This window comes from Lissotriton helveticus, chromosome 1_1 (assembly GCF_964261635.1).
Source record: "Lissotriton helveticus chromosome 1_1, aLisHel1.1, whole genome shotgun sequence".
NCBI classification, from domain to species: domain Eukaryota; kingdom Metazoa; phylum Chordata; class Amphibia; order Caudata; family Salamandridae; genus Lissotriton; species Lissotriton helveticus.
This window is the reverse complement of record NC_136057.1, coordinates 763,885,119-763,957,207: the sequence shown is the minus strand read 5'-3', so window position 1 is coordinate 763,957,207 and position 72,089 is coordinate 763,885,119. Positions and strand designations below refer to the sequence as shown.

The 72,089-nt window shown below is 46.2% G+C and overlaps 1 protein-coding gene across 1 annotated transcript; it reads right to left on the bottom strand.

The window, feature by feature from the left end:
• Window positions 1-39,664: 39,664 nt before the first annotated feature.
• LOC144770774 (isotocin receptor-like) lies at window positions 39,665-58,642 on the bottom strand. Its single transcript, XM_078655531.1, has 2 exons — window positions 57,727-58,642; window positions 39,665-41,069 (listed from the first exon to the last, which is right to left on the bottom strand). The coding sequence occupies exons 1-2, from the start codon at window positions 58,640-58,642 to the stop codon at window positions 40,876-40,878; spliced, it is 1,110 nt and encodes a 369-aa protein (XP_078511657.1). The 3' UTR covers window positions 39,665-40,875.
• Between the last annotated feature and the right edge of the window lie 13,447 nt (window positions 58,643-72,089).

Here is a 72,089-nt window from a genome sequence, read left to right as displayed (position 1 = left end):
CACCGTACCCGGGGGGGCCGTTCCGTACCTGTTTCGGCGCAAACTCTGCTTTTACGGCTGTTTTCAGCTCCCGTAGAAAAAGGGTCGTACGGTGCGTACCCGGCACGTATCGTACTTGCTGGGTCGTAAAAACCAGCCGCGAACCGTACAGATGTCGCGTACAGCGGGTTCCGAGGGAGAATCGTACGGAGATTAGAGTCGTACGGTGTCTTGTACGACTCGTACGGAGTACGGCTCCTGGTACGAATCGTACTTCGTCGTACGTACGGGACATTTACAGGTATGATTCGTACGGGGGAAAAACGCTCCGTATGACGATTCGGAGCACTTTTTACCGGATCGGAATCAACCCCTTTGTCTCCCTACCAGTGTTGGTACCTCCTGTATTTCTTTTTATATGTGTATTCTGTTACTTTGCCCTTTGTGTGTGTCCTTTTCTTACTGTTGGGCACTGGGTTGCATGAGTCTTTTACGTCCTTGTCTTTTGATGCTTTTTTTTTCATTTTTTTGTCACTTTGGGCGTATTCAGCTGGTAATTTTCTTATTCCCATTTTTAGATTTTTCAACTGGCCTCACCACGACCGGCCTCCAGGGGGCAGCACTCACTTCAATATGCCCTCTATGGCCTTTGCACCTTGCAGGTTCTAGCCACTCCCATACCAGCTTACCTTTGTTTGGTGCTGCCACACCGGACAGAAATCAGCCACGGCCACAGATCACAGCAAGAGTTCAGCGCTCGGCTCAATGGCAGCCACACCCGCAGGCCGCAACGCATTCAACTAGCCAGTCCGCCTCCGTCTCAGGATCACACCGGGTGCAGCCCACGTGGAAGGAAATCACTGGCTGCTTCAACTCGCCGAGATCAGGCGCAGCACTGGCCACACTTGCCGTTCCTCCCAGAGCCTGCCTTGATCTACCCTGCTGGGTTATCCGATGGCCCACACGTAATGTTCTGACAGACTACTTCGTGTTTGCAAGCTCCGGAAATTAATCTCTGCCGTTACGCATCACATATGCAAATTTAGCCTAGCGTATACAATGCACGAGGATCCTAGAACGTGTACTACCAGTAAAAGACATGGCCACTTCTGATATTTAAATTTAGTGGCTACATCGGTTGATACATTCTGGGTATTGATATTACTAGTATCCCCTGGGGGTTATAGAGCCTCTCTGGTATCTGGTCAAGGTCCTGAAGAAGGTGGCGCTACCATTCCCTTTATGCCACCGAAACGCGCATTAACCAATACTGTTCAGATTTTGCTGAACACATCCATTCTATATGGTCGTGCAATCTTTTGTCTCCCTTTTTCCAGATATATACATTTGTGAATACTGTATGAGTTTGTATGAGGTTGGATGTTTGTGGTGTAGTATGTATGAATTCTTCACTGACTCTTCATTCAGGGCTTATCTATTTAAGAATGCATTGTATTTCCATTTGATTTGTATGTAATAGTTTTGTTCACTTGTATGCACATGTATATAAAAACAATTTTATACTAAAAAAAGAGAAAAAAGTAAAGACATTTTGATATAGATGAAAAAGAAGTCTAAAAAATAATGATAAAATCAAATAATATTTCCTTTTTAACTTTGTTACTGTTATGACATTTGATGGTTAGCCCATGCTGAATTCAATTTCAGATTTGAGAAAGAAATTTAGGGTCAAGAGGGAGTTTTTGATATTGCACCCAGAACTCCACGACATGACCCACAGCGCCGAGACCTTGGTGCCACGAGCTGCTGGGTCCCACCACGCAGCAGGGTTGCCCTCCTCGTCGCGAATGTAGAGGGGACCCCCCCTCAGGTAAGTGTATTGAGGTGGGGCCTAATATCAATGCAGTGATAAACAAGGCACACAACACACTTGGCTGGTTACGTGCAATGACCTCGATCAGTCACAACACATTTATTTATGCTCTCAGGCGCGAGCCCAGCCCAAGAATGCAATGTGCAACAAAGTATAGCAGTGGCTGGATGGCTCACTACACCTCCCTCCCCTCCCAGACCTCAGTGAACTGGGCACAAAAAAGAGCAAACTCGAACAGTCAGAGCTTCTTCAATGCACTTCGAACAGCGCTTACACTCCAGTTTGCAGAAGCCCTCCACCAATACACACACAAGTATTAGCAAAGCTAATTGTCCAAAGCAATCTCAGAGGTATTGGAATTGATGTTGACAATGTCTTTTGGCCATGTTTAGCCTGCTCAAAACCTGTGAGGATGTGAAACAGTAAGTGCTTATGTGACTTAAAAATTAATTGTGCAGATAGATGGATGGATAGATAGATAGATAGATAGATAGATAGATAGATAGATAGATAGATAGATAGATAGATAGATAGATAGATAGATAGATAGATAGATAGATAGATAGATAGATAGATAGATAGATAGATAGATAGATAGATAGATAGATAGATAGATAGATAATTAATGCATTCCTAAACGATAGACAGATATACATTGGCACTATACATTGGGCTACCGGACAAGTTGTTAGGGAAACATCAGGTAATTATGAACGATGCGGCAAAACTTATTTTTAAGCTCCCAAGGCGATCACATGCCACAACCTTATTGCAACAACTGCACTGGTTCCCAATTAAGCAGGAGACAAGGTTTAAGGGCCTACATATTGCACATAAGAGGGGCACCAGATTACATCAAGGACCGCCTAAAGAGATATGTGCCGGGACAGTGCCTCCGGTCTGCCGGGGCAAGTTTGTTGTCTTGTCCACGGTTTACAAAAGCTATTGATAGATAGATAGATAGATAGATAGATAGATAGATAGATAGATAGATAGATAGATAGATAGATAGATAGATAGACAGATAGACAGATAGACAGATAGACAGATAGACAGATAGATAGATAGATAGATAGATAGATAGATAGATAGATAGATAGATAGATAGATAGATAGATAGATAGATAGATAGATAGATAGATAGATAGATAGATAGATAGATAGATAGATAGATAGATAGATAGATGTGAATGTGTTTTAGAGACAGTGCCTGCCCTTTTAGAGCAAAGACCTAAAAATAAGGTATAGTTTGTGGTTTACTGGTACTTACTAATACATTCCTGCTACAATGCTCTACAAGAGGAAACAGAATACAGTGAAGAGATGCCCAGAAACACTAATGGTAACTGCATGCATTCCGTACTGGGACTCAAATAGAAAACACACTGGGCCTGTTCTAGTGATTTAGAGTTACATTTGGTTTCGTGTTTTTTTTTAAATTCAAATTACATCTTATAGCTTCATGAAACCAACAGAGACCTAATAATAATGAAATCCTGTTCCTACAGCTGCCAATAATAAGAGCCTGCTCAGTCCTGGGCACTGAACCATGGTGTTGCTCTCATTTTGCTATCCTGTTTTTGGCCCACAGACCTGTTCAGCATATTGTTTTTGTTGGGGCTCATGAAAGGTTTTTTACAGGCCTTCCCTGAGGAAGAGGGAGTTGTAAAAGTGATGCCACCCACCCAGAATGAATGTCATGTTTGCAATTAGGGGCAAACTCTCAGCTAGGGGAGTAGGATTCAAAGGAGGTCGAGAGAAGCAGAAACTCTCCACGTCCCACAGACCAGAAATTCATTTAAAGCATGGAGGCCATCAATATGTATCAATGCTGCCTGGGATCATTAAATCTTTCAATGCTTGGGACAAAGTAGGGCACGTGCCCCTATTTTGTAGTGGGTAAAGCTGGATGGAGCAATTAAAAAAACTGCACATTTGCTCTCCCAGAGATGGCTTAGACATGGTTTTCAGCACAATTCACACCTGAGTGTCACATGTCAACATGTTCACTATTCAGTGTCCTGTCCGTGTCACAGAACTCCAACGGTGTGCTTCCCGGTGAAGAGATAATTCGTTCACATTGAGTCGCAGAATTCTTCATAGATGAAGGTCAAATTTCACTCAGATCCGAGAAACTCTTCTGAGCTAGTAGCGACTTTGGCTGCAAATACTTATCACGCACATTTTTGCATCTTTTTTCAAGGATTTCTTTTTTCAAAATGTTGTTTTCAATGTAATTTCTGTAGAACACCCATGTCTTCAAATAATGTAAAAAATGCCTTGGCACTGCAAGATAGAATAACAAACTGCAGAGCTCGTGCGCTCGCGTCAGGGCCAGCCCACAGAGGACTTTTGGTGAGCATTCTTTCCAAGACGTGAACACTGCAATCAGGCCGTAATAGAGGAAACATCTGGAAGACATTCTGCCTTCATAACGTGAATGGGAGGAAGATGATGTGTTTGTAATTAGAGAAATGTTGGGAGATCCAAATAATTATGAAAAGCGTGCATAAAGCAATGAATGCTCTCTCTGAGAGCCTCTAAATATTGATTTTTTTTTTTTTTTTGCAATCGTCAAAGGCCACGCCCCTTTAGTTCCCACTATCAACTCGGCATAAAAAGATACAAGATCATCTATAAAGATTGCAAAACTCAGGGGGATATTCTCAAGGACGGGCGATACCTACCGCAAATGCCAGTTAGCTGCAGTTTTCTTATCGCCGCCTAACCCTGAAAACTAAGTATCAGGGAACGGCGGTAAAAACTGCCGCTGCTAACATCAGCGCGATAGTGATAGGAAATCCAACGTTAGCAGGCAATAACTACCAATAGGCCCATTAGGGACAAAAAACTCACGCTTGTCGGCCCACCGTGAGTTTTTTAATCTCTAATGCAAAAAATAGCCTATCAGTCAACCTCCATTATAAAATAGGCATAAAATCCAATAAAATGCAGAATGGAGCAGCCAGGGCCAAGTGCAGCACACATCAACAACCCCTGCAAGCCACCCAACATCCAGGATGACCAGGATGAGAGCCCTGATGCCTCGCTGGACCAGTGTCTGGAGCCTGGATGCCTCGCTGGAACTACGCCTGGAGCCTGGATGCCTCGCTTGACCTGCGTCTGCAGCCTGGATGCCTCGCTGGTCCTGCGTCTGGAGCCTGGAGTGGGATGCAGAGGAGCTGTGGAGTCAATGAGCCATAGCGGTAGGCATTAAGGCACGACAATCGCTTTGCGCACCTTGGAGTTGTTAATAGTGGAGGCGCACATGCGCCCCAACGTAGGGCGGTCTGCATCACATACTACGATCCACCACTGCACCGGGGTACACGAAGGGGTTTACAATGGTGAGTGCCGCCTCTCTGCATCACAGGCCGGATGATGTTGGGCTGGCCGGACGCTGTGGAGGGTGAGGCCCCTCATCTGCCCCAAACTTGTGTGGCGGGAGCGCTGCAACTTGACACCTAAGGGGGCTCTGCTGCATCAACTGCATTGGGAGGTTCACCAGTGGACTTGGTGGCAACTGCTGTACCCAGGCATGTGAAATCCCTCCTGGCTGAGGCTCCTGTTGGCGGAGTCACAGATTTGGAGAGAGTGCAGAGGATTGCGCCACGGTGTCAATGTCCAGGTAAGGAGAAGGTGGGACGCGTAGTGCAGGACGTCTGAGGGTCGAGTCCCCCAGGCCTAGCACACGTTGATGATGCACCCCCAATGGCGGCTCATCCGCTATGGCAGATGAACATTGCCCCACTGCTTTCAAGCAGTGCTGAAGAGGAAACATAACCATATGATGATAACTTACTTAACCATGCTATGTTTCCCTTGCAGGTGGGAGGGTGGGTAGGACTGCTCCAAGCACGGGACAAGGCATGGGCGGATTGGCATGCCCACTCAAGTGTGCAATGACTGTTTGGTCAGCCCACTGAGGCCGCCAAAAGCAGTCATGCACACTTCCCCGTTCGTAATGCAGGCTGCATTACAGCCTGCGTGGGGAAAATGCCCACCCCTCCAGCTCCTGGCTACATGTCCTGTTGCCAATTACGAATCCCACCGCCGCATCGCAGCGTTGTGATTTGCTCAGGGGAGGGAGCCTGGCTGCCTACTTCCTGTTCCTGGAAGCAGACACAGGAGAACAGGATCAACGAAGACACAGGACACGGCTTTGAGGTAAGACTTCCCTTATTGACATTTTTACTACACCCGCTAACACACGCATCACAGCGTCCACGCCCCATCCAGTGTTCTTTCCAGCGTTTACCACCTCACAACTCTCTAGCCCCACCCCCAAGCACTTCTCAATAGTGGCCGCTGTGCACCCATGCGCAGCGGGCGTACCACCCGTGTGCCAAAGGCACATACGTGATTGCGATGCATGCCATAACATCGCATTCCATTCCAATGCATACTAATAGTAGGCACATTGCAACAGTAGAGTAGGTGTTGTATAGTGGAGATATTAATATCACTATTCCCACTTCAGCGAGTGCAACCCAAAACTAACCTTTGCACCCCAAACCCAACCGTGAACACTGGAACTCCTTTTTGAGCCCCCATAACACACCCAAAAATCAAATTTGACCCAATTGCACACACCAATTTTCATACTTTACCCCAATGCACACCCCAATTTTCATATTTTACCCCAAAACACACCCCAATATTCATATTTTACATCCGAAACTCATACCTACCTGAAAAACTTTAAATTATCCCTTTACTGACCTCCCAATGCGTTGTAATCAAATGCGATGTAAAGGCACCTGCGTTGTCGGAGTTGCATTCTTAACGATGTACTGCCTGCATAGGCTACGCGGTTTGCGTCCGTCTGCCCCTGGACCGCGCTCAGCACCAAGGAGCCTTCCTCTTTGACACTCCACCACTACAACGCCAGCACCCTCCTCGCCATCATACCTGGATATCACCTCGCCTGCTAGGACCAACCTCTGCTCCAGACCAGACATCGCCATCGCCATCACTGACGGCTGCAGTATCACCCACAAGGAGCACCCCGACCATCAAGGAGGAGGCATTGCCATCACCGACAGAAGCACACTCTGACTGACCACGCACTCTAATGACCCAAGGGTGACCAGGGACCACCTCAACTCCCAGATCCAGACTAAGCCCAAGCACATCCTCTGCAGCACCCTCATGTGCAGGCAACCCAGGCCATGGCCCTCCAGTCTCCAATACCATTGTAGACCTCATTGCACCCCAGGGTCTCCCATCCACCAACGACATCCTACTCGGTGAACTCAAGTTCCACCTTGACAACCCCTGTCACCAGGACACCAACCCATCCTGGGGAAGGCCCCCTGCATCAGACACAAGCATCAAATCACCTCAACAAGCCACATTGCAGGACACATGGTCAAGCACGTCACCTCCGCCAGTGGAAACTTCAACTACAGCCACAACACCGGACTCTCCTTGGCCGACCATCATTGGTAACATCACGTCTTCACCTTGCCCACCGGACGCCACCACCATCATCGCACCCCCTCGCAGCTGGATCAAGGCCACCGAAAAACATCTCATCAACTCCCTCCACACCAACACTCCACCAATGCTTCCAAACGATGTCACTGCAGTGCACAACCACCACCGATGGATCTCCAACAGCGCCGACATTCGGGCACCCCCATGAATGTCACTGTGTCAGTACCTTCCGCCAGCCTAATGGCAGGTGACGCAGTGCCACCGGGATAGGCTGGCCCCATGCATTGCTGGAGTTGTGTCATGGTTGTGACACAACTGCAGCAATGCGTGACTTTAGCGCAGACAGATACGTCAGGATTCCTGACGTATCTGTCATTACTTGCGTCATGGAGCGCTGTCCAGTGAACACAGCGCATCGATGCTGTAACAAGAAAGGTGTAGTGAGAAGTGTTGCAACTGTGTCTTGTCGCAGTGCTGCAACACTTTTCATGACTGGGGCCCAGTAATGCACACTATCTTATTGATGATGCGCATTCCTGCACTGTAGTTTTGTCGCAGGGCAGCGCTACAACATTGCTTGCAGCGAAGTCCAGCACCAAAACCTGCTGAGATGTGGCCCCAAATGTTATTCCCATTTTAAAAGACCAGCTATTTTCTGGTCTTAAGTAACTGGCTCTAAGTGCGGTTAGAGGCAGCTTTTTTGGTCTTCAGAAGTTCAAGGATCCCCTTGTGAATATGGAGTAGTGGTGTATGCATGCGTTTTTGCACGGGAATGCCTCTCCTACATATAATTATCGCTAACAGATGTGGCGATCTTTACTAACGGCTGTTAGCGACAGCTTGGTAATGGAGCGATAAAATTATTGCTGCATTAGCGGCAGAAAAGTGCACCTAACATGGCGATAACTCCTTGAGAATATGCCCTTCTATTCGGTGGCTCTTGCCCACAATCCAGAATTGTCATTTGTTGATAACACTGCATATCATTTGGAACAGCCATTTAGTCTTTGGCCTCTTTGCAATGTTCACCTAACTCAGTCTCTGCTTTTTTAATAGCTATTTTCAAAAACTGAGTAACTAAATAAACAAATTGTGAATATGGAAAAGTTAGACCATCACGGATCAATGGTTTCTAAAGATACTCGGTTTAACAAGTTACATCACATAAAACATACACGTATGCAGCTGGAGACTGGAACTTTTTTTTCTGTCATTCTGAGAATCCCTGAGATTTCTGTTTGTGAGGGCTGATACATTTTCTCCCTGACTTACTTGTCTTCCCAGAAACTTTATATGACCTGATTTATTTTTCTAGACAGGAGCATCAGGTATTTACTATTGCTACTATACATCCCCCGTCCAATAGCTTTGACTAGTTTACCTAGCTTCTTGATCTGCTTTGTTTTAACAGTGTTATAATCAGAACTTTCTGACAGACTCTTTAGATAATGAATGGTATTAGACCCTGACAAGAGTACCTGTAAGGTAAATCTTTTCTAAGTTGAATTTCCTTTTCTTTGCATTTTTTCTGGTATTCCTCCTAAGGTCTTCTTTCATAGTCTTGTCTGATATTTTGTCTACTACTTTGCCTGGTGACTTGTATGTTACACAGGATTCTTTTCACACAGAAACTATACGTCTATTGCTCTACTTACTAATCTTACTGCAATACATCTTTTAAATATTAGCGACAGAATCTTCCAGCACATAGGCATTCATGTGTACAGTAACGGATATTGCATCTCCCTGGATGTACCTCTATGTCTATGATATTTTTCAGCCTTGAGAAGACCCCAGGCCTGCATTCTGCTGCAGGATGAAATACGTGTGGGCTGTTATTACATCTATTGAAGAACATAGAATAAATCTTCACCGTAACGCAGTTTTGAAACATCATAGCAATAATCCAAATCCAGAAGGCCACATTGATTGAAGGTCAGTTAAAAAAATACAAAGCATCTAAGCAATACCAATAAAATCTACACCATCATGGTATTAAAGTCACCTGGACAGAGAATGTAAAACCCTGTAATGGAGAACTGAAAGAAAACAATTTAATTGTTTCTAGCTATGTATAGGGTGAACTTGGCCCAAAAGCATTAGCGGGCTTTACACAAGCACTCAATTACATTACACAAAGAGACATTTTTTTCTTAGGCACAGGTAGATTAAGTGATTAGCCTAGAATCCCAGGATGCAAGAGCCATGTCTGGGCTCAAACTTATTTCCCCGTTCCAAATTCAGCACTCTGGAAAATAGGCCACATCTTTTTCAGTGGCCGCTCCTTCGCTGTGGCAGAGGAGCATCACTCCACTGCTGTCTCGCAGTGCGAGGAGCAAAAACTTAAAATGGTAATAACTTTTATTTATTACCATTTTATTTTTCCCTTGTTGGGGGGGCAGGTGGGGAGGTCTGCTCTGCTTAAGGAGGAGGGCAGAAGTGGTTTGCCCACTCCTGAGTATGCAATGACTGTTTGGTCGGCCCTCTCGGGTCGCCTAAACCAATCATGCATCCTTCTCCCTTCTCCATGCAGACTGCATTGCAGCCTGCATGGAAATCATGCCCACCTCTCCAGCCCCTGGCTGAGTGCTGTGTCATGGCAGTCAGACCAATTACAACACTGCATTGCTTCGTGGCTTATGGGAGGGAGCCTGGCTGCTTGCTTCCCATTCCTGTCGAAGGCAGGAGGGCAGGAGCGGAAAAGACATGGGACCCGGTTTTGAGGTAAGTTTGTAAAAAAAAATATGATGACCTCTGCTCGTTCCCCCCGCGGATGACCCCATGACCCCCCTGCACCCCGCCCCACCCCGCGAGCCATGCTGGCCACACCTAATCTTCTTTCATGCAGCCAGTAGCTATGTTAGTCAATTTAATCTCTCCCCCCATTCGCTCTTCCAGATCCTCACAACCTATGGCAATAAACAGACGTTTTAATGGTATTTTTCCAATGTAGCGACACACTTTGGGCCCCATTATGAATTGTCTGCATTTAAGGGGCTAACAAACCAGCAATTGAATTAATGATTCTAGACTGTATCTCCGCCCCTAATTATGGCCATTATCAGTTACATTCTCAGGAATGAGGATTAACAAGCTGACATGGAAACACCAACCCATTTACTGCTTAATGATTCCTGATTTCCTGGACTTTACCATTGAAATTTTTCACCTTCTGTGATCAGATGGGAAATCTCAGAGCACCAGAGTATGATTATACCAGATGCGGAACTGTACAAGGAAAAAAAAGACCAGTATTTAACGCTTTTTAATTTCTGCAGCAGGAAAATCTAGCCCACTCGGATTTTGCCACTCCAGAGGGATAGCACTCCAGCCACCTCATGATGAGAGCTTTCCAGATCTATTTGATATTCTCAACATAGGACATGTACATATATCTAGTATAAAAAAATGGTTCCTAATGTTGATTTCCTAAGTAGATTATTATTACAAAAGTATACTAAATTGATCTGTACACGGCTCGAAAACGACTGCGTAACTATTGGTTGCCAGAGGTCTAACATAACTGATTCCCTAAGGCATAGGACGGAGGTGAGGTTGAAATTCTCGAATATCAAAATTATTCCATGACCTCCCTTCTTCTCCTTCATAACAGTTGATCAAAATGTTTTTGGATTAGACTTTTCTTGGTCTGTATAAGACACACTGCAAACACACCAGTGTGTCCCGCCCTGTAGGCTGATAGATATATAGTTGTTGCTAGCCCTACTGTTAATATGGAAAAAATTGATGCTAACATGAAAAATAATACATTCACTTATGAGGAAGGAATTGAGTCTTTATTAACGAATTTACCCGTTGTGTGCTCCACATCAACCCTGACTCGTAAATACATAGTCAGGCAAGCACTAAGATCTAGACCCGAGGTCACTGATTGATAGGTAACAGGTGTGGTGTCATGTAGCTGGCAGGGAAACACACAGACAGGAAACCCTAGATTAAGCCCACAGATAGGCACAGTGACATTACAATGGTCAAGGGAGATTGGCCCCAATAAAGCACACATGACCAGAGGGGGTATGCACGCTTCTAAAACACCATAAAGACAGATGCCTTATTAGTTAGGAACATACTGCCAATCACGACACAGCACACGCAGTGATCATGCGCTCCCCATGCCAGACATCTTGACACATTACCCACTGGCCACATTGTGTCAATGCCTGGTTGAGGCTCACCTGTATTTTCCATTAGACAATTAATTTATGAATTCAAAGGCAGCAACCTACATTCCTCACCATACATGGATCACCGGAAACGTTTATTGCCTATGATGTACTGTATAAAAGGAGGCCGCAGAGTGCTTGCAAATTGAGACAGTCCTCAGACACAGCGCTTGTAACAGTTCTCCCAGCCGCAATGTTTAATTAAACAAACTGTTCCAGTTTTGCCAAACACTTCTTGTCTCTTGTTTTTTCAAGGTATTTCATGTTCAAGTAACAATTTGACGTGGCACCATTTGAGCCGAATGGTACCTTGAACACGACTGCAACAAAAGGAAAGAGACCCTGCCCGCATGAATCCACATTCGCACATCAGGGAAGGTGATCAGACACCACAATTGATTGGAAGTTCTGCTGAATCCTCTGGGCGGAGGTTCATCCTGAAGTAGCCATCACAGAGAGAAAGAGACTACATTAGAAGCTAATTTAAAGAATTTGGTGTAATGTTCACTAGGGCGAAGCGTAAAAAGATACCCCAAGCTCCCTGCCACTGACAGAATCCGGCATATTACCTATTTTATATGTCCTAATGAGTACTTGCAAGGCAACCTCAGAGGCGATCCCAGAAGCCACCTTTTTTTCAATAGTCAGCACGTTAGGAAAGGTGAATACTTATTGCATAGTCCTTTATGGATCCTAGAACGATATTTTTGTGATAGAGCTACCCTGATTGGATGGAGTTGGCATCTTATTCTCATATTTTTTTTGTTTAAAAAGTTGTCTCAGTGCTGCTGTTTTCTTATCACCATCGGTATCTGAAATTAGTGAGAGGTGTTGGTCACTTGGACCATTGGGCGTGACACAGATTGTACGCTTGGCCCCTGGATGTGATACAAAGTGTGATTCAGACATTAGGGGAAAAGATTTTGACCTGGGAAACTAGGTGTAAATTATGTGTTGCCAAGAGGGGCCTGCAGTGCCTGAGTTATTCCTTTTTTTCATATCTATTACTATAAACTTTGTCCCGGAGCCGATATTGGCAGACTATCCGCTCCTTTAGTATTGTGTACCGCGCAGAGCTTCCCCTGGTTACAGGGTAGCATGCGCTTGGAGTGGGCAAAGGCATTTTTAGCAAAGCATTGATTTTTTTTTTGTCAACCTTTATTGAGTTTGTGTAATGTACATATGATCTTATGGTGTTATTATTTTTTGTAAACTGTATATTGTGCATGAATTGACGCCATGCAGATACTGCCCTAATGTTGCATGTTTGTTTCACCTTTGTCCTAGTATGTTATATAAGAGTGTTGTTATTCATTGCAAATTGTATTTTGCACAAAAGTTGATGTCATGCAGATACTGTTTTTATATTGCATTCATTTTCACCTTTGTTGCAAACCTTCACATGCATTGTCATCTGTGTTTATTGAAATGTTTGATGCATCTGTGAATAGCTATGAGCTCAAAGTACGTAAAATTACAAGAGTGCACCACATACGTCCATCCCCACGATCAGAACAAAGACTCACAAAATGATTTGAGTTGTATTTTGTCCACAAAACTACAAAAATGGTCATTGATTCCTCATTAAAATACATGGAAACCAGGTTCCCCACACAGGCAAGGAAACATAATAAGCACTGCCAAGAATGTCACACACACACACACAAAGGCACACACATACCCCTGGCTTAAGGAGGGATCATTTGACACTAACACAATTGAGCATATTAAAACACATATAAAAACTAAATATACAGTAGAAGAGGCCCAGAGCGATAGTTCTACTCTACCAATAGCAAGCAATGCGTCAGCGCCTCACCCACCATATGCAGGAATGGAGGTGGTCACGCCAGCTCCCCCTGCATTGGGATAGGGCAATCCACCAATAGTAGGAGCCAACGGCCCACCACCAAAGGACAGACAGACCCAAGCATGAGAAGCCAAAAGGCAAGCGAGCCCAGACACTTCCAGTGCAACCCAAGTCCCTTGAAAAAGTCCGCAAAATCTCATCCCCCAGTCTACCAAGCAAAGCACACACACTCCCACTGGTTTGAGTGAATATATAACAGTGACAGGGAGGTTTGTGTTGGTTCTAGATAGTGATACAGTGAGTGGGGGAGAGGAAGGGAGTCGCAGTCCTCCACAAACCGATGACGAGGGTGAGGCTACAGGATTTGGTCAGATAGCCGAAGAGACGACAGAGAGCAAGTTTGAGGGTGAAGCCCAGCCAAAAAGAACAGTATAAAAATGAAGATTGATAGATAAATTCAAAACATAAAGATCAATTGTAGTGCAAAAAATGTGCAAACATCTAAAACATTGTTATATATGGTCAAAATCCTTATAGGCTGTATCAATCACGCTGGTATTAGGAGTTGACAGAGCACATTTTTTGAGGTCCCGTCAGATGGGGACCATCTAAATTAAAAGTATACATGAATGTCAATGTATATGCTAATGCCATACCATTAGTAAAGTGAGTCACAATTCCTTTCTCCTTGAGCTGTACCCCACACACCTTCCCCCTCCTTCTCCCCTTTCACTATGGGCACAAATTGATATTGAATATTTGTTTGCTATATTGTGTAACCATGGCTAAGGTTATAAGAGTGCACTGTGAATAAAACATTGCACTACAATTGATCTTTATGTTTTGAATTTATCTATCAATCTTCATTTTTATACTATTCATTTTATATTGGAGTCTGGGACCCCTCTGTCTGTAATAACCAATCACCCAGGTCCCACCGACTTTATGGGTTCAACCCTGTGTTCTACAATATATCAGCCAAAAAGAACAGCACATAGCTCAGAGTGAAGGAGGCAAACTAGACGGGGTGAGGAAGAAAGGCATGAGCTGAGACTATAGGGAGAAAGAACATGCACCCAGGAAATACAGTGAGAAGAGAAGGCAGCCTGCTCTTCATATGAGGGAAGCGGGGGTAGGTTACGGGTATTGATTGGGGAAGATTCGTAGGCAGAATTAAAGTAGAAGCTTTTAGCAGGGATCAGAGCCTCATCAATCAGACGGGGGCTGAGCAGGAATTAAAAGACCAAGTCAGCCTGGTACTAACCCAACTAAGATACAGGATAAATAAAATGACACCTCAGCATGCACACAAGGAGAGCACTGATGAGGGTGCGTGCCACTCTAGACGAGTGCACAACAAAGAGAAGCTGACCCCAAGGGAGATAGTAGCAAGAGATATTTGTGGGCCCATTCTGCCACCTATTAGCAAACTGGACTGAGGAAAGGGACCAATATGATAAACCTTGGCCAAAGGAAGGATCATTTGAGCTGGAGGACATGGTTGTAGCAGAGGACTGCAGCCAACATAAAGGAGGGGACCCCAAGTGGAACTTCCCCTACATGCAGGAATGGCTAAAAAGATGGGAATGCCATGTTCCGGAGAAACCCATAGTCACCTGTAGTAAAAATGTACCCGTTACTATAGAGGGGCATGTCGGGGATCATAAATGTGCCATGAGCTCAGATGGATAAAGAGGGGTTAAGGAGAACGTTTCTGCCATTGCTTGATGGAGCTGGGAAATATATTTTATGCTTCGAGAAAAACAACACTGGAATCAACCTAGCGACAGGTGTCATGAATAGACTGTTAAGTAGCCTTATTGGAGAAGAGACCAACGTGGTTTTCACCCAAGCCCACATTCTAGCAATTATCCTAGCAGATTCTAAGCATGACAGGCCAAATTTAATTAATACATGTTCCAGATAAGGACAGCCCTGAATGATATGTTCCCTGACTGCTCAGATGTAGATGGGCTAATGGCAGAGATTATGAAGCCAGGTGAGAGCATAACCGCTTTCTGGGATAGAATGTGAGAACAATGGGGACAAGAGACAGGACATTCATGGATCGATACAGGCCAACAAGTAGCATTCTTCTACAATGTTCTCAAAAAAGGGCTACCCACCGAGATACAGTGCAGGCTGGACAGCGTGGTTGGGTTAGATACCAAACCCTGGTGGGAGATACAACCCCATATATTACATTACCACAAAAAGAAGCAAGAAAAGGATCGAGATAAACAGGAGCAAGCCCAGAGAGAGATCGCTAAATTGGTCCAACACAAATTGAAAAAGACCGCCCTCGAGGGGGTCACGTTGGCCGCAACCATGCAAATCACACCAGTCTCAAGGGGAACTCCACTGCAAAACCCCAGAGGGTTCCAGCCTAGGAATGGTGGTAGAGGCCAGGGAGGTTGGCAGCAACCAGACCCTATGGAGTGCTACTATTGCCACAGATTGGGCTACCTGGCAGATAGATGCCGGTTAAAGGCACACCAATTGCAGAGATTGATGAGCCAGGGACAGCCACCACAAAGCCCCATGAATGTCCATCCACAAAATCAATCCCAGGTGAATCAAAATGCACTCTACCAACCCTCAGGGAGGTCTGCCATCTGCCACAGCAGGGATCAGGTAGTTGGTCAAACACTTGACAGCAACAACCAGAGACAGGGAACTCAGCTCAACAGGGAGGGTTAACAGTATAGGAGGTAGCACCCTCACGCAACTTCGGAACCAAAACTCACAGTAGACTAGACAAGTAATAACAATACCACGGACAAAAACCTTAGCAGATACAACCATTATCCCACTCCCTTTGAGAAGTAAACCATAGATTTTATTGAGCTCCAGGAGCTTTAGGCTGCTATATGTGTTCTGTCAACTGGGTATCCTCATTGGAGTTCGACATCAGGGGTGCCTCCAGGAGCTAAGGCCCAACTCTGCTGCTAATCCCCCTGGGCAGTGTTGGTTGGCCATAACCCCAGGGAAGGGCAGGCTTTTGAGGGGTCAAGGCGGCAACCAGAGAATGTATTTGAAAAACAGACACCCAGGTCCTAGCATCCAAAGTCAAAAGGGACAAGTCCCAATCACCAAGCCAAAAGCTACCAATTCTCAGGCATATGGCCTGGGACCAATGTTTCCAGTATGGCGTGTAGTCCCAACAGTGCCTCCAATGAGTGAGAAGACTCCACCTAATAGAGACCCCCTTTCAGTTCTAAATTGATGCTGTCCTCAGTGGCAGGACGGTAGAACATCAAAAACTCCACAGTGCACACACAAATAAGCTGTGAGGCATCCGCATGATGTTGAGTCCAAGCCTCCAGTTGGGGTGGATTCACCAGGGTGGCCAGGTGGCCCAGAATTGCTGAGAAAATAACAGGATTTTGGTTTTCATCGTCAGCCAGCAGCCTCGTGCATTTTTTTATCAAAAGTTCCATGTTTTTGAGATTATAAGGCTAATACTGACTTAGCTATCCTTCTCCTATGCTGTATAAACTATCCTGCATGTCTGAAGTAAAGGCACCATGTCATGCCTTTACAACGCATAACTGTAGAGATCGTAGGCACCAGCTAGGAACACCAGACCTGAGTGTGCTGAAAGGAAGCAGAAGGTGGTCTAAAGGAGAAGTGAAGAGGGATCCCAAATGTCCACTGCAGCTCCAGACAAATGTAGGGCAATGGATGCGCCACCACCAAATCAAGTGTAGCGACTAACAAATGCTGAAACCTTGCATGCACCATCCACGGAAAACAGTTGGCCCTGTCCCCGGACACCACAAGGCAGCATAGGTAAGGGTAAAAAGGGGGCCAGGGAGTAGCCTCCAATCCCCTCCCACATATGGCAAATGAGGCAGTTGATCACACAAGACTTAGGGAAACGCCCATATCTAAAGAAAACGGCCCAAAGTTAGCCCAAAAAGAGGTTTCCAGATAAAAGGAGGGATTGAGATATCAGGTGCCACAAGAGAGGGTCACGTGGGAGCCACAAGCCGGGAATTGAGAGGTACATACACATGTGATCTCAGGGCACGTTGCAACTACCAGCAACACTAAATACTGACACGCCCCCTCATCACATATTCCCGTGCACATGTGGACAAAAAGGATGCAATTCACACCAACAGTGCCTTCAAACACACACTAGGCGAGACACATTCCTGTAAAACTAGTGATTGCCACGGAACTCCTGCTAAAACATGATGCTACCCATACCTATGCTCCTGAGCCCACTCCACAAATATCTTGTACTAACATAAGCATCCAATTAGGAACGTAAGGTGGGGTCTCAATGACTCTTCAAGAGATTAAACTGCCTCGTTAACCAATAAACTCCCTTATCCCCCCCCCAAACTATGAAAAAGATACCCAACAGGGTCCACCTTCCAGTGACTCACTAAAGCAGTGACCCGAACACAGGAATTATAGAAACCATTTATTATGTCGCACCTGTAACATTTCTGAGTTAACAGTTAACCAAGTTCTTCTCCAAACAGGTCAACCACCAAAAAACTGGAGGCCAACCAGGAGCTCATGAAGCACTGGTATGATCAAAAGGCTTCTTTGCCTAAGTATACTCCAGGACAATTGGTGTGGGTGTTGGAGCCTGTGGCTCCAATGGCCCTCCATGACAAGTGGAGTGGGCCCTATCCAATCTTGGAAAAGAAGGGTTTGGTTACCTATTTGGTTGACCTTGGGACCCCCAGGAACGCTCATAGGTTCCTGCATGTGAATAGATTGTAACCCCACCATGACAGGGCAGACATGACCATGTTACTGGTCACTGATGAGGGTGTGGAGGAGGAAACTGAGCCTGTGTCCGACCTCCTCTCCACCAATGTGCAAGATGGGTCAGTGGAGGGAATTGCGCTCTCTCCCAAGTTGACAGACCAGCAGCACAGAGACTGTAAGCAAGTGCTGGAGCAGTTTGCTGGCCTGTTCTCTTTGACCCCAGGCATCACTGAGTTGTTTGTGCACCACATTGACACTGGTGACAGCCTACCTGTCAAAAATAAACTGTACAGGTTGTCTGACCATGTCAGATTCAGCATTAAAGCTGAGGTTGCTAAGATGCTGGAATTGGGGGTAATTGAACCGTCTGGGAGTCCATGGGCCAGTCCAGTGGTGCTGGTACCGAAACCTAATCCTCAGGGGGGGCCCAAGGACTTAAGGTTCTGTGTTGACTACAGAGGATTGAATACAGTCACAAAGACTGACGCTCACCATATACCTAGAGCTGATGAGCTCATTGATAGGTTAGGGGTTGCTAAGTACTTGAGTACTTTTGACTTGTCTTCAGGTTACTGGCAGATTGCCCTCACTGATGAAGCAAAGGTCAGCATTCTCCACACCAGAGTGACATTATCAGTTCAAGGTAATGCCTTTTGGCTTAAAGAATGCACCTGCCACCTTCCAAAGGTTGATGAACAGGGTCTTGTCTGGGTTGGAACAGTTCAGTGCAGCTTACCTGGATGATATAGCTGTATACAGTTCTACCTGGGGGGGTCACTTAAGCCACCTAAGGGAAATTCTTCAGGCCATGCAGCAGGCAGGTCTGACAATTAAGGCAAGCAAGTGCCAAAAAGGGCAGAGTTCTATGGTATACCGGGGCCACCTGGTAGGTGGGGGCCATGTACAGCCTCTCCAAGCTAAAATCCAAACTATTTTGGATTGGACAGCTCCTGTTACCCAGACTCAGGTCAGGGCATTTCTTGGACTAACACGGTACTATAGAAGGTTTGTTCAAAATGATAGGATCATTGTGGGGCCCCTAACAGGACTCACTTCTAAAAAGAGGCCCAAGAAGGTGGATTGGACCCCAGAGTGTCAGAAGGATTTTGACACCCTGAAAGCTGCCATCTGGTGTAGACCGTGGAAAAATATTGACCCGGCATCTTTTTCTGCATATTTTACCACTCCTCCGATGTCCAATACTAACCTTCCCAATGATGTAGCCACTTTATTAGAGGACGCAATCTGCCAGGCCTTGGATAAAATTGCTCCAAAGAAAAGAGTAAGACGTTTTCACAAACCCACACCTTGGTTTACTCCAACCCTAAAAATTGACAAACTAGCAGCTAGAAAGGCTGAATATAAATGAAGACATTCAAAAAGCCTTATTGACCGTAATGACAATAAACTTGTACATAGACAGTACTTAGCCCATATTATATCGGCAAATAAACTATATGTAGGGGAAAGAATAAATAAAGCCTCTAACTCTCAGAAAGAATTATTCAAGATTCTTAATGAATTTGCACATCCTGCTTCTATGCAGCCCCCATTGGTTGCTTCTCAGGAGTGGGTCGACTCTCTATGCACTTCTTTATAGAGAACATTGACAGAATATATAGTCAATTTCCTCATGACTCTGTTCAATTGCATACTCAGAGAACAGAAATAAGTTGCCCCTTGGTGGCCTCTACCCTAAAAAAATCTGAATTCTCTCTGGAAGAAGTTTATTTGGCATTAAAAAAGGTAAAATCAGGCTCCCCCTCTGATATTGTATCATTCCAGGTTCTATCAAAAATCAGTTCAGTCATCATTCCATGCCTAACGAGGCTCTTCAACCTTTCATTACTACATTCGCAGGTTCCCATAAGGTGGAAGGAGGCCATAGTCAGACCCATCTTAAAGAAACCTAAATCTGACCCTGAACAACTAAACAACTACCAACCTATATATCTTCTCCCTCTGTTTGGTAAAATCCAAGAGTCCTTGATAAATAGTCAACTAATTAAACATCTAGAGAAAAATAAAGTGCTGGATCCCTCTCGGTCAGGGTTTTGAGCTTTTCATAGCACCGAAACAGTTCTACTTGAAGTGGTGGATAACATCAGACTCTCTTTGGACAATCGGAGGTCAGCCATCTTAGTCCTGTTAGATCTGTCGGCCGCCTTCAACACCATTTCCCATTCCACTCTTCTGGATCGCCTGAGAGAGGCTGGTGTCGAGGCCCTGCATTGGCCTGGTCCAGGAGTTATCTAAGTGACCACACCTCTCGAGTCCAAAATGGCCCTTTCACTTCCAAGAGCCAACCCATAAATAAAGGCGTCCCCCAGGGATCTACCCTGAGCCCTATGCTCTTTAACTTATAATATGTGTCTCCCTTGGCTAAAATCATCAAGGATCACGGTTTCGACACATTGTCGTATGCCGATGATACACAGCTATTAATCACTCTTCGATCGGATGTCGCAAGTACCAAACTCGGATTTGAACAATGCATGCTGCTCATAAACAACTGGATGTCAACCAACAACCTCTAGCTGAATGCTAACAAAACAGAAGTTGTTCTTTTTGGCAATGCACAGACACTATGTACAAATGACTGGTGGCCTCCTACCTTGGGTACCTGTTCCATTCTGAAAGAAACAGCCCGTAATCTCGGTGTAATGATTGATAACCAACTTTCTATGCGTGATCATGTCAATCACACAATACGTACTTACTATGGGATAATGCACGCCCTTCATAAAAAAAATTAATGGGTGCCCTTGCCTTCCCGTCTGCCACTCATCCAGGGTCTGATCGTCGGACGCCTGGATTATGGTAATGCCTTGTTGGCTTCCATAAACACGGAACTTCTTTAAAAGCTTCAGTTTCTGCAAAATACAGCAGCCAGACTGGTTTTAAATCATACAGCCCAATCTCCCTCTGCTCCTAGTTTGAGGTTGCTTCATTGGCTGCCTATCAAGAAGCAAATAGACTTCAAAATATGTTGTCTTGTCCATAAAACCCTAAATGGACAGGGCCCTCAGTATCTGGCAACTAAACTAAAGAAGAATCAGCCTTCCAGGACACTTCGCCCTGCAAACAAACATCTACTAATATTTCCGAAGGTCCGAACAATTAAGCATGGCAGTAAATCTTTTTTGAAATTGGCCCCTACCCTTTGGAACTCTCTGCCTATACACCTACGAACCGAGATTGAGCATACAAAGTTTCGTAAGTCCCTTAAGACCCGGCTGTTATAAATTTCTTTTATTTCTAGCCATCCTTTCTGTCTGTTCCTGAGTCTCGGCAAAGCGCTATGAGACCTCTGGGTGATATATGCGCTCCACAAGAACCAGTACATAGACATAGACATAGATATGTGTTCAGCCCCAGTGCTGCTAGCCCCTGATTACACAAAGGAATTTGTGGTTCAGACAGATGCTTCAGAGCAAGAGATTGGGGCAGTTTTGTCACAGCTAAATGAAGATCAGCCAGTTGCCTTTATTAGCAGGCTTCTTCCTAGAGAGCAGAGGTGAAGTGTCATTGAGAGGGAGGCTTTTGCTGTGGTTTAGTCCTTGAAAAAGTTGAGACCATATTTGTTTTGGACTCACTTTCGTGTTCAAACTGACCACAGGCCTCTCAGATGACTCATGCAGATGAGAAGGGAGAATGCTGTTAAGGTGTTCCATTTCCCTACAGGGAATGGACTTTACAGTGGAACGCAGACCTGGTGTTGTCCATGCAAATGCAGATGGACTTTCCAGGTTTTTCCATTTCGCTGATGAGGACTACTAGGGTGTAGGTTAGCAGCCCATTACCTTTCATTTGGGGGGCTATGTTGCAAAGTCATCCAGTGCCCTGGGCACCTTCCACCTTTTTTGAATGGTACTGGTGGTAACTGACTCTGACTGACCCTGGGCTCTGCCTAACCAGGCCCAGGGCCAATGCAATACTGAGAGAGACACATTTTAAAGACAGTGAAAGCACCTACATACACTAGGGTACACTATGGTATGGGGTACCCCTGTGATTGGCATGACCTACCTCCTAGGGCCCTAGTGCATATTAGGGCAGGAGGATTGAACCTACCTATCAGCCCCTAGTATAAATAGGGCATGGCAGTTTAGAGGCCAGTAGCTCTTTTGCACTTGCATGTGTGCACTGCTGAAGCCTGATGTCAGTCTTAAAAGTAGCCCTGGGTGGCAGGACTTCTTTTAAAAAGTAAATTGTGTTCAAACTCCACTTTGGGGTTTTGGGGCACTTAAAAATGGATAACCTCCAATGTTTTGGCATATTAGGAACCCCAGGGTCTCTCATGGGTGTCCCAGGGGTGGGGGTCAGATATTTATAAGGTAGACCCTTATAAAATTAGTTTAAGATGCCCTGGGTGAAGTGAAATTTCACATGTACAAAAGTGCTGCCAAATTCGACTTTGATGCTAGGACCACTGTGGAGGAAGGGTCTGCAATATTTCTACAGATTCAGAACCCCCAAAGCCTCCCCTAGTTGTTCCAGGGGGTGAGGGGCCTGTAGATATAAGCAAAGTACTTATGAAATATATTTTTGTAAGTCCTGGTGCTGGAAAAATGGCCCAAGTAAATTTTCCCATTGCAAATCCCCTGCCACATGGGTTAACATAGCAGGAAGTTATTAACTAATAAATCTTGATAGGAGAGGGCTAGAGGTGCCATTCAAAGACTTCCCCAAATGGTATTAATAAACAGAAGAATATGATATGGATGGGGGCATTAGAGGGCGCACAGCAGGATGGCCGCATCCTAGTGCTGCTCTGCCGGGCTGGGTCACAATCCGTCAATTATCTGCCTGAGACTATTGCATCCGCTTCCTAAACTGGGTTGGGAAGTATTGTGTTATGCTACTGCATCGGATGGGAGCGAGATTTGCCACTTTTGCCTGCTGCAGCATCGAAAACGCAGACATATAGACTGCTCGGCCCGCAAAATAGTACCTGTCGAGCTCCCCTGAGCTGCTATACTGCCGCGGTGCCTGGTGGCTTGCGCTGTGTCCTGCCTCAGGTTCCTACAAGACGTGACAGAGTCGCTGACCTGGGTAGGCAGCTGGAGTGCTCCTACAGGCCCCAGTGGTGAGGAATCGGGCTTGGAGCGGAGGCGGAGACAGAGGTGAAGGGCAAAGACACCCCAACAGTGACTCCTGCACACCAGATTTGCGGATGGTGCCTGGCTGCCGATAGCAAGGTTCCTGAGGCCGGCGGTGGTGAGTGGGGTTCGGCGCCTTTTGGGCCAATAGCTGCGGAGGCAGGTGGGGGCCCAGGGTTGGCACTGCATTCTGCGAGTTGCTGCTGGGGCTTTGTGGGGCTGTATGCTCGGCGGGGCAGCGGATCCTACATGATGCATGGGGTTGGGGCGCCGCACTGCCTACTGCCGGTGCTGTTGGGCTCATAGCTTGTTGCTGGGAAGTTAAGCCTGCATCGCCCCTGATCGCACGAAGCTTGCTGCTTTTCCTGGCGCGGAAGGTGTCCACGAGGCTGGAGGACGGATTTGGCTGCGGAGTGGCATGGTGGGGCAGTGTGAACTGGGACATTGAGACTGAGCTCTTTGCTGATCCCTGGGAACCTTCTATTGTTCTTCCCTACATACGTGCACCACTGATGCTTGTGTTGTGGCCTGAGATTGGGCGCCGCTGCGTGGTACGCCTCTGGGTACCTAAGGCCTGTAGTGGGCCCAATTTCCCTGGCACTTGTCTTTGGTGAGCCCTCTCTACTCTCCACGCGGTGAGGGGCTCCTTCTTTGTGGGAAATCTCCTGTTTTCACCCATCGGGCGATCTGGTGCACCTTATTCCACGTCTGTGACTTACCTAAGAGTGTGGGGCGTACTGTTTATATCTACTATGGGGAGAACTTACAAGACAAAGCCCCGCCTCATGTTTGAGGCTCGAAAACCTTCTAGTCCTCACAAAAGGCCGCCTCGGACTCGGAGGCGGACGCTCATGGAGATAACCCCCTTACACTGGAAGCCACTTTATTAGTGATGCAGAGCAGCCTTCCATCTATAGAGAGCTCGATGGAGGCTGTGAACCACCGCCTAGATCATTTTTCTGCACAATTTGAAAAGCAAAATGCCTGTATGGGAGAAGTTGAACATCGTGTTTCTGCAACAGAGGATGGGCTAAACAAGGTGTCTGGTAAGACACTTAATATGGAGAAGGTGTTGTCCATCATCCAAGCCAAAAATTAAGAATTAGAAGTGCGGTCCCGACGCAATAACAGCAGGCTGACTGGGCTGCCGGAGTCCACCAATGTGGGGAGAATGGAAACTTACATTGAGACCCTCATTAAAGATATCTTTGGTAGTACTGAGCACCTACCCATATGTTCATTGTTGAGCAGGCTCATCGCTCTCTTGCGGCGAGATCGGCACCTGGCGCCGCTCCCCGTCCCATCATAGCAAGACTCTTAAACTATAGAGACCGGGACACGGTTTTGCGTCCAGCCAGAGACAAAGGGACTATCATACACCAGGGCAATACTTTGGCTTTTTTCCCTGATTTCACAGTTGCTGTACAATCCGCTAGAAGGGAATTTAGTGCAGTGAAGAAATTCCTACAATCTGAAGGGGTACCATACGCTATGCTATATCCAGCGCGCCTGCGCATAGGGCCAGATGGTAATTCCAAGATTTCTTCCTAACCCTAAAGCTGCCCTGGAACATGCTAAACAATTAAAACGCAAGTGCCGCGAGACCAGCACACCTCATGACGAAGACGATTGATTTATAGTAGTGCTCCTTGCTGTTGTTTTTGTACTTGCTGTTGCTCACTCAGGGATGTAATATATATATGATTCTATACGTGCAGATGTTTATTGGTGGGGATTATCCCACTTCAAGAAGCTAATATGCTCACGTTACAATGCGCACTGTTGTGAATTGGATTTGACACCTTGGCACAGGTACTAGACCTGCTCTGCCACCTCCCACTGGATGGGAGGCTAGCAGCACTCTGCGTTCCCCAAATGGGTGTACCCCTAATGCAAATTTGTTTCGCTTGTTCTTGTTGCGGGTGGGTTTCATTGACTTGGGATGTCTTTAGCAAAGTTTGGGATGCTGAAGTAGGTGGGGGGTTGGGTTTGGGGGTTGGATGGGGCAGGCTGCTGGTGTATTTCTTCTATGCATTTGTTGTGATGACCGGCTGTGGTGCTTTAGATATGTATGCCATGATGCATAGCGTTGGTATATATATAATGCTGAGTGGACGGTATGAGTGGTGTGGTTAAGTTCATTACTTGGAATGTGCGTGTACTCAACTCTCCAAAAAGAATCAGGTCATTTTTTGCATACATGGATAGACTGGAGGTGCAGGTAGCCTTACTCCAGGAGACGCACCTCACTACGGACTCTGCACAAAAAATTGATACACGTCGGGTAGGTACAAAAGTTGAGTCTTCGTACTCCACCTATTCGAGAGCTGTGATGATACTTGTTAAAAAAGGGGTCACTATGATTAAGACTGATAAGGATGAGCATGGGCGAGTGGCGATTGTGTATAGGCAACTGGGGGGAACAAGTGTGTTATTGGCTAATGTAACAGGCCAAACTTTGACGATCCATCCTTTTTTTTGGATGTGTGGCTCCGAATTTCTGGGTTCCCACCAGCTGATATAATCTGGGGGGGTGATTTCAATGTATGTCTAGATATAACCTTAGATAGGGTCGGTAGTGGCACAGGGAGGCTTAAGCAGGCAGCGGAGTCTCTTTTGGGGATATTGGATGCTGGTCAATTGCATGATGTCTGGCGTCTTCAGCATCCAGGGCGCTGCAAAAGTACGTTTATCTCCACGGGACATCGGACTTGTTCCCGTATAGATTTCTGGCTTGTCTTCAAGGCCATTTGCAACTGGGTGGTGCTGGTCCGACACATGGCTCGTACACTCTCAGACCAGTCTCCAGTGGTTCTTGAATTACAGGTACCCACGTGTGAGAGACCACCTTGTGCATGGAGGCTTCATCCTACTGAACTCGCTGACCCGGTTTTTAAGCACACTATTGGTGAGGCAATTCGTAATTTTGTTCGCGAAAATTAGGGGCCAGTTGAAAGCGCCGGGATGCGTTTAAGGTGACTATTCGTGGGGCGTGCATCGGAGTGCAATCTGGAGTGCTACAAGATCTCCGACGCAGCATAAATAAACTGGCGTCTGGTATCTCTACATTTGAGCGTGATTATGAGAAAAATCCCTCCCCACACACGTTAGCTATGATAAGAGATCTGATCACTGACCATAATGAAACGTTTGATCAGGAACTGTTGCATCGCTCCCGGTGCAGCACTGCTCGCTATTATGGGGAGGGTGGTAGTCCTAGTCGATCCCTTGTGCAGAAATTGTCGGTGCTGCGTAGTCAAGAGTGTTTGACTATTCGTGGGGCGTGCATCGGAGTGCAATCTGGAGTGCTACGAGATCTCCGACGCAGCATAAATAAACTGGCGTCTGGTATCTCTACATTTGAGCGTGATTATGAGAAAAATCCCTCCCCACACACGTTAGCTATGATAAGAGATCTGATCACTGACCATAATGAAACGTTTGATCAGGAACTGTTGCATCGCTCCCGGCGCAGCACTGCTCGCTATTATGGGGAGGGTGGTAGTCCTAGTCGATCCCTTGTGCAGAAATTGTCGGTGCTGCGTAGTCAAGAGTGTTTTGGGGAACTCTTAGATGAGGAGGGGGTGGCACACTACTTGACTCCCAAAATTAGTGATATCGTTTTAAGGTTTTACACTGCACTTTATGCGGCCAAGGATGCTCCGGCGGTCGCAGAGATAGATTTCTATTTTGAAGATGTTGCATTAGGGTGGCTTTCAAAAGCGCACAGGGAATACTTAATGCATCCTTCTGATGTAGAAGACATCAAACTGGCTATTATGGCATTGCCTACCTGTAAGGCGGCTGGTATGGACTGGCTTCCCAGCAAATTTTATGAAACCTATGTGGAAGATCTAGCTCCTAGGTTACTGGCTGTGTTTGTGTAGGCTTATAAAGAAGGGAAGCTCCTGCCTACCCTTAAAGAGGCTTTGCTGGTAACCTTGTTGAAACCGGATAAACAAGCCAATCATTGTGAATCCTAGAGACCTCTCTCAATCATCAATGTAGATGCCAAAGTCCTGGTAAAGATGATCGCCACTAGGCTGCAACCATTGATCCCTCTGTTAGTCTTGCCTGATCAGTCAGGTTTTGTATCTGCGTGCTCTACTACACACAACCTGCGTACTGTGTTCTCCACGCGACACTATTTCGACCCAGATTTTCATGCGGTGGATGTGCTGCTTGATGCAGCAAAAGCTTTTGATTCCCTCCACTGGGATTTCATGTTCAAAGTTTTACCTAGAATGGGTCTACCCCCGTTCTTTCTTCAATGGATTAGAGTGCTGTACACGGAACAGGTCGCACGTGTGCGGGTCAATGGTTGGGTGTCCTCAGCGTTCCCCATCGGTAGGGGCACGCGGAAGGGATGCCCCCCGTCACCAATGTTTTTTTCACTTGCGCTAGAGCCTCTGGCCTGTAAGCTCAGAAAGAGGCATGCAGCTGCGACATTAAGATTTCGGCAGAGACCACTTGTGGTCTCCTTATATGCTGATGATACGTTTTTATATGTCCGGGACCCTGCTACTTTTTTACCACAATTGCTACAGGAATATGTAAAATGTTAACAATATTCAGGCCTTGGAATTAACTGGTCAAAGTCGGTGGTGTTTCCGCTGATGGCTGGTACCAGGGAGATTGAACTGGATTTCCCGCTGGCGTGGACTCACGATCCTGTGCGATACCTTGGGGTGTGGCTGCACAGGGACCCCAAAAGGGTGATATCCAAGAACTATGGTCGGAGTATCACGCTCATTACTGAACAGGCAGTTCAACACGTGCCTGCCCTTCTCCCTTGCAGATCGAATTGCAGTTGTAAAAATGACCTTCTTACCCAAACTGCTTTATTTTTTTGTTAACATTTCAAATAAAGTTGAATATTGCACTATTTCAGATGCTCCAATACGCAACCCTTACATTTGTATGAGGTGGGAAAAAGCCTCAATATAGTTGGGATGTTTTAGTGCAGCCATTTGACTTGGCTGGGTTTGAGGTTCCGGACTTCCGACTATATTATTTGTGCGCACAGGCACAGTTTGCGCACTATTGGCATTTTCCGCCGCGGTTTCAACCTCAGATTGCTATTGAATCCGATGCTGTTCTTCCATTGCCTCTGCAGGCAGCGACTGTTTCTGAGGGTTCTGGAGACCCTAGGACTGAAATTAATCCAGTGTTATGCACTGCATGGGCCTGGAAGATGCTTGCAAAAAGGGCGCAGCTCTCATATTTGTATGACTCGCTGTTGCCACAAGGTCGGTTGAGGTCATTGCTAGATGTACAGGGGACTACAGCTCGTGGATTCATGTTAAGTTTCACCTATCAGAGTCCGGTAAGCTGTCAAAACTATTTTCCCGGATTACATGCAGGAACCTGTGACTCTGCGGGCACGGCAAGCTATGCTGGGGGGAGGAGCGGAAGGGTCTAATCACCAAACTATACAATGCCTCACTGCGAGAGCGGGAATTTGGGGAGCAACCGTCCTATCTGAGATGGCAGACTGCACTAGGGCCTGTTCTTATATTGGATGTTTGGAAAACCTTCTGTGAGCTAACTGGTCGCCTCACGGCGAATTGTAATCTCTGTATTATCCACTTTAAACATTTGCATCAACTATATTATACCCCTCTGCAACTTAGTAAGTATGGTCTTTGCGAGTCTGTTAATTGCGTGTGGTGTGGACAAGCTGACGCTTATTTCTTTCCTACATGTGACTTGAATGTGTGCTGGCATATCTGCATTTTGGTCCAAGATAATGAGTATACTCACTGATATTGTGCTGGAACCGGTGAATTGTACCCCTGAACTCTACCTGCTTGGTTATGTGAAAAATGTAACGCCCTGCAATAGACGGATAATTGCAATTTGCACCCTGTTTGCTAAGAGAGCTGTAGCACTCTGCTGAGGAGCGAAAACCACTCCAAATGTGAAAAAATGGGTCAGAGATTTACTTTATTGCAGGGATCAAATGGAGATTTATGCTGAGGAATTACCTGAAGCCTCACGCCCTAGGGATTTCTGGGCACCTCTTACTGCATATTTGCTCATTCATCCGGATTTGACATGAACTGTTTGGTATGAACCCTTATTGTTAGGTGGAAAGTTGTTTTTATTATGTGAAGCCTTATCTCGAAGAGGTCGCTGATACTCCACTCATGTTTGTCACTGATGTACAGTATACTTCAAATGCACGACGCCTGTCATGTTGGGGGGGTGGGTAGGGGTTTGTTCATTCATCAATATGGCTATTCAAATTGCAATTATTTGTTTGTCATCATGCTTATTGAAACCAACAAACATATTTTTTTTAAAGAATATGATATGGTTGAATTTCTCCTAAAGTGTACATGCAAGAAGTTATAAGACGTTCTTGTTTGTAAGTCCAGATTCAGTCTTCCAGTGGTCTGTCATGATTGGTCAGAGTTAAGTGGATTAGCCAGGCTGCCTTGAAGAGGTGATAAAGTGCCCCTGGGAGGGCAGTGTTACAGCAAACAAATGATGGATGGAATGCTGACAATGCAAACATTCTCCCCCAGTCAAAAGATCTGGATTAAATCCATCATTCTTTTGCCCACTACGCCACCCCAGTTTGGACACAGCCATATGCAAATCAGTCTTGACCCTGTGCCCCATGGGAACAGTCCAGACCGAACTGCCAGGCCAGGTCCTCCCTGGACCGGGAGAAAGCATCCTGGGACCAGTTTCGGGGTATGTCACCCTTCTTCAGCCAAGCTAGCTTGAATCCATTGGCACAGTGAGCAAGGGACCCACGTTTGGGCATACCCATCCCACTTAGGACGAAAAGTGTCATAGCAAACAAATGATGGATGGAATGCTGACAATGCTAACATTCTGCCCCAGTTAAAAGATTAGGGTTAAATCCATTGTTCTTTTGCCCACTACGCCACTTCAGTTTGGACACAGCCATATGCAAATCATTCTTGACCCTGTGCCCAATGGGAACAGTCCAGACCGAACTGCCAGGCCAGGTCCTCCCTGGACCGGAAAAAAACATACTGGGACCGGTTTCAGGGCATGTCACCCTTCTTCAGCCTGGCTACCTTGAATCCAGTGGCACAGTAGTGAGCAAGAGACCCACGTCTGGGCAGTGTGCTGCTACACAGAAATGCCAGAGCAGGAGGAGGAGTCGTAAACCATGGTCGTCAAAGAGAAGAGGAGGCTGTAGTGTCATTTACAACTCTACACTTTTTACCTCAGCCAGAGCTAGGATTATGGAAGGAATGCACAGATGCAAGGGGGCGAGTCTATGAAAAGTAGCCATCCTAGGGGCGTGTTTAGCCAGCTCTTATCTCCCTGCTGGAAAATCAGCCATTATGAATTTGGAGGGTTTGTTGCACTCTGGGACAAAATATTGCCACACTCCAGAGGATGTGGTCATATTCTTTGGTAGTTGGCCTGCTCCCTTTGGGCAGCAGTCACCTTCTGCTTGACCCAGCGAACTGGGAATAAGTATCTGAGAAGGGCAGAGCCTCTCAGATCTGCTGCTTGAAACTTAAGGAAGAAAGACGTTGCCATGTTGAGAAGGTGGGGTGCAAAGTTCTAACTCCTGTCCTCTGAAGACTGCACAAGCTGAAACTACAGCCCTGTGGATTACCTAGCTGCAAAAAAACTAAAGAGTGGACTCCCTGCAAGCTACAGGTTAACAGAGCTCACCTGGACCATCACCACCATGGATCCTCAACCTGGAGAACACCCGTGGATTTGTAAGGGTTTTGTCCAAGTGGATTGTGAGAACTGAATTCCTCAACTTTCAAGGACCATCTTGGAGCTTCCAGACCCTTGGAGTGAGTTTAAGACACGTTGGGACCCCTTGAGGAACTTCAGGAAGAAGTTCAAGAAGTTTGGAGAACTTTGGAGCAACTTTGAAAAAAAGGTCCGTAGAGGGACTGACTCAACCTGGCCAGCCAAGCTGCCTGCCTTCAACCGCGAGCCGGCCAAGCCATTCAGGTTCATCCCGCTAAAAGATCCGTAGGTCTCACTTCCAGAGTTTGACCGGGAGTAGAAGAAATCCAAGGCCAGCGAACCCTCACCGAATCCAGCCTGGTGAAGAGCATTGAGGAACCCCCTGAGAAAAACCTCCAGAAAAGTCCAAAGGTAAAAACTGTGACCGGGACCTACCGTGAATGGTAGCCACTCAGGGCTCCTTCGCGGTCGGGCTGAAACTTTGACTTTGAGCCGGTCTATTGCGACCAGATATCCCAATAAGGTACTATATGTTTCTAAGTGCTACATAATGCTAAATGTTTAAAAATGTATAGCTCCGGTTCCCAACATTGGATTTTTGTTATTTTGGTGTAATTTTAAAGATACAAATATTTCCTATTTTTATAAATTGGTGTTGCATTTTTATTATGTGTTGTGTCTTAATTATTTACTGATTTGGTGTTTTTAAATGCTTTACATACCTGTCTTTGAAGTTAAGCCCGCCTGCTCGCAGCCAAGCTAACTAGGGTTGGGCAAAGGAATAATTTTCTAAGACCTATGCTGAGTCCTATCATGTGTTAGTGGCCTTATTGCCAGTGGCAGACCTACATTTGCCCCTACCAATGATCCACTTTCCAACACATATAAAAGGGAGAATTGTACAACAAATGTTTTTTCTAGATTGGTACAGCGATACACATATGGCATGGGAGCTACAGACTGTCATGTTGCTGCTCGTTTACCGTTATCCGCATCAGAAGTCGCCTATTACCACATGCTGTTATCTTATGGGATGTTATGAAGCATATTACTCCCACTTGTATATATAAACGAGAACATTTTGAATATTTTTATTCTAACGATGATTTAATATGTTCTAGATTACCGTTGATAGAAATCACGAATTTACACTCACAAAAAAAAGAAATAGACACAGCCTGGTACTATTTTATGCCACATAGACCTATAGATTGTGTTAAAGCTTATCAAAATAATGTAACTTGCTTGATGTGCCCATTAGAAAGAGTATTCATTGTGGATTTAGAAGCAAGAAACACTAAAATAACTCTTAGGTAAGAAAGACATAATAATGTTTTGAAAATCGTTTGGAAGAAAGAAGAAGATGAGATTTGAAAGAGAATGGTGTACCCAAAATTAGGATTAGACAGTCGACACAAAGGGAAAGCTTGTTTTTACAGAAGAAGGACTCCAAAATGAAACAGACAGTTGGGATTAGTAGTTGTGAACATACATTTGAATTAATGGGAGGGACATGGGCAAATTTTGCAAGGAGACGAATTTACAATTTTGTTTGTGGACAGAATGCCTATTTTCTGCTGATTTGGTGGGTGTTTGTTATTTAAGAGTGTTATTTGCTGAAATGTACCATGTAACTAGTATAGATGCGGAGCAAGACCTCGGACCTCCTGGCCAGAGACTAGCTCTCTCCCTCTGCAGCTCCACTGCTGTGCTGCTGCCGCTGCCCTTTGCAGTGCTCTGTGCAGGTAGGTGTTCGAGCCACTGTCTGTATTGTGCTGTGCCTGTTTTTCTGTCCTACTGTAATTGTGACCTGTATTTTTAGTTGTTATTTGTTGCCTGGTCACTATTGTGCCATACTCTGTATTGTTTGTTCATTTTCTGTCCGTTTCCCATTTTCCTTTCCCACTGCTGATGCCCCCGCAGTCCCTCCTCCCTGCCGATTCCCGCTCCCACCTCCCAGCTGCGCCTCCCTCCCCTTCCCTATTTAATGGTAGCTGCTGCATGGCCGTGAAGCGGACGCACGCAGAGGGCATGCCGCTGGGGCTCCAAAAGCTAGCCTGTCTGTGCCCTGACCGTGACCAGCACCAGGGACCCTGGTTCTCCGACCATCCACCACTACGACTGAGCTGCCCTCCTCGCACTCAACCCCGACAGGAATAACAACTGCCAGATGTCCATGTCGAACACCACCCACGGCCAGTTCTCCTGCCACCATTGCTGCCGAACCTTCACTACCCTCCGGACCACCATGGCCGCCGCCCCCATGCCAGATGCCAACACCACAGAAGCCCTGAAGTGCATCTTCCTCACCGTGCGCTCCCTGCACAAACATGCTGTAGATATCTGGGACCACCTCAACACCCTCTCACGTGGACCACCTGGACCAACACCTCCTCCACTCCCGACATTGCCACCACCATTCCCAGTGGCTACAAGATCCAGAGAAAGGACCGCCCCAATCACCCCAAAGGAAGACTTGCCATCGCACACAAGTTCTCCCTCTGACTCTCCACCTCCACCACGAGCGACTCCTCCATCACAACCAAACACCTTTACTTCCAGATCCAGACAAGCCCTAAAACCACTCTTCGCAGCACCCTCACCTACAGACCCCGAAGACCTTGCGCACCGTTTGCCACGACCATTGCTGACCTCATCGCACCCCAAGCCATCACCTCCATGGTCTACATACTCATCGGAGACCTAAACTTCCACCTTGACAACCTCAGCGACCCCAAATCCACCACCTCCCTAGACAACCTCGCCAATATCGGAGTGAAACAGCTCATTAACACTCCTATGCACAAGGCAGGAAATACCCTAGCCCCCATCTTCACAAGTGTGAACAGCATCTGTTTCAGCCACACCAGCAAGACCCTCTGGACGGACCACCACTGTGTACACTTCTCCTTCATCACCGCCACTGCCCTCCAACACACTCCCCGCTCTCTGTATTGGAACTGGAGCAAGGTCACAGAAGAGCACCTCAACTCAACCCTCATCAACGACCCCCCTCAGCCTCGACCAACGCCAACTCTGCAGTCAAAGAACTATAGTGCTGGATCACCAACTGCACAGACAACCATTGACAGAAAATGCCCCCTGAAGGCCACCTGGTTCACCTCCGACATCCAAGTAGCCAGGCGCTACTGCAGACAACTTGAAAAACGATGGAGAAACAGCCAAACCTAAGAAGAACTGATCACCTACAAAAACACCATGACAGATTACCACCAATACATAAGATCCAAAAAGAAGAACTTCATCTGGAACAAAATCCTCACTAATTCCAGCAACTCCAAGGAACTGTTCAAAATCATCATTCAGCAATTCACTAAACCCCCAGCGGAGCCTCTAGCGTCACCCCCTCCCCAGACCTCTGCAACAAGCTCAGCTCCTACTTCCTCCTGAAATTCAAGGCCCTCTATGACAACTTCAGTGAGCAGACTCCAGAAACCACCCTTACCTCCAGCGACAACAGCCAGCCCACTATCACCACCTGGACCCCGGTCACCACCGAAGATACTGCTACCACCATGAAGAACACTCACTCAGGAGGCCCCACAGACCCCTGCTACCTACACATCTTCCACTGAGCCGCAGCCACCATAGCACCCAAGCTAGGACACACCATTAGCACCTCCTTCGTATCCGGCACCTTCCCCGATGACTGGAAACGTGCTGAAGTCAAGCCCCTCCTCAAGAAACCCTCTGCAAACCCGACAGACCTGAAGAACTACCGACCCATCTCCCTCATTCCCTTTGCAGCCAAAGTCACTGAGAAGATCATCAACACCCAGCTGACAAACTTCATCGAAGATAATTCCATCCTCAACCCCTCACAATCTAGTTTCTGCAGCAACCACAGCACTTAGACAGCCCTACTTGCCGCCACAGATGACATCTGCACGCTCCTCGACCAAGGCCATACTGCAGCCCTCATCCGACTCGACTTCTCCGCAGCCTTCGTCACCATCTACCACTGCACTTTCACGGACAGACTCCACAACGCCAGAATACAGGGAGCCACTCTCGACTGCCTCTGTTCCTTTCTCGCCGGCAGAACCCAAAGGATCAGACTCCCGCCTTACTTCTCCGAACCCACAGAGATCAACTGCGGAGCACCACAAGGATCATCGCTCAGTCTCACTCTCTTCAACATCTACATGGCCTCCCTAGCCGCCATCGTCAGACAGCAAGGACTCAGCATTGCATCCTACGCCGACGACACCCAGCTCATTCTCTCCCTCGCGAAGGACTCCAAAACCACCAGACTCAGCTTTCAAGAAGGAATGAAAGACGTTGCAGCTTGGATGAGCAGCAGCTGTCTGAAACTGAACTCAGAAAAGACTGAGGTCCTCGTCCTTGGACCTACCCCTTAGCTTGGTACAACTCCTGGTGGCCCTCTGCCCTCAGCCCCTGCCTCACCCCCACGGACCACGCCCGGAACCTCTGCATCATAGTTGACTCCTCCCTCACCATGACCCGACAGATCAACGCCGTCACCTCCACCTACTTCAATTCCCTCCGCATCCTCGCAAGACCTTCAAGTGGATCCCCCTGAAGCCAGAAAGACTGTCACCCACGCACTCATAACAAGCAGACTGGACTACTAGAATGCCCTCTTCGCAGGAATCCACAAATCCCAGCTACGCAAACTCCAGGCCATCCAGAATACCTCAGCCAGACCTTGGCACCCCACGACATGAAAACATCACCTAACACCTGCGATACATCCACTGGCTCCCAGTCAAGAAGAGAGTAACCTTCAAGCTACTCACCCACTCCTACAAATAGCTCCACAACACTGGACCCAAATACCTCAGCAAAAGATTGTCCTTCCACATACCCAAAAGGTACCTCCGCTCCTCCGACCTTGCTCTAGCAGAAAGAAATCCCATGCATCCGCAGAATCAGGGCAGGTGGAAGAGCCTTCTTCTACATCACGGCAAAAGCCTGGAATGAGCTCCCAGTCAACATCAGATGCTCCCCGACGCTGCACACCTTCAGGAAGAGCCTTAAGACCTGCCTCTTCGTCTGACACAGAGCTGCCCCCACCCTCCACCAGTCCCTTGAGACCCTCACGGGTGGGTAGCACACTTTAAAACCCTGATTGATCGATTAACAATTTCTCCATCACACAGAGACACTTGTAGAACAGACAAAGAAGCTCAACTAGTAGGAGACACTATTGGAGTAATCATTCCACCTGAAGAAGTCATGTTAAATGATGAAAACTGCCAACTGTTGTCGACAAGTGGGCAAAAAGCACTTCTGGAGTGTTGCTAATAGTGAACACTAAGCTGATTGCTATAGGTTCAATGGTTTTGCAAGCTCACTCAGTGTTAGACATTTAATTGCTGAAAAAGCAGAGTCTGCAAGATGCTTAAATTATCCCCTTGCTGCTCTTATGTACCTGTTTAGAGTAAGAAAATAAAGGAATTTGCAAACAACAGTTCAGATTTATTGCCTGAATTAGAAGAGCTGGAAACACCTAGGGACATATTTACAAGCCCCTTTTCCCATTGGAGCGTCACTTATTTTGATGCTCGTGTGGCGTAGCGCCATTTCACATATAAGGTGGCTCTAAACCAGTGGCTTATCGCCACCTTGAAAATATGCCCCTTTCCTACAGTCTTCCACAGCAAAGTGGCATGAAATAGGTGTTGCAGAGGGAGTGCACCACAACACCCATTTATTTTTGACACTGACTCAGATTTACAATGCTGAAGCAGCGCCAGTAGGGAATACCTTGTCTTTGTATGGCAATACAGGTAGAGATTATTAATTTTTCGTTGTATTTTGCTGCAGCACACATGGAAAGAGTAAATCACCTTTAATTATATTTTATGTGTAGGAAGGTGTCCCTTCCTGCACATAAACAATCGCTCCTGCAGTGCGGACACTGTAGAAACATGGCGGCAGGGTGCCTGCACTGGAGCTTGGCAGCTTTTTTTGTGGCAGCTCTAGGGGAAGCACCGGGGTGCACCGTATTCTTGTGAATACAGCACATCAGTGTGTTTTCAAAATGTCGGAGCGCGACATTTCCAAATTTGGGGTACCACCGCGCACTGACATTTTTCAGTAAATATACCCCCTAGTGTTTTAGAAAATTATGGGAAAGGAGTTTACACAATTGCAAATTGGATTACCACTGTAGGAGGAGATATTTTAAAGGCTATACTTATACCAGTGGTAGTAGTAGGGCTATGCTTGATTTGCTTAATTGCTTTGGTGAAAGGGTTTGAAAAGAGTATGACATTGAATCACACATTGAATGATGACTAATGAATGCCATTGAAATTTTAGAGTTTAAAAAGAAAGAGAAATGATTCAACTGATGAGAAAAGCTTTGAACAGTATTCACATGTGAAAGCAAAGATAGTTTTATGGTTTATAAACCATCACATGGGGGGACTGATGAGTCTAAAACTAGAATGAGAAATAAAATGAATACAGTATGCTAAATCTGCTGAAAGCAGTGTAAACTTAATGCTAAACTGACATGCTTTTGAAATGTGCTAATACAGCTTAGGGAATCATTGTTATTCATGTAGGCCGCAAAAGAGTCCAGACATAAGTTTAGCTAGATGAACAGAAGATGGTAATTGTTGAAATGCGCACAATGTGATTCAGAACGGTGATCGTAGAATGATGCTTGGAGATGCTGTCATAACTGCAGAATTTTTCTCATTAAACAAAGTATATTGAATGTCATGAACTTCCTACTTTTTTTTTATCAAGTTTTTTAATAGAAAAAGCTTAAGCTTTTAAATAGTAACGAATGAAAAACTGCATTACCTAGCCGTGTTTTATCTTTTAGTTCGTTCATTGCTCTTACAGTGAAACAAGTAGAGATATAAAGGTCTTTGGATGTGAGAATCCTATGGGCACTATGCCTGATGTTTACAGAATCTAATATTGCAAGAATATCTGTAGTTAACAACATGATATGAAGTGTAATCTGCATGTATTTCTGTGGGAATGGTGGAGCTGAAGCTGCTTACAAGAGAACCCGGTCCTCATAGACAATGTTTACGATAGGTTTTTGGATAGGTTTTTCTTGACGTTTATATTAGTGCGTGTACCTAGATAGGGGTAACTCTTTTGCTTGGAGGATTGCCCCAGACCCTAGACCGTGGTAGCTACTGTTGCTACTACTTTCCTCCCTTGCCTGACTTTACTTGGATTTCACAGTTTCCTACTTAAACTGTATGCTGATCTGATATTCCACCAAGTTTTTTTTAAATACTCTTTATGGGTAATTTTGCTATTTGACTTGATATCGAAAGATGCATGCTCTTTGATTGCACGCTTTTCCATTTGATTTCGAACTCTTTATGGGTTCCTAATAATCAAAAACCCTAATACTGATTTATAGAATAGGGAACTTATTCCTTCATAGAACACACGTAAATACTTTGAATGTTGATGATGACTTATTCTAACCATCATTTCTTTTTGATGAGATTTCTGTAAACTTAATTGATTGATAGACTAACTGAATAAAGATCAAAAATACATAAAGATCTTTACTAATCTCTTAACGGGAATATTTTTAAATGACAATACAACTCTAATGATTGACTGATCTTAAACTATTTTAAAAGTCTATTTTGCTCCTTGACTCCCAGTACACAAATCAAAAGTCCATCACAGGAGGAGAAAGACTTAGCGTGGAAAGGTGGGCTCAGCTCTGACTTAAATGACCATTTGAAATTATTTTGGAGCCTATTATTGCACAGGTTTATTAAGCACTAAAAAAAAGTAGGGCTTAATGATGGGTTAGGCTTCTTGTGTAATTTTGTGTAATTTCACATAATTTTTCTGTCATTTCACAGAAATATGCCACAGCAAATTACGCAGGTTACACCTATCCATACTATTGACAAATGATTTCACTGCTCTTCAACCTGGAGTTTGTGACCCAGGGATTGCTGATAAGTGTATATTAGTTTGATTTGTTTGCTGCTATACTGAAAGTAGCAAGTTAAGAAAGCATGATATGTGTCTCAGGTCTTGTAATACAATCCCAAAAGCAGACTTCCCTTCACATCAAACTTAACATTGCATATCCTCAATATATTGTCTGGTGGTACATTAAGGCCATTATAAGCAGGGGCCTTAAAATGTCATCACAACAGACCACACGAGGATGCAAGCAGCGTCACCCCACTGGCTGAGAGCCAGCAAGTGAGAAAAAAAAACGATATTTTACTGTTTTATTTTTCACCTGCTGGTTCAGCCAGCGTGTGCGAGGAGGGGCGGCGCTGGGGCCATTGGAGGGAGGAAGAGAGCTGGTTCCTGCACTGTAAGTGCGCATGTGTGTTTGGCCGGGCGTCCCAGGCAGGCAAAACACATATGCACCCTTAGGTTTCGTCAACCTGGCTGAATTGAACAGCCAGGCTGGAGAAACAGCACAGACTCTCTGTCCTGAGCGGAGCGTCAAAGCAGCCCGCTCAGGCCAATCCCCACACTGTTCTCATGCTTGAAAGCAGCCTGGGGATTACACAGGAAGTCTTTGATCCTGGCCCAGGGACTGCTGGGACCCAGGAAGCATCAGAGAACTGAGGCGCAAGGCAGCAGAAGCAGCATCAGGTAAGTTTTGTTTTTATTATTTTTAAACCTGCGCTCTCCCCCTCCCTGCGCTGCCCCCTGCCCCCACCTCGCCCCCTACCTGCCTCACCACTGTTTACATGTATCTGCTGCCCCTGGTGCAAGATTGCAAACAAAGCCCTTAACAATTGAAATGTGGCTATGAGCGTTGGAGGGCCCATATGGCAAAGTGCCATTTTGCCGGGCTCTTCAAAAATCCCTGCATCCGAGCTTTCAGAAGTATTAATACGTCTTTTATGTTTAGCGACACATCTTCACAGATAAGGAGGGATTCAGCCAGTCATTTTTTTTACTTTAAATTACAAACTTTACAATGGTTTAGAAAGGAAACTACGAAATATTTCTCCGCACAACTTTCCCAATGACCTGTTTGGAAGACATTGATAAACGCTGAAGTTGACTTTTACAAAACATACACTATGTCACAACTATCACTGTATGTCTTAGAGACTCAATACATTCTAGTGCGAAGAATAATGTTAATACAGCTATAATAGACCAGGGGGCACCGGGCACCCCATCAGATCCACAACCCTCACAGTGGCACAGCTCGACTACGATAAAGCAAGCACGCTGGGGTGGCCGCTACCAAGAGTTCTATCACGTCAAGATGGCTAGGGATGGAGGCAGAATAGTCAATTAGCTGGGTCTGCCTTTTCGCTGGCTGAAGTAACAGACGTGTTGTGCTTCTGCAAAGGCTGTCGAAGTGGCAGGCGTGAATCATTCACACGATTATACAGTGGATATGATTTTGTTGCCAAAGATGGTTACCGATAGGGTACATATATCCTTGCACGCCAGTGCCCATTCGCCACTTATTGCACTGTTTTTCGCATCCATGCATGTCCATATATTCAGCTCAGTTCCTGTGTGCACCGAATTCAGACATGCCCAGTCTGTGTTTGAACAGCCCTGTAACATTTACTTTGATGGTGAGCTCAGTCACAAGTAACATGGAAGCCGGAAGGGGAGATGCCTTTACAGCAGATTTGACTGTCGGGGGTTTATTGTTTGAACAAAATTACAGGCAGGTGTTTTTCCAAGCCACGGTGTGTTAAGCACGAAAAGTGCCAGGGTTTCAGAGAATGAACTTTGCAAACATGGGCAGAAGGACAGTAAAATATGAACTGTATCAATACGACACATGTTGGCACTGGCCACGCTAAACTCGAGAGTCTGGGCCATTGTCAGTCTGTAAACTGTCCCTGGTTACTTCCCTGCACCAGCCCACCTTTGCACGGATTGCAAGATACAAACGTTTGCTGCAGCAAAACGAATACCCTGGTAACTATTACTGCTCAGCAGCACTTTGTCAATTATTGTCCTGAAGCGAACCTCAAAATCAAGGAACGGTTCTCAGAATATTCTTTTTTCCAATAACTGAACCCCATACGTGTTTTTAAAAAAAGAGTCTTGAAGGGCAAGCCAGCCATGCACATTCCCAGGCCCGGGAGGTACCATAGCAGGACACGAGGTGCCAGCTTAGACGGAAGTGACGTCTTCAGGCTCCCGATCTCCCAAGTTAATGCTTGCTGTGGCGGCCGACTCCTCCTGGGCTGAAAGGTGTTCAAGCTGCCTTACACAGTACGGGATATGGCCACAAAAGTACATGTATATCCAGGGGTTGGCGCAGCTGTTCAAGTTGCCCAGCAGCATAAAGATGGTGAAGACGGCTCCTGAAAAGAGACAAACACAAGCTGCTGAGGACAAAAGTACTCGCTTCCAGGAAGAGGCGCGCTTTCTCGAAACAAAGGCTCCAGCACAGTGTAATTTGCTGCGATTTGCTGGAGGCGCAATTCTACGTTTTGTTGTGAAAGGAGGCTTGAGGCATGCATTGTTGAGACAACTTTTAATTAAGGGGTGGATCGGATGTCGTTCTTGTGTAATGCAATGTGATTGAGACTTAATTTCAGTAGGGGGAGGTAACCAACTGTCCCCAGCATGTTTAAAATAGCCCAGCAAGGCATGTGCATGTTTTAGCAATGCTTTCACGATCTAAAAGTCCCAGCAACAGAAGTCTGGATTCTTTCTTATGAACTTGGCAAATTCGCAAGAGCTCAGGGACATAATTTAAAGACATGAGTTTTAATAAACATGATAGCCTTTCGGCATGAACGCTGCTAACACTATTTTTTTGCAAAAACTCTGTTATGACTACTCATAAAAACATTGCAGTGATTGCTATCTCTTGTCATTTTGAAAATTTGCATTTATAATTTGGTAATTCTAGTATTAAGGAAAAACAATTGTATATAAGTAATTAAAGTAATATGGAACTATTAACTTCCCGAGTGCCAATCGAGTTTTTTTCAGGAATCATGGTTAGTCTGAAATCCATTGTCTTTTCATACATCGTCTACTTAGTAATTGTTTACCTTATGTTTTCCAGGTGAGTATATCAAACCTATTTGAAGTAGTGACGAGGCAACATGTTTGACGCTACCTAAAAACTGAAATGAATTAAACAGGAATAGGAACACAAACAGTATGAGAGAGGCTGTCACAAAATGTGCAAAATGGTTTTAGTGATTACGTGCTTAGTGTTTTAATAAAAGTACATTTTTAGTTATACCCAAACAGAATGTACCTAGTGAAAACTTTGTTTCTATCTGTCCATAAAATTATGCATTCCAACACTGGCAATGCCCTTACAGTACCTCTAAAAAGAACACCGCTTTGACACAATGAAGATTGAATTCATTGCAACAATTATAAACTTTACTGGCTACAAGCATCCTTTAGAATTGTTGATTACCAATTGCACACATTTGTATTGCTTTCAGGTAGCAAGCACTCTGGAGAGGTATGTTTCTTCATCACCTGTCTGACCCATCTCTTGTTTCACAGTACAGGAGACCCCCTCCCCTTTCAGCCTGAGTTAATTCAAGGTCAGCAATAACCGTTCAGAAACTGTTGTTTTTAACAGGTACATCTTAAGGATTTTGGGGGCTCTGAGCCAAATGTATTTTGGGGTCCCTGTTCAGAACGCCTTTGAAATGTATGTTCCAGTTTCAGCTCTTTCATGCCCTGTTTGACCAGGTCACTGCACTGGCAAAACACAGGCACACAGGTCTAAATTCTAAATGTGTTTACATCTAATATTCATGAATAGTGACGTCTGTTTCATATTATAACACAGCAGCAGCTCACTAATAATATTACAAATAATGTATGTGACCCCTCCCATTTCACATATGTGAGATTGAGGTTTTTTATCGAAATGTAATTTTTTGTATGGCTTTTGCATGAAACATAAATATTATATTTCTCTGCAAAAAGTCTGTTTACAGACTACCACACATCACCTACATTAAAAATAAATGAATGGAAAACGATATTTAAAGCTATCTGTTTAAGAATTATTTGAGGTCATCAAGGCAAGGTTATCTGCAGAACAGAGCTAGCTCTATCAACCCCTCCCCCCCACCCCCTGAAAGGCTGGGGCCCTGGGCTAGAGCCCATTTTGCCCATGCCTTTAAACGTCTAAGGATTTCAAACAAAAAATAGGGGAATTGTTTTGGTAAAATTAAAAAAAGTTTGGGAACTGTGTCCCCAATAGGTCTCATTCACTTCAACCTCTGTTTCTTAGAGAGCTGGAGGGCTCAGCTGCCTCTAGAGAGGGAGATGGACAGCTACCTTTGTGGTGCACCCCAATTGAAGGCAGAGCCATTGAGACATGAGCAAAGTGTGCAATTGCCTAGGAGACCCCCCTTCTAAGAAATCCCTTGGTAAAGTGATCCTGCTTTATTAACAGGGTGCAAAAATACAGATTCCTTCTAATGTAATAGCTAGACATGTATACTTCATAGAAGCTACGTGTGCATGTCTGGACTGCCCAGCATTAACCTCAATACTTTCCGACAGTTACTCATAGTTACGTTTAAAACATATATTTCATGTATTTATCCTTAACTCGTCCCTCCTTTTGTACTTCACTGCAATCTCTTGACTTCTCCCTCTCTCTGTCTTTCCATATTTGTGTAACTGCCGCTTCTCTTTCGTACTCAACCAACCCTGTTTACCTCACATGTGTCTGCCTCACCCCTCTCAATACACATTTTACTATCTCACATCTTTCTACCTCATCCCTTTCTGTACTTCTCTATGCCAATCTCTTGATATCTTCCCCTCTACTCCCCTCGCTACCTCCACTCTCTCTGGCTCATTACTCTCTGAGCACCTCCCTGCTCTGTTTGTATATCACATTCCTCTTCCATCCTCTTCACCTCTCTCCCTCAATCTTATTTCCCTTCACTTACATATCCCTTTCTCTATTTCTCTGTAGCTTACATCTCTCTACCACCACTCTCTACCTCATCTTTCTTCCTCTCGTTCTTCTACCTCATATCTCCCCATAAAAGAATACACGATTCAAAAGAAGAAATAATAATAAAAACTTTGAGCCAAGGGAGAAGAACAATTGTAAACGGTGTATCAACACAAGATATAAAATGGGAAGAAGAAATAAAGGCAAAATTGAATTCTCAAATACAATCAGAATCAAATAACAAACTGGCATTCATACCCAAATACCAGATAACAGGGGGACAAGACTTCTTGAATAGAGGTAATATAATGCGGCTGCTAAGAGAAATCCCAGAACTAGATGACATAGCATCCAAAGATCTTCTGTCTGTAGAATTTAAACGTTCAAAAATTAAATCAGAGGTAGAAGAGTCATTAACTACCTGGTCGTCTAAGGACATAGTTGATAGAATACTTGCGACAAGTATTTCTTTTGAAGCTTGGGGCATAGAATTAAGGCGGGAAGAAAGGGAAAAATATCCATTCCCACTGTTGAAATGTATAACTATAGGTAAAAAGAAAATGGAAGAGGGGAGTACCCAAAAATCTTGCCTGAAGGGAGCATGTTCAGTAACGCCGCAAAAAATATTACAAAATATAAAGAGTCATGAAAACGCAGTGGTGCGAGGAGGAGCACAGGAAAAGACTGCTGACTGGTCCTGGGTGGCATCGGTTCTGAGCAATAAATGTCCCTAGCAAGTGCAGGCATCTAAAAGAGGAAAGAAAAATACAACCACAGATAACAGTTGGTAACCAGATGGAACCCATTGCCTCAAACCCACACATGATAAATCTATGCTCCTGGAATGTTCACGGTTTTAATAGTATGGGACACGACCACGAAACCGCAAAATTCCTGAAACAACATGATTTTGATTTCTGTAATTTTTTATTGTATGTAAGAAAAAATATATATTTACATGGAGCACGGAGTATACATGAGTGGAGGGAAGAGAGGAGAAGAGAAAAGGGCAAAAGGAAGAAAAAGAGAAGGGCGCCCGGGGGGTAGGAGAAAAGGGGGGAGGAGGGTGTTGACCAAGTTGTTCCATGGCTTGTTCAAGTGTCAGGTTCAAAGTTCAGTTTCCATGTCCATCTGGTAGTCGTCTCCTGTTACCCCTTCAGCGAGGCACAATTGGTGTCCTAGGCCCACGCCCCGGACGAAAGGGGGGATAGTGGATAGAAGTTGAGAAAGAAAGGGTGGAGGAGCCTTGCTTATTAGTTTCTTTTCGTTGGCGCATGGATCTGCAGGGTGCGACCTTCTGCGGTGGTCGGTAGTCTTGCCTATGGGGGTTTCTGCGAGGATAGGTAGAGGTCAAGGGGTTCCCACATGTTCGCCTGCCTGTGAGTTTTCGGCGTGTGTTTCGCTGTGATGTTGTCTGCCCCCCTTAGGAACGTGACCCAGTTTAGCCATGCCTTGGGTGCAGCCTTTGAGGTGTCCTTCCAGTTACTTAGGACTATTTTGACTGCAGCCGTCAGCAGTAGGTCGATGAGGTCACGTTCCTCTTTTGTTGTGATGGTCGGGGATGTGAAACCTAGGGCTAGGCTCGGGAAATCTATGTGTATAGCTACTCCAGTGATCTCTTTGATAAGTATCCCAATTCTATCCCAGAATCCCCTGATCTTGGGGCAGTTGACTAGCAGGTGTTCTAGGTCTCCCTTCTCTCTGTCACAGTTCCACATGATTTAATATTGTTACAAGAAACCTGGAACTTGTGCCAAAATTCTATCCCGGGTTATGTTGAGTTTCATGTCCTCGCAGAAAAACACTCAAAATTTGGACATCCGAGAGGAGGTTTATCAATGTACATCGCCCAGCAACTCAGATGGCAAGTGGAAGTAGTAGATACCGGGGTAAACTGGACTCAAGCAATAAAACTTACGGAGAAGTTGGACTCAGGTGGATGCACTGGCAACTTATTAGTGCTTAACGTTTACATACACCCGGAAAAGAAAGAGAAAAACGATAAACTGATAACATTAATAACCTTGATCAGGGCATTGCTAAGCACTCATGAGTCGCATTAAATGATTATCTCAGGGGATTTCAATAGTAATCTAATAATAGACGCCAAAATAACTCAAGCTCTTGGAGAACTGGGCCTTTCTATCCTGAATAAGAAAGATAATGGGGATAGTGGCATACCTGTTACATTTGTAAGCGGCAACCGGAAGTCAACAATAGACTTCACAATAATGAGGAACAAATTAACACCGATGGTGAGCTCATTTTCGGTGGGGCAACATGTGGAAAGCGATCATCTCCCACTAATCACCAAAATAAAAATGTTGGTCAACAAGACGGAAAAACAAAGGACCGCCATTCAGTACACCGAAAAATTCAATTTACGTAAACTGAAATGGGGAGGGAAGGATATAAAACCAACAATGGATAAATTAAAAAATGAACTGCTCAGACTAACACCGGATGAAAATGAAAACCCGATAAGAATATGGGAATATCTATGTGAAGCCATTACAAGAAACCCCCCAACAACAAATCAGAATGTGAGAAGAATTAATACCGAGAAAAAACCATGGTATAACATTACCTTGAGAGAGGAAAAAAGGAAAATCGCACGAGAAGTCCGGAAGCAGGTACTAATGATAACAAGCATTTACAATGCAATGGTTTCACCTTTGGAAAAGTTAGAGCTATTGGCATTGTAAATGACAAAATTTGTATTTATGTGTTGGTTTTGATAAACCATAAATAAATGGCATTGTCATTTACATTGCCATTAGCTTAATCTCTCGCAAATGTGAGACCTCAGCAGACAGCAATTACTACCACACACACACACACAGAGCCACACACACACACCCAGAGCCAGCCACACACACACACACACACCCAGAGCCACACACACACACCCACCCAGAGCCACACACACACACCCACCCAGAGCCACACACACACACACCCACCCAGAGCCACACACACACACACACACACACCCACACACCCAGAGACACACACCCAGAGCCACACACACACACACAGAGCCACACACACACACCCAGAGCCACACACACACACCCAGAGCCACACACACACACACCCAGAGCCACACACACACACACCCAGAGCCACAGACACCCACCCAGAGCCACACACACCGACCCAGAGCCACACACACACTCAGGAGAGCAGGCACAGCGAGGGGGCAGGGAAGCAAGCACAGCGAGGGGGCAGGGAAGCAAGCACAGCGAGGGGGCAGGGAAGCAAGCACAGCGAGGGGGCAGGGAAGCAAGCGCAGCGAGGGGGCAGGGAAGCAAGCGCAGCGAGGGGGCAGGGAAGCAAGCACAGCGAGGGGGCAGGAAAGCAAGCACAGCCAGGTGGCAGGAAAGCAAGCACAGCCAGGTTGCAGGGGAGCAAGCACAGCCAGTGAAAGGGGAACTAGGGGGCGGATGCCCATCATCTGCACTGGCACACCTCTGCTGTGTGCCGTCACAAAGATACACGGTACAGGACAAACATCAACTGCAACCTACGTGTCTGATATGCACACCTAAAAGGAACAACTGCACTCCTAACTCCAAAGTGCCAGCAGACACATACATCGTGTGTACATAGAGCCATTTCAGGAACCTTTTCTTAGCGCCACCACCTCACCTTCACACTCGGGCAACTCTCCAGGCGGGGCACAAGCTAGACATCCACTAGCAGCTTTTGAAGCAAAGAGGAGTATGTAGTCGAGGAGTACCAGCCATGTCATTACAGATAACCTCTTAAAAAAGTAATTTCTAAGTACTTGGAAACTGAGCAAAAAAGGGTCCAAAAAAAAAAGTGCAAAAATGTAAAGAAAAAATGCATATAATTCAAAACAGGCTTAACTTTTGGCAGTGTTTTAAATGTTTGAGACTGCGTCTTACAACGGGCTTATCACATGAAGAACATCAAAACCTTATTTTAAATAACCCTAGGAACCACGTCTGGGATCCCACATGGAATGGATAATAAAAACGGTAGAGAGGCTCATCACAGAATGGTGCACGACTTAGCAGTTTTTCTACAGAGATCCACACACATCCCCTGTCGCCAAGTCCTCCAAACTCAGCACACTTTAATATAAAGAGATAACGACTTTTGCAAAGTTAACTAGGCAATGTGCGACACAACACACAAACCTAAAAGGATCCGTTTTAGGAAAGCAACTACAAAAACAAGGGACCAAAAATAAAGACAGAAAACCAAGGAAGAGAGATGAATGAGATTGGACAAGGGTGTGTGTGAGAAGCCCTCTAGTCGCATCCCTCACTCTAACTCATCCAAGCAGTGAGAGGGGTCATCTCTCTTTAAACAAGCACCAACATCAAGTCACTGCATGTGCAGGCATCTACTTGCAAGCACAGAAATAGCCACAAAGCAATACATATTCAGTTTGCATCCACCAACAGCATGTCACAGTACAGCTCTGCCATGATTTTGACTACATGCAACGCCCTCATCTAATCAAGCTTCGTGTGTTCTGGCAGCATAATTACCTTATCATGCAACATTGAGGTACTCTGACTTCATGAGGATGCCGAATCAGAATCTGTCAGAGGGTGGCTGTGACCTCACCTCTGCCACCTTCACAGGTCCTGGATGCATATAGGGCCCTCCTTCTCCAACCACTTCTTGTGTAGGCTGACTGCATTCACTAACCCACCAATACAATCCTAGTGTGGGCCGCTTGTGTGTATGGACTTCGCCTCAACAGACATCACCTGTCACAGCTGCTTGCAGCAACCTCGCTCTTCAATACTGGAATGCTGTATCTGAATCCAGTAACCTCACCACTAAGTTCTTGTGAGAGTCGGCCGTATTGTTGGACCATGCCAGCGCGATCTTCACACATTTTTGCGGCATGCAGCCACCAAACCATACAGTCCTTGCAAGTTCTGGGTGCACACAGAAAACTAACTACAGAATCTTGGGCTGACATGTTTGGGCCTTACATCTGCAATTTTAGTATGTTCTGACAGCAGACAGTGATCTCACAGTAAACTCTTTCTACAATAGGCAGAGATCTTACCATGCAATCCTAGCATGTTCTGGCTGTGTGCAGTGAACTACAAAACCTTGTTTGGGCAGGCTGCATGCTGTGCCCTCTCATCACAGACCTCCTTGGCAGTAACAGACTTGGATCAAGCTTCATTTGACGATCATCTTGATTTCAGTTTGCCCAATAAGGCTCCCTCCAGAAAGCATACTGCTTGATAATATGGGATGATCTCGTCAGGCATTGCCGTATCCACTTGCAGTGCTGTACATCAGCATGTACTTTTGGAACTACAGCATGAAGGCTCAACAGGACACTACACACCGTACTTACGGAAGAACTGAGCGGTGCGCTCCCAGCTCAGCAATGGTGCAATGTGCTCCCTGTACAATAACTGTTACACACAGCACTATCCACTCTCCTCAAAACAGCATCACTGCTCCTCACAGCACTGGGATGTGCTCACCTCAGCATTACTGTTTTCCACCCAGCAGAACCCACCGAAATTATAACAAAAAATTTGCTTCACACAGCACCACATTCCTCCCTGCAGCATTACTCCTGCACACAGCACTACCACCCTGCTCATCAGGACACCAACGTCTCCATACACAGCTCCTCGCCAAGTGCTGTAGACCAATCCCTCACCCAGGTCTGTGCAAGCAGCCGTGTCTCACACAACACTTAAAAGCTGAAAGTGCAGGCAAAACAAATGAGGTGAAGGTGGGGCAGCCTGCCAAGATGAAGCTACGAGATTCCATGGGAGAAAAGGAGGGTGCAAGGGGGCGGGGGTAAAGAGGGCTGAGATGGGAGATGGAAGAGAGGAGACTGGAAACGATCGCAGCGCTGGAGACAGAGTGACTGACTCCGGATCAGCCAGCGCTGTAGAAATGATCCAAGTAGAATTGTGTCGGGGGCTGAGGGGGCGCAGGGACTTGCATAGAAAAACTTGTGAACTGAATCACCTGACAGTGGGAGGGGGGAGGGACGGACAGCGGGAGGGGGGACGGGCTCACGACAGCGGGAGGGGGGACGGGCACACGGACAGCGGGAAGTAATATCCCTTAAATGTGCCTTTTAAGCCCATCTTTGATGGCTGAAATATGAGTTTACCCAATGTGAAAAAACAACCCTTAACAAAGCACAGAAAATCCCCTCTTAAAAAAGATATCAGATGCCTATGAGAAGGAGGAAACCTTTTCATGATTTGGTAATTCAGCATAAAGAGTTATGGCCAGCCTCCGATGTTGACTCGCTCCCTGCCCTGTTTGCGAGTTTATAACCATCAGGCTTGGTAATTCAGCTGCGGAGTATGGGAAGGCAGGCGGGGTCCAGCCTCTAGTAGCCGTTGTGTTGACGAATAAACAATACACTTTGTTTGGTGTGCGGTAAAAGCCGGGGAGCCCGTGGCATCGGATTGCACGGTCGAGCGTGCCTCACCAGAGGTATCGCTTCCTGCCCTGCTTTCCACGGGCGCTTTTGAAAGTCCGGCCTTTGTCACCCGAGAAGAGAGCTTCTTGTTTCTGCCGGTAGGAAGGAGAGTGAGAGTGCTCACCTCTGCTCCCAGTCCGACGGCCTCTTTGAAGCCATGGAAAAGGCGGCGGGCACAGCGGAAATGCCGAGTCAGTGCACACTCCGAGCCGCAAAAAGACCAGGAAGAACAGCAGTGGATAACTAAAGCTGCCACAAGACGTATGGAGCCAACGATAGCTGGGCACAGAAAGAACATGCGTGAGGTTTTCACCGGCCGGAGACACGGACAGCGGGAGGGGGGGCGGGATAGGTTTAAGAAAAGCGCTTAGCGGCTCCCGCGAGCTGAGGAGCTCTTATTTGTGTTGCATCAGGGGCTGAAATCACCCTCCACCGGGCGCCATCTTCAAAGAAATGCCCAAACAAACCTAAACACAAAAAAAAAATAAACCACCGCCGTATGACGTAGGGGAAGGGGTGGGATGAGAAAAAATGGCTAGCCTCCATTTATGGAGCTAGCCAATGGAAGAAGGGGCGGATTCAAGTCCCCCATACTGCAAAACAAAAGATTTCTCCTGGGCGGAGCTAGGAGCTCCGGCCCCAGGCGAAACCTAAAAAGCGGAATAAAATCAGATAAGTCAAAATTGAACGCCATGCGGAAAAGATATAAGATTATGCTGAGTAGCGCAAAAACATCATATCAAGATGCATTGTGGTCAAAATTACTAAATGCGGGGAAACACAAAAATGCACGAACATTCTGGGGTATCATTAACAAGCTGACAAAGGGTAATATCCCAAGACAGGAAGCAGGCATTAGGGAAAGTAAGTGGATCGAGCATGTCAAAAATATGTTTACTGACATGATGGATGGACAAAACTGGCCTTGTACATCAGAGTGCAAACTATGCCCCAGAAACTGCGAACATGCGCGAAACATTTTAGGAACAGGGAACAGCCGACCGGAAGAATCCCCGACACCAACTTGGGGTTGTGAAATTGTAGGGAAATCGGAAAAGAGAACCGCAAATAAAGAAGAAAGATCAATAGACATAATGGCTGAAACTGTAGTAACAACAGACCAGCTCAAAGCAATAATAAATCGCCTGAAAAAAGAGGGTGCAGCGGGTCCTAATGGGCTTCCAAACTCTTTGTTCAAACTTTCACCTGATTTCTGGGCAGATTATTTAACTCCACTCTTTAATTCAATCTACAACCAGAACAAACTTCCAAGATCCTGGAACAGGAGCATAATACACCCCATTTTCAAACAAGGTGATTACAATGAGCCGGGGAACTACAGGCTGATTTCACTGATGGATGTGGAGGCAAAACTATACGGGTCATGTTTATTATCACGCCTTCAGGACTGGATGGATGAAACGAACATAATACCAACATTCCAAACAGGTTTCCGGCCAAGGACCGGCACACTAACAAACCTGACAACCATAACTCTCTTAAAGGAAAAAGCAGTAAAAAGGAAGACACGACTGTACGCTTGTTTTGTAGACTTGCGAGCAGCTTTTGACAGGGTGAATAGATCCCGACTCTGGGAAAAACTGAGATCATGGGGCCTCCCGAACAAGCTACTGGAGTCTATTATAGGTTTGTATAGTAACACTTGGGCCCAAGTTAAATTGGGAGGCGGTAGCAGCGTAACGGCCGAAATTAGAACTCAACAGTGCCTAAAACAAGGCTGTGTACTGGCCCCAAGCTTATTTAACCTATACATGGCAGACATCGTCAATCACATGGATGCCGGAGAAGGCCACCCGCCCTACCTGTCAAAAATCCCAATCCCCCTCTTGCAATACGCGGATGACATTGTCATCTTGAGTCAAACGCCAATAGGCCTGCAGAGGATGATCAATAAATTGGTAATTTATTTGGAACATGAATGTCTGGAACTGAATAAAGACAAAACCAAAGTGGTACGTATCGTTGACCCGAAAAAGCCAACATTCAAATGGTACGCAAAGAGCACCCCAATAAAGGAGGAAGCTTCATACAAATACCTAGGTCTGAAACTGGGGAGAGGCCAAACGAACAAAGAACACAAAACAGACCTAAAAGCCAAAGCACAGTCTCTGATATATGCATACCGGCAACTACAAAAAAAGCTAAGTTGCCCGAATTATACACACCTGCTGAAAGTGATACAAGCACAAACCCTACCCACTTTGTCACATGCATTGGTCACCTGGTGTGGCAAAGAAGCTGGACTGTTAAATAGCTTACAAACTAAGATATACAAGGCAGCCTTAAACCTCCCAAAATCGTCAGCACCGGCGCAAGTTCGTCTTGAGTTTGGACTTCTGAATCAGAAGTTCCGCAGTATGGGAACCTTTGTGAAATTATGCCACAAAATACGCATGTCAGAAGAAGGCTCATTGGACAACCTGTGCTGGAAAGAAATCTATACCCAGCAGAAACAGCACGAGCCAAATAGTTGGGGAGAATTCCTGTCCCAATCCTTGAACTGTATAGGAATTGAAGAAACTTGGGATCTGATGCCAGATAGACACACCTTTGACAAAATTGTAAATAACGCAGTCAAATGGGAATCATACCTGGAAGATAAAGCAACCATAGGAAAACGACGACACGGGTGGACCGTGATAAATACATATTCCGGGATAAAGCCACAGTCTTATCTGGAAAGTCATTTCAACTTGTTCCTAAAACAAAGATATATAAAACACCGTTTAGGAATACAGTTTTCAAAGGATCTGTTACCATCCTGGAAAGACTCTCACACTGACCCTCACTGTCGTCTATGTGGATACCCAAATGAAACATTAACTCACCTTTTATGTGTCTGCCCGGCGCTTAACGATTTGAGAAGACGGCTTTTAAAAAACATTTTCAATGAACTGAACATTCGGACATGTAGGCAAGCAGTAATACGATGGCTAGACGGGTCATCTCCGATGTTGGCTTGCTGGGGGGTTAAATATATGATCAAAGTACAATCTCTCCTACAGCAAGCAGAACAGGGATTTTTAGCCTCAAATTGAACTATATGTCTTTTATTTCATACTGCTAACGGATTTAATAGTCAACATTCACACATGTGTTTTAATGTTTTACGATAACCTAAATGTACTTTTGTAATAATTTTTTATAATTTTATACAATAAATTGACTTGACTTGACATATCTCCCCATAACTCACCTTTCTAATCCATCTGCCACTCTCTACCTAACTTCTCAATTTACCTCACCATGGGCCATATGTAGGTAATCTCAATTTACCTATTCTTAAATACCGAATTTTACCGATTCGGTATTTAAGAATAGGTAAATGGGATGTAGATAATTATTTGGTCAATTTTACCGAATCGGTAGGATTCGATAATTAATAATCGGTATTTACCGATTCGGTAATTCCCATTCATTCCTATGGGCCTGGAAGGAATGAATGGGAAGCCATTCAGTATTACCGATTCGGTAAATACCAAATCGGTAATAGGGGGAACATTTTCAAGGGTGGCAGGGTGTCACATTGATACCCTGTTGCACCCCTGAATAGTGCATGGGTGCACATGTGGCACATATACATGCCCTAAGGGCATGTATGTCTGCCACATCGCACTGTTGTAAATGCAAAATAATTGCTTTTTCAAAGGTTTTCGATATTTACCACCAACTTGTAGTTGGTGGTAAATAACGAATCCTTAACTCAGGAATGCACTAACTTGAGTGCTCCCTACATTACGGATTCGGTAATTTACCGAATCGGTATGTTAAGAATTCGGTTATTTACTGATTCCTTAAATTACCGATTCGGTAAAATACCGAATCCAGGAATCATGCCACCTACATCTCAAAAGCCAAATACCGGTCGGTAACGGCCGAAATTCAGGAAATTTCGGCCGTTACCGACCGGTATTGGACGACCTACATCTGGCCCCATATGTGTTGTAATTTAACTCTCCCCATCTTTCTACCATTGTTTCATCTACCTTACCTCTCTCACTGCTGTACATCTTTCATACTGCATTTTTCTGCTTGTATGTCTTCTTTTACTCATTACATCCTCTCCCTCTTGTATCTCTCTCGCTCTCCTTTGTCTCTCTCTGCCCCTCCTTCTCAATTTCAAGCCACACTCTCAACCTCAACTATCTCTTTCTATATGTCATCTCTAGGTGCCTCTATATCCCCTCTCTTTGCCATTCCTATGGCCTCAGTGCTCTAATTATTTCTTTTTCTGCCCTGCTTCTTTTTTGACCCTTTAATGTAAATGTAAAATGTCCAATATTTGTAAAGCGCAAACAATTACCCAAGGGTGTCAAGGCACTGGGGGCCATCTGGAAGATTAAGCAAGCTATTGCCCAGAGTCACATGGTGCTGGGCTCATCTGCCACCGGCGATTGAACCGTGAACCCCCGGTTCAGAAGTCAGTTGCCCTGGCCGCTGTGCCACACCTCTTCCTACCACTTTCTCACTACCTAGACTCTACACACAGTAGCGGTCAGTGGTGGGAGTACCTGCCGGGTTGTGACGTGGGGAGAGGGAGGGGCTGGGTGGGGGGTAGTAATCTATGGGTTATGGAGGATTACAGGTAAGTAAGCATATAAATAAATAAAACAAATTTTGTTGCACGCACTGCATCCCCAAATACGATGCAGTACACGCAACAAATTTTTTGTATTTATTTTTATGTTTACTTACCTGTAATCCTTCGTTAACCAGAGATTACTACCCCCCACCCTGCCCCTCCCCCTCCCCACATCACCGCCCGGCAGCTACTCCCACCACCGACCACTACTGTCTACACATAGCTTGTTACCACATTTCTTTAAATGTCTACCCCAACCTTTCACTCCCTACCTCTCTCTTCATCTCACTGCGTTTTACCTTGTATCTGTCTCCATCTCACCTATCTTTCTAACTAATCTCTAGCCCTCTTTCCCCTCCATTTTCTTCATGTTTCTGTCCTTCTTTTGTCTTATGCCCCCTAGCTATAAAAAGGCACCCAAAGAAAGAGGAGACAGCAGGAGAGAAGTCAACATATAACATTGTTGCAAGACAAACAAATCTATATTCAACCACATAAAATAATCCCTTTAATAATGTTTTTTGAGCATTCTTTTGGTGCCCGTAGGCTAGCAGATAGTGGACAGACAGAGCTTTCTACTAATGTGCTTTAACATGGAATTCAATATTGTTTGGAATTACGAGGGCCTGAATGAACTGAAAATGGCTACTAAATTAAGAGTTTTTTTCTGAACAGGGCCATGGAGTGGCAGGAGTCCCCTAGAATGGGACAGAGCTTGAGGGAGGGTAATACTGAAAAGCAGGATAGGTGGTCACAGTGCCTATCCTACGCTGCTGGCTGGTAATACTTCAGGTGATCTGATCTCTGTGACCATCTCTGAGGACCAGATTAGCACTGGACTGTCAGGTGACAGTGCCAAGAAACTGATGGAGAACAGTAAGTGAGTCAAATGCAGGACACCACTAAGGCTAGCAGCTCCATGGTTGGGTATGGGTTGGCCTGGGGAGAGTCATTACCTTCTTGTCATAAGTTGGTGCTGTCCCAGGTCCTGACAAATTGGTAGGTAAGAGCCTAGATGTCTTGAGTTGGTAGTCTTCAGGAGCCCAAGCTACAAGCTAATGCCCTTAAAGAAGTACAGGAAGAGGTATTCCATTGATGTGACCTACATGCCTCTGCTACTCTTCCTTCATGACTTTTCCCATTGCTCCCAGCTAGTCAGTAAGCACCTAGAATAGTAAGCTCCAGGGTTCCAGATGAAGTGAGCCTAAATAACCGTGTTATGGTACCCCGCAGAGCCAGGGATGTCCTGCTCTTTCTACCATATATGTTGTGTGGTGGAGCCACTGGGACTCAATAAGGAATGGATGTGTTTCCAAACAAATGCAAATGTTACTCTTAGCGTTTATCAAGTTAGGTCTGGTTATTCTCATTACTCAAAATATTAATTCCCCTATCATATCCTAAAATTGCACCAGTGTAGTCCTATGATTAACAGGCATGGCACACATATAGTAGTTGTGTCTATAACCTTTGGAAAGAGGCGATATACTGAACCCTGCCCATAGTCTGGCAAAATCCCAGCGGGAGGAACTTTGTTGTAGCTGGGATCGGATAGGAACTATATTTGGGGATTAACTAGACTGCGCACTTCATGCTCAGGACTGTGAGCTTGCTCCAGTTAGAACTTCACACATTGAGTCCCTCCATGTCCTGTCCTGCACCGACAATGGAGCAACACACACTGCCTTGTGGCTCTTATCCCACATAGGATTCTGAGGGAGTGAAATAAATACACAGCTTATGTTATGTGGAAGCCCAGTATAGGGAACAGGTGGATATTTACTCTATATAAAGTAATGATGATTTATTATGCGGATAGCAGTACAATCGAAAAAGTTCTTAATTTCAACTTTTGCCCAGGTAAACCACTGACTAAAAGCATACTATGGGCTATGACATTGCAATCACTTTGTGATTGCAGACTTTAGTCTACCCTCCTGCTGAAATGAATGTTTAACACCGTTGTGTAAACGGATCTTATTCTAAAGTTTGCACTGGAAAAGTCATAAGGCATACAAATGTCGTGCTCAAATGAACATTATAATGATTTGTTGTTAAAGAGCAGTCTGGACTCTGGGAAAACCCAATTGAATAGAGTGTGTGTGCACGCATGTATATGTGCATACATAGTTGCAAGCATGAAACAGAACAAAAAGGTTTGATAAGGTGCAAGCTACCACAACCTTACCTTCAGAGACTACAGAGAGCGCAATAAGTGACAGACGACCACATATGAATCTGATCGCAGCGACCACGCGGACTAAGATTGAAACACGAGGGCATATCTCACCATCGAGAGCTTTCCCCTGGATTAAATACCTAACAAGAGGATACCTCTTTATCTTGACTGACACTTCCGGGACCCAAAACATCTGGAGCTTATCTGCCTTTTTCACAATAACGGAATACAGTTCTTGCCCTATAACAATGTCAAAATAGAATCAAACCACGAACTAGGAGCCTATCCGGATAGGGCCAGTTCTATTCTCTTTACCTCTCTGTCCTTAATTTGTCTCATGCCCCCTAGCTTTAAACTTGTGCCTACAGAAAGAGGTGAAGAGTGACAAGACAGGATAAGAGAATTCAACACAGAATATTGTTGGACAGCAAAAAGATCTATATTCAACCACATAAACAAATGCCTTTATAAATATTTTTAGAGCTTTCGTTTGGTGTTGGCTGGCTGGCAGGTTGTGGGAAGCTAGAGATTTTTGTAGTTTTTTCGCTTAAATATATTTATGTACTATCAGCTACATTTGTGACTACCAAGAAATCTGGTCAAACAGATGTCTAGCCTTGAAAAAGCCCAGACCTGCGAGCCACTTAAGGGGTAAACTGGGGTTGACTTGCTAAATCTTTCATACATATATAGCACCGAAATAAACCACTGTGCCTACAATGAAGATTACCTCAATTGGGTCATTGAAATTCAGAGATTTATCTTAATTGACAAATACAATTGTGCTTTACAGTAGGCTGTCCGTCCTCTTCCCCCTAAACTGACCTTACCTTCAGTCACACTGCTGGGGTGCCAAGCTGTCCACAGCTGCACTACGAAGAAAGGTGCCCAGCACAGGACATAGGCGACCACTGTCACCACGGTCATTTTGACGGTCTTGATCATGGCTTTGGAAATGCAGTTAATGCTGCTGGCCCTCGAGGGCAGAATCTGCTTCTGGTCCGTTATCTCAAACTCGTTGTGCTTTTTCACGTAAATGTTCATTTGGATGACTTTGCAGATCTTGACCTGACATATGGTGAGGACGGCTGTGGGGATGAAAAAAATGGTGAAGAAAATCCAGGTGACGTACGCCTTGGAGCCCCAGGGCTCGATGAACTCAGCCCAGCATTCGAAGACGCCAGGGGCCAGCTCGACCTTGGAGAAGATAAACACCTGGGGCAGGCTCAGCGCGAGGGAGATGGCCCAGCTGACGCAGATGCCAGCGTTCCACAGCGCGCGCTTCTTCTGGAAAGTCACCATGGGGTAGCAAACGGCCTGGAACCTGTCGACGGTCATCACCACTATCATGTAGGTGGAGGCGAACATGCCCACCAGTTGCAGGTACTTGATCGCCCTGCAGACAACATCCGGCCCTATGAAGACATCCGTGATGTCCCAGATCAGCTGCGGCAGAACTTGGAAGAAGGCCACCACCAGGTCGGCGATGCTGAGGTGCAGCATGAACACGTACATCCTGGATAACTTCTTCCGCCTCCTCCACAGCACCAGGATGAGGATAAGGTTTCCCGCCGCTGCTATCAGAAAAATCACCCCCAGCACGGCGATCTCCACCCGGGCCAGCTGCTCGTCCCGGTCGGATCTCCCCGCCGGCTCGGACCGATTTGTGAAGTTGAGGAGCCTGCTTTGGAAAAGAGTCCCCGACTCATCCGAGGTGCCCTGTCGGGCAAACGATGTATTCGTCATAGCGGAGAGAGGACACTTGAGCGGGTCTTAGTTTCGGCTCCTGGCTGAAGCCTGGCGCGGGTCTCCCTGCGCCTCGAGCAGCTGCCTTCACGCTCGAATGAGCCTGACGTCCGCGGACCTGCATCTTGAGATGGGTTCTCTCCCCCTCCCGCCTGCTCTCGTCCCCCCTCGCGCGCTCCTGTGATAAGTCCCCTCCAGCTTCCAAATGATGCCTTATATGACTTCTGAATCACTGACACCTTATGATTGCTTTAGCTAATAAAAAGGACAGGCTGAGTAGAAAGTCTTTATCCTTTAGGAAGAAGCTGCTTTCTACTTACTTTCATTTATGGAACTGGGGCTTTCAAAAGGTTGTAACTACATGTGAGAAGCGCATTTGGTATCGACGCAGGCAGACTTCTTTTAATGGGCTTCAGAACCGGTCCTCGTGGGTGAAAAAAAGCACAATTTGCCATCATGGTTTGTAGCCGGAAAAAAGTGGCCACTTCCTCAGTGACAGATGTTGATGTGTGCGCGTTCGGTGGGAGCTGGGGGTTAGTCTTCTTAGAATGGGCACTTCAATCCCATTACCTATAATTCACCTTGCACTCTGGTTTTCCCTTAAGATGTTCTTTCAATGTTGTCCATCCGTGCCTCTAGGAGCAGATGCACGTCTTGGTGCTTGGGTCCATGACTTCATTACAGGCGAAGTTTACGTGAACGTACGTTCCTTTTGATTAAATATTTATAAGAATAATACTTTCTATTACGTTTTACTGAGACATTGGAGACAACGTATGTTCGAATTTCTTTTATTTTATAAATGTCAATCTATGAACAACACCTTCAAGCAAAGTGTATTTTATTCAAGGTCTAATTTCCGAAATTCACGTTCTTTAATATTGTTTCAGTCTTGTATCTATGTTAAAATCATGACATACTACAACATAAACTTTGCTTTCTTTGACAGGGTTCATCGTAAACCCGCGAAAAATCACATCTAACACACACTTATGTTCTGAAAAATCCTTATATCTTATGTAGTTCTGTGCAAAGTTGTGAAATTTGGCTTCCACAAAACTCGTGAAAACTTTCTAAATGTCAAAGATATGAAAACTTTATTTGGAATATTTCTTCCTCAAAATAGGGAGTTTTCTGGAGTGAAACTGCATATATGCATGAATGTAATGATACATTTCAACACTGGAATTCACATCGAAACCCCTCATCGAGAAGATCTTCAACGACGATGCAGGACCTTGCATCACAGCCTCGCCGCATTTTGAAACCGACACATCTCTTCAGCTGCACAACGCATCTTCAACGCTGGTCCTCTCAATGCTCTGCAAGCCAGGATTTAAGGTACTCTGTTCTGCAGGCCTAACTGGGTCCATGTAGCAGCCGTGCTCCACCCCGGAGAGCCTGATCAAGTCCGGCGTGACCACATATCCATAGTTGGATCTTTACGCCTTTTGCCTCTATTTTTACTAAGATGTTTAAAACTGAATATCCCAGGTTATACACTGAAGGAAGTGATCCGATTAGGGCCACCGGGGTCACTCGCGACCACCTCTCAGCCTTCCATACAAATGAGGAGTCGGTCAGACAGAAGAGAATACAAACCAAGTATATTTATTCAGATACACTCGAGCGGAGCCCAGTCTGCCCAGTCTCTGTGGATTGCTGCCGAGGGACTAACATCAGCAAACATGGTGATACATTGTTTACGATTCAGAACCAATGAAAGCACGCCCAGACTGGAGATTTCCAGAGGGAGGATAGTACACAAAGAAGGTACAGAAGGATAAGTGTTGATCCCGAGACCGGGCACACACTATCTTTATGCCAAGGTCATCCTGCCTGTGCCCACCGCTGGACTAGTGGGATCAGGCCTCTATCTAGTGGGAAAGGTGTGCGCTAATAAGAACAGTGGATCCATTAGTACAGCAAGGCCCAACCTTTGAAAAACGAAAACTACCAAAGCTGCTTCTCGCAGAGAGAGAGAGATTAGTCAGTCATGGCTCAAAATGGCAGCCAAACATAAAATGGTGCCGCAAATGCTAACTTACGCAGAACAATATATAAACAAGACAGTTAAAACATTTTTATTCTAACAGACCCTCCTTTTAGCAGAAGCTAACAATTTTATGTTACTATCAAGAAACGTTTACGCGTCCTTTGTGATTTGTACATCACACATTCTTCTAAATTACGTAAGGCACTGCTAGGCACAGTGTGACAAGGATTGCGCCGCCCTTAATCCACAAACATTTTTTGAATTGAGCGAGTGCACGGAGATACAACTCACCACTATCAAGAAACGTATAACATGTTGCAAGGATAAGAAAAATCACTATGAGCTGGTGCTTACATAATCAGTATTCAAAGACACCCTCATCGATCTGCATCATGTCGTCAATGTCCTTTTGCAACATATTCGCAGCACTAGTATCATGAACTGATATTTTCTGCTTAGTGGTAAGAACATTAACACAATAGGTGCAACAAGCTGGGAGACAGTGTATACAGAAGCAACATGTAAAAATAATACTAGCAATCACAACCAAAAAGATGAGGATTTTCCAATCCCATGTTGTTAGCGTATTCCAAAACCACACCGACAGAGTCCAAGTACCCATTACTTGGTGTATCTCAGCTGATAGCCTATGTAATTTCTGTATGGCCGAATAAACATTGGGAGCATTATCAGGTATGTAAACACAACAGCTGCTTCCAATGACTCAACAGGTCCCTTCCCGATCTGCAAGGATGACATCTAACACCATCCCTATCTGCAAAGTGACTAATCCCATAGCCTGGAGCTCAGCAGTGATATTTGTCATTATCCCCGCAGTTGTATTGATAACCCCTTCAACAACTCTTGTTAGCTGACAAATTTGAAGACTATTAGCCATGGAAGCCAATAAGGTAGTAGGCCCTTCAAAGCATCCCCATATTGCTGAGCATTCGTGTCAGTCTGAGCTATATCTTTTGTATCAACAATCCTCTTGACTCGGAACAGGGATAGACTTCTACGTTGCAATCGATGGGTTTGGTGATAGTTAGACCAGGCAACATATACAGGGGGAAGAAGGAAAAAAAGATAGCATGTACCTGACCATCCCCTTGGGAGTCACACGTGAGCTTGTGACCCACAAACAAAATAGACATTATGGCGCAAAATCAAAGACGGACTATTTGTCGTATTCAGCTTGAAGGGGAAATTATCTTCCCTGTCGCCTGGACACAAAAACTAGCTGTCGTATTAACCACTAACACAGGTATCGGCTTATCTTCAGTAAGATTTCGACTTTGGAAGGATTGGAAGTACTCAGAGGTGTTAAACAATTGAAAATCAGCCAGTTCCATTTGAAACCAGGAATTTTTCTTCACTTTATGGTATGTTTTCGCACAAGACTTAGGAGATAGTATTCCTAAGGTCCCTTGTCCTTTCGGCCCTATGGGGGTATATCCTTGAAAGAAAAGAACATATTCAGTGGCAGTGCGAGAATCAGCAGAAGTAATATCTAAAGCAGAAAGATTAAATTGGAAGCATACCAGTCGAAACAAGTGAAACCAACCCTCGCAGCAGCCAATATATGACAATGGCAGGGACAACAAATTGTCGCTCTTATGAGTCGCTGAAGGTTGCAACCCACAAACCCTACAATTAGTTGTATTAGAGACATTATGAGCTTGATGCAACATTTGTATAAAAATATTATCGGTGTAGGACAACCTATGCGCTTCCTTGTGTGGAGCCAAAGTGACAAAAATGTGCTCAGGGGGAGTGGGCGTTGTACAACCAAAAATGTACGGGGTATTTCTCCTTTAGAAACCAGGATATTCCATGTACTGTTATTAGCGTAATCACAACAATTAATATGCAAACTATTTTACTCTTTCTTGACCAACCCTGTGCTACATGCTGTGGTGCAAATGGTTGTTCCTCCTCATCTATAGGCCGACCAAATGGATGCATTATAAAGTAAGAAATGGAATGCAATAAAACTGATAGTAAAGGTAAGTGTTCCCAGTGTCCGTCAGAGCCTCACTGGTACAAGCTCCTATTTTTCATCAACGTTGGCGCTCTTGAGCTCCGGCGGTGGAGCATGCTCAGTCCTAAGCTCATGATGAATCCCACATTGCACAGGATAAAGTACCCCCCCCCCCCCAGGGAGCATGTCCAATCTATCCTGTCCAGTGTCAGAACAGTGCACCAATCTCACGACACACTGAACTAATACAGTTGGGACTATATCAAAGTACACCCTAACTTACACAGTCCATCCCTGGGCAATCTGACTTCTCCTTTGGTGCACTATTCCTCAGTCGAGGACCCAAATTGTACCCAGTGACTCCAGGCACAGAGGGGTCAACAAACAGCAGCTCCTTAATGGCTCGAATTTCTGGAAGGACCAATGTATTTAGCACATCATCATTCTCCGCATCCGTTTGGGTCCATGTTAACTTTGCATCGCTGAAGTGCATGAACTGAGGCACCTTCTCACACTCAGTCTCCCCTATGCTGTCTCTCACTCACTGATCATAGGGCAAGGGTAAGGGTATCCTGTGGCAGTGGCTGACGTGGATCCAGTTCTTTTAGCCAGCGACCTTTACAGCATTTCGAGTGGCCAGGAGGACCTAATCAGGTCCCTTCCAAAGGGGCTCCAAGTTCTTCTTCTGCTGGAAGTTCTTCACTAATATGAAGTCCCCAGGCCAAATGTTGTGCCTCGGCCCCTCTGGTCTGGGTGGAAGGGACATGCGGACCAGTTGGTGAATAGAACGCAAATTTTCAGTTAACTGGCAAAGATAGTCTGTCAACAATGGATACTCAATATCTGAGAACCTACGAGGGCGCGGGACGCCCCAGACATTTGCTGGGCGTCCAAATACGACCTCGTAGGGTGACAATCCATTTCTAGAATGTGCTGTTGTTCTTGTCGACAAAAGAGCTAATGGTAAAACATGTGGCCACGGTGACCCTGTTGTCTCCTGAATCTTTGCCAATTTAAGTTTCAGAGTTCCATTGTACTTCTCAACCAAACCTGCTGACTCGGGTGATTTGCAGCACAAAACTTCTGCTCTATGCGCAAACCATCACAAATCAATTGCACAACCTTGGCATTACAATGACTTCCATGGTCACTCCAGATCAAATGGGGCAAGCCGAAACGAGGAAAGAACTCCTTCAGGAATACCTTTGCTGTCGCAATGGCTGTATTGTCTTTAGTGGGGTAAGCCTCAACCTCATTTATTGAATGCACAAACAACCACCAACACGTACTTCAAAGTATTGAACCTCTCTAACTCAATATAATCCATCTAGAGAACCTCAAAAGGGAAAGTGGGTGGTGCAAAATTACTGGGTGATGTAAGGGTACCTTTCCCAGGATTGTGCATCATGCACACTATGCAGTACTTCACTAAATATGCAGCAATTTTCGATATGTTATCATTCTGCCATACAGGGTCTAACAACTTGCAAATACCCTTAGCACTGATATGGGCTGGGCCATGAGCCATCGTGACCAGAGGGAGAACATACGCATCTCGCAACATCCATCTCTGCTTCCTTGACTTGTGCATCCAACATCCCTCATCATTCAATTGTGCTGTAATTTCTTGCCACACTGCTGATTCCTCTACTGTGGCTTCAATTTGTATCTCCTTCACGTTCTCAAGTGTATCCTCAAACACAGTGACCTCGGACACCCCCCTAGAGGGACCTGCCAGGAACATTTGTTTCATTCTAGTCCGGGCTGTTTCCTTAGCTGTCTGATCTGCCAAAGCATTCCCTTTACCTACATTGTCAGTAACTTTCCTATGGGCGCTACACTTTACTATTGCCGATTTCTTCGGGAGTGTCAAAGCGGACAGAAGCCTATATATAGGATGACCGTGCTGGATCTTTGTACCATGAGTAGTAAGGAACCCTCTCTCTGCCCAGAGTCCCCCGAAATTATGGGCGACTCCAAGGGCATACTTTCTGTCAGCATAAATATTGAAAAACAGTCCCTCACCCAATTCATAGGCTCGAATAAGGGCAACGAGCTCTACAGTTTGGGCCGATTGATAGGGAACTCGTGATGTCTCAACTACCGTACACAGCATAGTAACAGCATGGGCAGCAATTGTAGTGCCATCTGGTAATTTAACCCCTTGGCCGCGGCGGTAATTCCGCCGCGGCGCCAGGGAGCAGGGGGGGCCGCGCGGCACCGCCGTGCTCGTGACGGAACCACTCCGTCACGAGCCGCACTGGTGCTGTGCTTGTGACGGAATGGTTCCGTCACAGCCCCGCCTGCTCAATAGAACGCGCCGCGCAGGTGCAAAATCAGTGCCGCGCAGGCGCGGCGGCCGGGCTATGATGGAACCATTCCGTCGCCAGCTCAGCCCCACCGTGGTTAGTGACAGAATGGTTCCATCACGAGCCCGCAAGGGGTTAATGCAAAAACAACAATTGATGGACGGAATGTTGCACAATGGCAAAACATTCACCCCCAGTCACAGATCTGGGTTTAATCCATCGTTATTTTGCTCACCACACCACCCCAGTTCAGACATGGCCATATGCAAATCAGTCTTGACCCTGTGCCTCATGGGAACAGTCCAGCCTGAACTGCCAAGCCATGTCTTCCCTGGACCGGAATCAAGCATCCTAGGACCGCTTTCTGGCTATCAGCCTTCATCAGCCAGGATAGCTTGATTCCAGTGACATGGAGAGCACGGGACTCACGTCTGAGCATACCCGTCCAACTCGGGGTGACAAATGAAAAACAACAGGTGATGGACAGAATGCAGAACAATGTCATACATTCACCCCAGTACAGAGATCTGGGCCTAAATCCATCGTTTTTTTGCTCACCATGCCATTCCAGTTTGAACCCATCCATATGCAAATCAGTCTTGACCCTGTGCCCCATGGGAACAGTCCAGCCCGAACTGCCAAGCCAGGTCCTCCCTGGACTAGAAACAAGCATCCAAGGACCGATTTCGGGCTTTCAGCCCTCATCAGCCTGGATAGCTTGATTTCAGTGACATGGAGAGCACGGGACTCACGCCTGAGCATACCCGTCCAACTCGGGGTGACAAATGAAAAACAACAGGTGATGGACAGAATGCAGAACAATGTCATACATTCACCCCAGTACAGAGATCTGGGCCTAAATCCATCGTGTTTTTGCTCACCATGCCATTCCAGTTTGAACCCAGCCATATGCAAATCAGTCTTGACCCTGTGCCCCATGGGAACAGTCCAGCCCGAACTGCCAAGCCAGGTCCTCCCTGGACTAGAAACAAGCATCCAAAGACCGATTATGGGCTTTCAGCCCTCATCAGCCTGGATAGCTTGATTTCAGTGGCATGGACAGCACGGGACTCACGTCTGAGCCCACCAGTCCCACTCGGGGTGACAAATGAAAAACAACAGGAGATGGACAGAATGCAGAACAATGTCATACATTCACCCCAATACAGAGATCTGGGCCTAAATTGATCGTATTTTTGCTCACCATGCCATTCAAGTTTGAACCCAGAACATACATGTGTTAGTCTTGGCAAACACATCCCCTCAGCCCACTCCCGTTGGAACTATCTGGCTCTCCATCTGGGACTGCTGCTGATCAGCTGTGATCTTGTCAATATAGGAGCGGTAGGGACCCCAAATATCCACAGGGCGGGGTGAGGCAGGGACCAACGTCGAGTACTCCACACAGTTAATATTACAAAAGGCCATGCTCCTAAGCCAGGACTTCAAACTAGGGGACCGTTTGGCGCACTAGAGCAATGCAACCTCCCTTTTGGCTAATAGGAAACCCAATGCCGCAAGCTTGCGAATCGTACATGGAAAGTTGAAGACGTAACCCAGCAGTGCTATTTCGGGGGTGGGGATCAGGTGAATACCCAGTATTTCACTAAAGGTTTGATGTACCTGGGACCAATATTCATGCAACAGAGGGCAGGTCCAAGATAGGTGGGCAAAGTCGGTGTGGGGGGCTTTGCATTTGGGGCACTGATGGGGCGACCAGGGTCAATCCTGGGAGCCAGCGCAGGAATGTGATATAGTCTACGCAAGAACTTAAAGTGGATGAGTTAATGTCTGCTATTTATAGAGACTTCCCGTGTAGCTTTACAGCACTGAGCCCACTGGTCGTCTGATATAGGTTTTCCCAAATCGTCCTCCCAAGCTGTGCGAACCTTGGTGTCTAGTGCAGGAAGTGAAGCGCTGCACAATCTGTACAATCTAGCTACCAGGTGTGTTCCCAAAGGGTGCTGGATTACAAGTGTGAGGGGAAGCACCTCTTCAGGGGCGAGTGGGAATGTAGGGAACGTTGCACGCATCATGGATCACAGTCTGGTCAACACAAAGGAGTCCATGAAGGAGCGATCAGAAAACCGGGGGTCATCAGCTATGGAGAAAGCATGCCCTTCAGGCAAAAGATCGCCAATAGAGCAAATGCTAAATTTGGTTAAGGTGTGTTTGATCACTGCCTCCCTGGTAATAGGAAGCCAATGTGCATTGGGTAGAGGAAGGGCAGGGGAATACAGTCGGTCCAGGCCAAGAAGTCTGCTCACCTTATCCTACGCCCAACAGGTAGATGAAACGGTTTGTATGTCCTGTGGGTCTCTGGGAAACCCACTAGGCAGGACCGTGGATAGAGATCCGGGTAGGACCAGGTCGCCTTCGGGTTTTAGATATAATATGCGGGCATCTGGGTGGAACCAGGAATATGTGAACGAGAATTGTGCGACTAAAAAATACAGATAAAAATCAGGAACGCCTAAGCCACCCCTTTCATATGGAAGAGTGAGCACCCGCCATGACACACGTGGATTCCTGTCTCCCCAAACCAGCCGCAGGAGAAACGAACGCAGCGGAGAGAAAAATATCTTAGTGAGAGGTATCGGAATGTTGTTAAAAAGGTTTAAAAAACCGAGGAAGCACAATCATTTTGATTAGGGATCTATGGGCTCGCTCCACCACAAACCCCTGCGTGAACACCTCTCTGCCAAACAGTTCGCCCAGTAGTTTTTCTACGAAGAGATCCATCCGTCCCGTCGATGTCGTCTCCGCAATGCTAAGGATACGTATGTCGTTTCATCGACTACGCGCCTCGAGGTCCTTGTTCTTCACAGCCACCTCCGTAAGGATCTTTTCAACACGTTCGAGCCGCTTCAGTGCCTTGGATGAATTATCTTCAATGTCAGAGACCCTGGACTCCACCAAATCCAGCTGACGGTCGTGGGCCTGTATCTTGGATCCCGTGTCCGCCAATTTCTGTTCAAGGCCGTCAAAACGGCTATCCAATGACTTAAAGCTCGCTCCCATTTTTGTCATCATGGCCGTAACCAAAGAGGTAGTGTCATCGCGATCCGTGGCCTCCATTGCACCCGATGAGGAGCCTGGGGGAGCGTCTGTGGAGAGGAGAAATGCCTTATGAAAGCTAAGTTTACGCTGGTTAGGGTCCCTTTTCCCCATGGCGGGCAAGCGCGTGGGCAAGTGGTGTGCAGTTGGTAACAAGGCAATGGGCAAGTTCGGTATACACCCGTTACGACGCAACTTTTACTCCGCACTACCATTACAACGCGGGCATTACAACGCATGACATTACAACGCATTGCGCTGGGGGGCGCTCTAGGATAAGAGGTAAGTTTAATTTACTATCCAACACCTTCCCTAGGGTCCACGGGGACTGGAGTTAGAATAGTAAATTATACTTACCACTATCCAGCACCCCAAAGCGCTATGCGTTGTAACGGTATTCGTTGTAAATACCGCGTTGTAATGGTATGCGGAGTAAAAGTATGCGTTGTAACGTCATACATCCGGCAAGTTCACCAGACAACCAGGAAAGGACTGACGGCAGTGGAAGAGGCTCGCTGATGCAATGTAACTTGCGGGCGAGGCAGTCGCTGACGGGAAGTAGTCATCGCAATTACTGATGAATGTCTGCAAGTCCCAATGAGCACTCAGCAGTGAGGTCGTGGACCCCTTTCCAAGCTCGACAAGAGTCACCCCGGGCACAAGGTCACATATTGAAGTGAGTAGCTGCTTATGAAGGCCGTAGGGCCAGGTCGTGAAAAGTAGCCCGGTTCACTAATATGGCACCGCAGAGAAAGAAACAGGCACTGGGCTAGGCTTCTGAAACTGTAACTGGGGGTGGCCAAATTTAGGCAGACTCCATTTGCAGAACGATGATGGGGCTGAGCGGGATGTGCGCTCAATCGGGGCTCCAGTACCAGCGTGTTGATCACCCTCCAGCGATTGGCCGCGGTTAATGCCCCAGGCAGTGCACCAACTCCGGGCCCTCAGCGGCAGCGGGGCCAGCCAGATATCAGGGCGGGGCCGCCTCAGCGCTAGGGGGCGCCAGTGCCGGCGAAGCCCGCCGCCGCTCCCAAACCAACCCCGCAGCACACGGATCGCCCAGCCCAGCACCCGAGCCCCAGCGGACAAGGCCGCAACTCGAGGCCCCGGCTCGCAGTGCCACCCCAGGCCCGAGGGCTGATAGCACGCCCCCGGGACACGGAGCAGCGATGCCACAGCACAGGGGGGAGCAGGGTCAAGGACACAGGGCAGGAAGCGCCGGGCGCAGCGAGGGGCGCAGGAAACGACAGGGACACGGTAAGCGCGGTACCCACTCACCAGCCGGGCACAGTCAGGGAGGTCCTCCACGAGGGCACCAGGCCCTCGTTCCCCTCCACCTAATATCCGCTTTCCGGTGACCTCAGGAGCTGAAACTTCACCGGCAGATGCAGAAACGGGCTGGCAGCAGGATGGCGTATCATGTCTGTATCAAGCACAATAAATCACATGATTATTGTTGTATACGGGTGTCCGGCCGGCGGAGCTTCAGGCGGAGGCGGCAATCTTGGTCGCCTCCTTGGCCACGCCCCCCCACAACATATAGTTCCCCTTGTGGATCAGATAAGGGAACATCAGTCAGGTCTACCCAACCCTTCTGCTCTTTTTCCATCCGGAAGATACAATCATGTATGTCAATCGCCTCATTCACAGAAGGGAGGGGTAGTAACGTGCCTGGATTCAGAGTGGCACATCATTTGATCATAATATCTTGGCGAAACAGCGTTAATTCATAACCTGTCAGAAGTGCACTGGTGAGGTGCTGTGTCTTATTCAAAAGTGTATCCACAGCATTGGGTACCATGATTGTGAGGTCAGTATTAAGTACGACTCCAGCCAATTGTCTTATTGAGACAGCCACGGCTGTGACCACCCTTAGACAGCTTGGGAGGGCTCGTGGGACAGGATCAAGCAAAGCAGAGAACTAAGCATACAGCCGATGCTTATCTAACTGGCCATTTCATAGATGTACAGCACAAACTCTTTAGTATAGTTGTGGGTGCCGAGTCCTGGACCCAAACAAAGCACAGTTTTAAATTGCTCAAAAGACTTCTGACATTCAGGTGTCCAGGGCAGGGGATCATGCACATCTTTTAGTGTTAGAGCAAGCAGGGGCTTGGTTAACAGCGATGAGCTAGGTATCCTCTACCTGCAAAAGGAAGTGATACCTATGAAAGCGCGCACATCTTTCCGAGTTTGCGGAACAGGCATTTTAATAATGGTACTGATGTGCTCAGGGGTCAATTTCCTACCCTCCTCCGACAGTAGGTGACCTAAGTAGGTGCCCTCCTGTCAATAATACTGAAATTTGGAAAGGGATACTTTATGGCCATGCTGAGCTAAATGCAACAACAATTTAACTGTACTGTCTCTGCAACCTTGTTCTTTATCGCAGGCGATGAGCAAGTCATCGACATACTGAAGAAATACATTACCTGTAGGGGGCGACAAGGAATCCAGCTGACCTTTCAATGCCTGACTATAGGTACTCAGACTCTCTGTATAGCCTTGAGGAGCGTGACAGAATCTAAATCTTCTACCAGCTAGGGTGAACCCAAATGGATACCTGCTGTCAGGATGAATGGGAATATTGAAGAACACATTTTTCAAATCAATGATAGAAAAGAATGTAGCAGAAGAAGGAGTCATTGTCAAAAGAGTGGTAATGTCAGGAACCACCGGAAAGGGGGGGATCACTATTTTATCAACTTCACACAAGTCAGTCACAAAGCGATAAACATCTGCATGATCATATGAGGAACCCAAAGGTGTCCATTTGAGAATGGGCAGAATAGGGTTATAATAGACATTAGCAGTCGTCTCCTCAACCACTCCTTTCTCAATCAAATCCTGTACAATTTGCAATCAAACAGAGTACTTGTAGAGGGCGCTACTTACCCTTGAGGGTCCTAAGGCGCTGAGGGGAGGGGGGGTGCTGCTACTGCTCGAAGAGCCAGGTCTTGAGGAGTCTTCTGAAGGTGAGTAGGTCTTGGGTCTGTCGTATGTGGGTAGGGAGGGTGTTCGAGGTCTTGGAGGCGAGGTAGGAGAAGGATCTGTCGCCGGAGGTCATTCGTTGGATGCGGGGGACAGCGGCGAGTGTGAGGCTGGCGGAGCGGAGCTGGCGGTGGTAGTGTAGAAGCTGAGTCTGCTGTTTAGGTAGGCTGGTCCGGCGTTGTGGAGTGCTTTGTGTGCGTGGGTGAGGAGCTTGAAGGTGATCCTCTTGTCGACGGGGAGCCAGTGTAGGTCTCTCAGGTGGGGGGTGATGTGGATGTGGCGGGTGACGTTGACGATCAGTCGGGCGGAGGCGTTTTGGATGTGTTGTAGTCGTCGTAGGTGTTTGACTGGGATTCCTGCGTAGAGTGCGTTGCCGTAATCCAGTCTGCTGCTGACGAGGGCCTGTGTAACGTTTTTTCTTGTTTCAGTCGGGATCCACTTGTAGATCCTGCAGAGCATGCGGGGGGTGTTGTAGCAGGAGGAGGAGACGGTGTTGACCTGCTTAGACATGGAGAGGGAGGAGTCGAGGATGACTCCTAGGTTGCGTGCATGGTCGGTGGGTGTTGGTGCTGTTCCCAGTGTGGCCGGCCACCAGGAGTCGTCCCAGGCTGAGGGGGTGGGTTTGAGGATGAGGACCTCCATCTTGTCTGAGTTCAGCTTCAGACGGCTGCTTCTCATCCAGTCGGCGACGGCCTTCATTCCCTCGTGAAGGTTGGTTTTGGTGGTGTGTGGGTCCTTGGTGAGGGAGAGGATGAGCTGGGTGTCGTCGGCGTCGGAGATGATGTTGAAGACGTGATGGCGGGCCACTTGTGCGAGGGGGGCCATGTAGATGTTGAACAGAGTGAGGCTGAGGGATGAGCCCTGGGGGACGCCACAGATGATGTTGGTGGCTTCGGATTGGAAGGGTGGGAGGCGGACGCTCTGGGTTCTGCCGGAGAGGAAGGACGTGGTCCAGTCAAGGGCCTATTCTTGGATTCCGGCTTCTAGGAGGCGTGTCTTTAGAGTGCAATGGCAGACCGTGTCGAAGGCGGCCGACAGGTCCAGGAGGATGAGGGATGATATTTTGCCGTTGTCTAGTTGGCGCCTGATGTTGTCTGTAGTGGCGATGAGGGC

Excerpts from the sequence above, each read along its gene's own strand:
- LOC144770774 (XM_078655531.1), bottom strand. The coding sequence starts at position 58,642 with ATGACGAATACATCGTTTGCCCGACAGGGCACCTCGGATGAGTCGGGG. Across the intron at positions 41,070-57,726 it reads CCCCAGCAGTGTGACTGAAG|GAGCCGTCTTCACCATCTTT; the intron begins GTAAGGTCAGTT and ends GTCTCTTTTCAG.